Source organism: Gambusia affinis, linkage group LG21 (genome assembly GCF_019740435.1).
Source record: "Gambusia affinis linkage group LG21, SWU_Gaff_1.0, whole genome shotgun sequence".
NCBI classification, from domain to species: Eukaryota; Metazoa; Chordata; class Actinopteri; order Cyprinodontiformes; family Poeciliidae; genus Gambusia; species Gambusia affinis.
Genome location: NC_057888.1, coordinates 18,159,441 through 18,231,529, shown reverse-complemented (window position 1 = coordinate 18,231,529; position 72,089 = coordinate 18,159,441). Strand labels below are relative to the sequence as shown.

Here is a 72,089-nt window from a genome sequence, read left to right as displayed (position 1 = left end):
CACATTTTACATTTCTACCAATCACCGCTCATTGCATTAACTGTCCGCCCGCCGGTGACAAAACGAAACGGACCCCCGTGGAAGATCAGAACCCGGCGCGTTGCGTCCGGAGGGGGCCGTCCTGCACATAATGATGTGTTCGACATGTGACGAGGTGCCGGTGATGATCAGTTTCATGCTGGACTTGATAGTGTGGTGCGATGTGACCTTTTGCGATGCTGAAATGTATGTGGGTTATACCGCAACATCAATATTTATGGTAATAACATATAAGTGTGTTATTACCCTCTCCGTCACCTGTATTTACATGGCGCCGTCTACCAGCTCCATGGGAAATCCTCAGCAGGGTTTTTTTTTATCTTTTTCTTTTCCCACTTTCAACGTTAAGCTGAAATTTTAATTGCAAAGTAAGAAACTACTTTGGTAAATTGTAAATTGTCAGGGCTGTCTTCATTAAACTGCATTATTAGTCACATTAGCATTAATTGCATAATTGAATGCGATTATTGGTAATTATTCACATAAATTAATTTTACGCCACAGATCACTGGAAAAACAAAAAAAAGAGGAGACTGTGGTGAATTTAATCTGCTTTCAATTTGTGTTTCCACTTAATTTGTGTGTTTGTGCCGTTTATTTTTCACAGTCCTGCTGTGACAAAATATTTGCATGAACTCTCTCAAACATTTTCTTGCCTTCAGTATTTACAGACAGCTCGATGTCGTGGCTTTGTGGTGGAAAATGCTCGTTATTTGAACAAACATGAACACGTTGCTGTTGCAGCCTTAAAGATTGTGTTTGTCCCTTTAACAAAAAATAAATAAAATGGTGTCAGAGGCATCGTCTGGTCATAAAACAATAGAGAATGTACATTAATGAGAACTAGACACACTGATATTTTTTTGATAATTTCCTCTTACCATGACAATAGGGGTATTTAGATCAGGTGCGGTAATGTTGGAGAAAGATAAATAAAAGAGCAGACATTTTACTGAGATGGGTGAGATAGAGAAGCACACAATGCCAGAATAACGCACAACTTTGTATTATTCTATTTATGGCCGGGTCTGGAACATGTTAATTTTGATTAAGTAATAACATAGATTTTAAAGCACCAAGAAAATGTAATTCAATGAATTCATTTTTTTTTGTTTGTTTGTTTTGTTTTGTTTTGTTTTTTTTTACATACAAACGTTCCAAGCCAGAACCTTCGTATGCACATGTTTCTGGTACGCATGTAAAACTGGCACACAAAAAACATCCACAAACATTGAGGGACAACAAAGCCGCCTCTCTTGGCTCACTGGGGATTCATTTTTGGTTCAGAAAATGATCTGAAGGGACGCTGGACCAGACTGTTGCTGTGTGTAAGTTGTGCTAAAGGACGTTAGCCTGTCACTGAAGCTACCCAGGCCTAAAATTGTCTCTCAATGCTAAACATGTTGCATCAGCACAGACGTCCATAACGCTAAAGTCAGTCCACATTTCTGAAGAAGAGTCTTTTTCAAAGAAGTTCCACAACTGGTTGGGTTTGGTTCCTGAAACACTCAATATAATAGCATTTTGCATAACCAAAATAGGAGATTCAAAACAATAAATATCCGTTTTTGAGTACTTATGCCTATTTATTCAATAATTTAGCAGCAAAAAGGATTTCCGAGATGAACATTTTTCACTTTGGTACATGGTTTACAATTGAAATGCGATTAATTTTGATTGATCAATTACAGGCCCTGCAATTAACTTGATGAAACATTTTAATTGAGTGCCACCGCTAATTCTGTTGCATAAATGAAAAATATAAAGTAGTGCAAGATGTGATGAGATAAATAAAATCGATCTGAAAAGTGCGGTGTACATTTCTATCCAGTCACCCTTTAAAGCAAATGCAACATCAATTTCCAATTCTTTCCACAGGTTTAGAGTAGAATTGAAGTCTGGACTTTGACTAGGCCAACCCCACTTATGAACAGTCTTTGATCTGAGCAGTCAGTGTCCCTCTGGCTGTCTGTCTAACGTTCATGACTTGCTGGAAGTTGAACATCTATTTCTTCTTGTAAATCTGCGTAATGATAAGTTGTATTGGCAACAAATTCTCCCGCCGGAGATGTGGATCTTTGATCTTCCACCAGAGTGACAATTTCTTTGCAAATATCAAACCTCTGAGGCCTTGGCGGAAAAAAAAAAGCTGCATTTAGACAGATTAAATTACACACCGGTCGACTCCATTTAACTAATCAGGTAAACTTCTGAAGGCATCTGGTAGCATTGGATTTTAATCAGGAGTATCAGAGTAAAGGGGTCCGCTCACTGCGGTGAAACACACACAATTCCATGTGTGAGCTGCCTTAATCAAAACGAAGCGTCCGCATGTCAGTGCGAGTGTGCGCTAGAAAATGCTGACTGGAGGAACTGTGGGTTTCTACAGGAGCTTAAAAAGCCATGAAAGCATGAGATGACAGACTGTGGCGAGCACGCTCCATTGCCTGTGCAGGAATATAAGCCAACACACACATGCACACACACACACGCCCTGAGTCGCCTCCACATTCACATGTTCACACTGACTTAAGGCCTGTCACAGCAAATAGAGCCACTTACAATTTGGCTACAAGTACCTGCCTGGAATATGAGAAGTGTTTCAAATCTGTCTCAGCCAATAAAAGGTGCTGCAGGATAACTTGCATCCTTAGCGGATTAAATTGCAGTTACACTCTACCGAAGGACACAGTTACACACAAAAGAAGAATGCTTATCATTCGGCTATTACTTCGGTCAAGACAAAAATCCACATCCTGTGTCTGAGTTACTTCCTTTTTTCGTCATGTTACAACAGAGAGCTGCAGCACAAGAGTTGTCACCTGTGCTGTAGGCTATCATTTAAAGTAGTACCTGGAGTACCAGGAGCGAACCCACAAACTCCATGCAGAAAAACCTCTGGCTAGGCTCCAAGCCCGGCCCAGAAGCGGCCCAGGGGTCTATGGTAACTCTGGAGGAGCTGCAGCTCCTGTCAGCAGGACAATTGCAAGTCTTGTACTCTACCAGCCCCACCTTTGTAGAAGAATGTCGAGAACAGAGTCATTGTTAAAAATAAAAATCGAGCTTGCAGTAAGCTGAAAATGGCTGAACAGCACAAAACGTTTTGACCTTTTCGAGAACTACAGGCCCTCTCATGCTCAGGCATATTTCACTTCACGAAGGTCCACTCCTACTTGAGGTGGACTCAAAGCAGACGTCCATCGGACACGTCTGTGCAAAGGAAAATCTTTATGACTGTGCAGTAACCTGTTCGGCAGGAAACAGTGTTCCCATCGACCTATTTGTATGAGCTGATAATGTTGTGAGTCGGCGCAAACAGTTGCCAGGTCACGGCCAGACTGCCACTCTATACCACACTAACAGGTGTGTGATGGCTGCCCTCGTGGAGAAGAAATGGTGTAAGGTGTCTAACTTGCTCATCAACTTGATAGTACCCATTCAGATTGTGGGAAATGAACCAATTTTTCATGAGAAATGCGACCAATATGCTGGACTATGATATCTCAACTGTCTGCTGACGGTCTGCGCAGAGTTCGAGTGGATGCAAAAAATATGTACAGTATACGAGTATTTTGGAGCTTAAACACTACAGATAACCGTACCATTTCACTCTTCTTCAGCAGGGATGGGGAATCTGGTCAGAGATGAGGAGAAGAGCGAGTTATTTACTGACTAATTCTGGATGAGTATGTGGTAGAGGCTTCAAAAGACTTGAGCATGGGATGAAGCATCGCCTTGCAACACGACAGCAACCCCACTTGCATATCCAGAAGTGTCCCCTAAACACGCTATAATCACAGTAAAACACGAGTAGCAACATCATCCTACTACCATGCACAGAGCTCAACTCTTTTGTAAAGAACATTTGATAAGAAATGCAAACTTGTTCGAGACATACCTCAAGAGATTTGCAGTTGATTGGACACTTTTGCAAGGCACTGTACATTCAGAAGGTGGGTGGAGAGTAGAACTTTACATAAAAACCCCAGAGAATCAACGGATGTCGCTGCACCACCACCGTTTTTAAGAATCTAATTCCTCCAAGAAAGAAATATGCTTGCCTCTGTCTGACAGTGTGCGTGCGTGTGTGTGTGTGTGTGTGTGTATCTGTGTTTGTTCCTGTTCTCATTAGGATCCACACTGCAGGGCGCTGCTTCAATGTTGTTTCCTGTATAGCCCATTACTGCTACCTGCCCCGGGGTTGGAAGTTGAAGCCCGAGACAAACAACGAGCCGTGTGCAGTAAAATGCACCCGAGAGATTAGTGTGGCGAGGAAATCGCGCTGTGTAAAGAGGGGTGAACTTGAGGTTGAGTCAACCTGAGGCCACAATAAGCTGGCGTGGAGATTTCAAGCAAAGCGTTTTGTTGTTTTTTTTAATACATATATATATTGAGCGAGGCAGGTGACAACAGGCAGGCCGTGAGATGTGTAATTCAATTCAGAAAATAGAGAAATACATTATTAAAATATCACAGCAGAAAAAAAAATAAAGCAACCTTGCAAAAGGTTCACATGTGGCACATAGATGTGATTACAAGCTAAAGTAGCAGCATTTCTAGTTTTACCAAACTTGAATGACTTTCAAGATATATAAGGCTTAAAGTAGGTTGTTTTCTATGTGAATCTATTTCAAATGTAGTGATTTGATGTCTATGCAGCCAAACCTGCTTTCATTCTCACTGTTTCGCCTTCCAATACTCTTAAACTACACAACTATCACAGGTTTTGTAAGGACTATGTGGTTACATTAACACAGTGGTGTCACAAAGAAAAGCCTGCAGAGGTTTGACAGATTACAGGGTCCAACTGAAACCAAATGAGCACATACTTGTTGTTGGTTTGCTTGGCAGTTTGAAGGAACATCCACAACACTAGGTGGGGGTAATGGACGATATTCTCTGAATTCAGAGAGGCTCGAGTCTTACACACACTCATAAAGTGAAGAAGAGTGTTTTCACACCTGATGCTGCAGAAGACTCAGTTTGATTGAGGACCAAAAGAGCAACACCAGTTACATTTTCAGCTGGTGCCGTTCGCTTTCCCACTGCAATGTGTCAAACGATCCAAACCCTTTGAAAAACCTGACCCCCACCCGCCCTCGCCTGTGGTGGCGCTGCACAAAGAACTACTGAAGGAAACAACATGAAAACCTCTGAAGAAGACCAGAACGCAACTTCCTTCTTCACAAAATGTAAATGAATATAGAGTGGCGTCGGATTTATCTTTTGTCTTCTTCCAGACACCACCAGCCATTTCTCCTGCTAGCTCATATAGATTCTCTAGGTTGTATTTACCCAGAATGCCCTGTGCTGCAGTCCGCTCCCTGCTTTTGGAGTGGTCTCCGGTCCGTTTGGCCTTCACATATGGATTCGAACAGCAGCAGAGCTCAATTCGACCGAACCAAAACCCGGGTTTGTAGGCAGACAACAGCTCGATTGTGAGCTCACACCTCCCCAAACCAACCAGACTTTCTAGGCAAACGAAAGTGGCCTAAACAGGCCTGGTGTAAATTCACCCTAATAGGCAACTTGAAACATTTCAGGTATATCTCATAACAGAATACTATTTGTATAGTTTTGCTATTCTTTGTTATAATCGAGGTGAGAGTTTGGAACAATGGCTGTAATCTAGACGGCTCTAACTGTGGTTTACCGGAAACCTAAAGCTTTAGAAATGACTGTCACCATTTCCATATTGATGGAGCATGATGTGTTGCTTTTAGAGATCTTCCAGCCTAATTCATGTTGTCAGGCGGGTTATATCCAAGTACTTCATTTCATTGCTTGTTCTTGACATGCATTAAATAACGATTAATTATTTGTTTCTTATTTATCCTGAATGCTTCTTTGCTCCAAACTCATCAGATCATCTCTCAAGCTTCCTCAGTTAGATGGTGTTGGCCCACTGTAGGTATAAAGCTAACTCAGAGGCTAGTGATAGCCACTTTAAGCCACTAAATAATTAATTTTGGGAAATGTAATACTAAGGCCAGAACATGAATCCTAAAAAGATAACTCCATGAAGGACGAGGCATTACAGCAAAACACCCTGGATCTGAACAGTAGATCCTCTACTAAACATTAGTCGTATTTATAGCAGTGGTCAGATCAATAGAGTGATATTTGCTCATGTTTCCTACTTCACTCCCCCAAGTGCTTTGTTGTGCCGTCTTCTTGAATGTGCTGGGTGGTGGAGACTACGTGAAGATGCACAGAGTCTTTATATTATCTGCCAAGGTGTTTCAATAAAACATAAGGTTACAAATGTGCGTCAGTTCAAGGCACAAGCACACTTTGTGATGAAACACTCCAGTTAAAGGGAATGCAGAGGGAAAAGTTAGCGCTTCTCTTTAAACTCAATTTTCTTTCAAGACAGCAGCTTTTTTTTTTCTTGCCCTGTTTCCTCAAAGAATGGACTTGTAGAGAACATGACTAAAAGTTGAGCCCATAAGATGTTCAAAATATAGCGTGGAGTTTTATACTCCTGCCCCGGTTTGACTTTCTTCACAACTTTATCTCTGACTGTTCTCCTTGGTCTTCATTTTTGTTGTCTGTTCAGCAATGTTCCCCAACAAACTTCTGAGGTCTTTAAGGACAGAAAACTAATCCCGCACCCTGAACACACCATTCCTACAGAGAAATAAACGCTGGTGTGCAACAGCTACGAATGCGTCTTTGTGAAGGATCAGAATGCAAACAGCCAGCAGCCCTTTCATATTTGTTTTGTAAATAATTTTGAATGCTATGAATCATTTCCTCAAATCCCAATAAAACCCATTAAAGCTAGAGGTTGTGACATGGCAAAATGTGGATATTATTTGCAATGTTTTTCTAAAATAGTGATTAAATAAATGGAAAAAAAAAAATCCCCTCAGAACTGTTTTAATCATCGCTGTAATAATAAAAGGGAACTGCTTTAAAGCCAATGATTTTATTGTGTGATTTAAAAAAGACAAAGAAAAAAAATAAACAGAGGTTGCCAACAACTGTATTCCTTTAATTCCCCCAGCAATAGTATGATGACTTAGGATGGCTTTTTATGACTTATTACTTTGGGTAATTGAGAAAAATAACAGTCCCCTCTTAATGCGTAAGTTTCCAACTCTGACTCATAAAAAGTCTCCAAACCTTAAAGCCAATACATGTTTTACTGCAGCAGTAAAACCTCACAGCCAAATCTGGAGTGAAATCCATCCTTTAGAATGAGCATATTCACGTAGAGGAGAAAACCTCAAAACATCAACAAGAAAAACCTTTATTAGTTCCCTTCACAATGCCTGTAAAATAAAAGGAAAATTAAGCCATATTTTATTTATATGTGACATTTCGGAGGCTGAAGGAACTTTTAGTTTGGAATCGACGACTCGTTTTCCTTTGCATATCCTAGGTGAATGTTTAAGAGATTGTAAATATGCTAAATTTGCTAAATATGGCTTGAACTTCCCACATTCAGACAATTAATTATGATTCTGGATTTGTGACACTGTGGGCTTTTTCTCCTTTTAAAGGGGATAAGAACCTTGTTAGAGTGCTTGATACCATTAAGTCTTGAAAAAACTGAAAATAAATAAACAAATAAAACACAGCCTCAACTACTAAACTTAAAACGATGCATCTTTCGGTAGAATCATCTGAAGCATATGGCCAAAACAACAGAGTTCACCAGACACAAAATCAATCTTCTTCCATCCCCATCTTAGTGTCCACATCTAAATCATATAGAAAACCAGCAGCCAGAGGTGGCAGTAAGTGTGACTCTGGTGTGCAAGATACATTTTTTCTATCACGTGCAGCAGTAGCCGTGTTTCCATGAACTTATTTTTATGCGTATTTTTGAAGTATTGCATTAGAAAACATTGATGGAAACGCCAAAAATTCAAAAGAACTTCTCAATTTTTTGCAAAACCATTGTCATGCCTTCGCGGGACAGATTTTAGATTTACCGAAAAAGAGATAATGCCGCTAAGGGGAGATGGAAAAACATTTGCCGAATAAGTTCTGACGTAGCAAACGTTCACGTCCACTGGCGGGTCTGAGCCTTAACAGAGTCTCAAAACCCAGAAAAAATGTTGAAGTCTAAACTTCCCAGTTTGGAGGCAACAAGTCTCTCCATTTTTCTGAGATGTGTGGTTCATATAGTTTATGACCTTTACTTCCTGTTTATTACAGCCATACGTAGCCTCAACATCTGACTAAATAACACTCTTGGGTGATTTGCTTCACACCAGTAGACAGAAACATGGCTAATTCGCTTTTTTGTGACATTTTAAAAGTTCTCTCAAAATTTAGGTGACAATTGGATGGAAACTTACCCACTAAATTTAACAAAGTTTGGACTTTTCAAAATTTTTGAGCATAAGAATTTTTTTTTTTTTTTTTTTTTTTTTTTACAATATTCTATTGTAATAAACCAAAATTTTTCTACTGAACTTTCCATGTAGGGGCAAAGAACACACATACTTTCCACATTTACTCTGATTTCTGTTTATTTCCTAATTTTAGCCAATTCAAGATGCATCGAGAACGCAAGTTGCAGCATTTAACTTTTTTTTTTTTTTTTTTGCACCATCAGTCAGATTTTACATTTCTGCGAAATGGCAGCTTTCATATATTAATCTCAGTTTGAGTAATAAACTGTCACAAGTTTAAGGGAACCGACATAAAATGGATGATTATGTTAATTAGGACATTTTGGGCCAAAAGGGAACCGATATAGCCGGTCAGTGCACTCGAGACAGTGGAAGTGGAAGTGGCACTAGAGAAACAGTGGCGTCACTCTAACAAAACGGATGTAAACCATGCAGCACAAAAGCGGAACTAAGACAAAACGAAGTCTGAAAGTGAAATCAGAGCGAGATCTCCTGATTACGAAGACTTGGTTAATTATAGTCCAGTAATCTGTCCTGGCTCTGTGCAACAGAGATATACTAATCAACTGAATGTGAAAGAAAAAACTAAGAATTCCCAACAATTTCTGTCCTTAAACACATCAAAGAACAGCATTTCCTGAGTGTGAGGGTGACATTTATTCTGATTATTTACTTTCACAAGTAGAGCACTACGGCTTTCACCATGACGCTCCACGTGGAACTTTATTAGAGATTGCTTCGGGTTTATTTAAAATGTAATGGAGGCAGAGATGAAAAAGAAAGGAGAAGAGAAAGGGAGAAAAGTGGTGTTTAAAAGCAAAGGAAATAAGAGTAGAGGAGATTTTTTTAAAAGCATAGATTTTTAAAAGAGAGAAACCGCAGCAACAAACATCTACAATTCAAACCTTCTACCTCCTTTGTTCCCTATATTGGTATGGAGCACTAAGGCTGCATTCACAGCAGCCTTAGTGCTGTGAACGCAGCCTGAATTGTGTCAGCCTGAAGTGACACAATTCCGAATTTTTTGACGTAATGTGAATCCGATTTTTTCATGGCAGTCTGAATAGCACAAGTTGAATTCTTTTAGAATGCGACCCATATCCGATACGTATCCGATTCAAATGCGACCTTACGTCCAGGTCGCATTCATCCGAACTGAGCGTCATTGATACTAAACAAATGTCCCTGTTCTGCGTGCTGATACGCGCAAGTGGGAAGAAAAACATCAACTATGATGGCCTATATTTAGGGATTAAGTTGTTAATATGCTGCTCCGGTTGGACAACAACTTCAAATGTGTAAGCTATGCTCCACCATGTTTACTTCCACAAACACTCAGCACTTCTTCTTTCTATGGCTGTTGGCAGAACACTGAGAACGCTGACGTTACTGCGCCCTCTACTGCGCATGCAACGTTGCCCGTTCAAACTGCAGAACACATACAGGTCGCATATGTTTGGAAGTGTGAACGGCCCCAGCAAAAAAAAATCCAATTTGACAAAAAAATTGGAATTGGATCACTTCAGGCTGCAATGTGAACGCAGACTAAGAGTCCAATCAGCGCATCTCTAGCTACAAATTGTCACTTGTTATTTATAGTTCAATTCTTTTTTTCTCTCAGTGTCAAATATTCCAGCGGGTGAAGACTCTGAAGCATGCTTCAAGTGTTTGCCAGAGACAGCACCAGCTTTGACACAAATGATGTCAAGACAGCAATAACGGCCCCATCTGTTAGAAGCAGATGCATCATACTGCTGCGGGGTTAATACACCTGGGATGTCGGTGTCAGATGGCTCAACTGCGGGCATGTTTTCCTGGTTTTAAACCTTCTTTTATGCATCCAAATAGATGGAATAAACACAGGCGCGCGGACGGCTCGCAACTCTCACGTCCTGCGGCAGCGGCAGGAGCTTCAAATCAAAGAGAAGATCCCCACGTCTCTCCGGCAACCCCTGACTCAACACTCTGTTCAAAGGCGGGCCGTTTCCGGAGACCGTCCCGAGGAAGCAGGCTGGCGCTTTTGCTCGGAGTGTTCGCGAAGCGGCTCGTCCATCTGTCTCTCTCTCTCTCTCTCTCTCTCTCTCTCTCTCTCTCTCTCGTGACTCAACGCCACCCTTTGTCTGCGGCGCCGCGCCAGCCGCGGTTTAGCAGGTGTTGGTGGGGACGGCTCGCACTGATACTGTCAGTCACCATGTTTTCCAATTACCATAGCGCCGCGCACCAACATGATTGCCTGATTGGCAGCGTTATTTCCGTGGCAATTATTATGATTCTGATTATGTCAATCATTTCGCTCTCTGCTCCATGTGCCATCAAATAGCTGTAACTTCGGCTTACCAGCGCCTTCCCTACTCCCCCCCCCCCACCCAATCCACGTGTCTGATGGCTGTTTGAGGTATAGTCTCTGTTTTTTACAGTAGAAAACTTTTTAAAAATTCATGTTCTGCTTGCTGCGAGCGCTATTACCTTTGAGCGCGGTAGCTCATTCCAAATTACTAACGGTCTGTATATGGTCCCCATAATGATCATTTTCACTCTGTGTCAGTAATAATTGCGAGGTTAGTTCTATTTTAGTGCAAGCTCAGGGCTTCTGGTTTTATCTCGCTACTTCTTGTATTATTCATGTCATCCTTGTGTCTTTGACTTTTTCCACAGCACCCCTCCACTCAAAACGGCAATTACGACTATTACCTCTTCCGCAACGCGTGGGGAGGAGGAAAAGCCATTTTCTTTATTATCCTCGTCATCTGCAGCCACGACTATCATCATCTATTTACTACCTGATTCAATTAGAGAGCCATCAGATGAAAGGTCAAAGCTGTAATCAGTCCTTTGAGAACATGTTTTTTTGTGCATCGAGCCTTCCACTGGGCCCGGCTTTACATCTAAGGACAACTAATGACCTTTCTTTCGCATTCTGCGACCAAAACTCGAACGCTTGTTCGGCAGCGCTAATGCTGTATCCGCTCCATCACAGGTGTCCGGCAGGCGGGACTTGAAGCGGAGCCTCTCGAAAATATTCAAACCTGTTGAACTTTTTGACATTTTGCTTCATGTTTTTCTTTTTTTTTTGTAGTGCAGAAACATTCTTTGTTATACGTATGACTTCATGTGGTTTGTGCTGCGTTCGTTTTCTGCAACATCTAGCGACGCTAAACAGTTGCATTTCAGCTTCATCTGATCAGATGACCTTCTTTGACATGATTGCAGTGTCCCCTACTAAGCTTCGTGGCTTTATTCTAGCAGTGGCTCTCTCCTTCTTAACATATTTTTCCTGCTTAAGCTGTGAATCTCTCCAGCTCCTCCAGAGTTCCCATGGGGATTAAAAAGCATCTGCTTCTCCTGAACGAACTGCCTTGCTGATGAAATTTCATGATGGTTTAATCTCATCTAAGCATAAATGACGACATATTTATTACTATGTAAGTAGTATGTTATATAAGAACATAAACAAATAAGAGAGCAGTATGAATTTTAAACGTTTTAAGGATATTTGGACACTCTAAACTAATGTGTTCTAACAAACGGACCAGATGGATTTATATTCAAATTAAATTAAACGCTATCTACTAATTAGATGACGGGCAGTTTGTTGCACTGAATATTACCTGGAGGTTCTGGAGTTATGGAATCTGAATACAAATAATTCTGCTTTACGTTTATGTGCCTGCTTGTGTAGATAAAACAATGCAAATAAAAACAGTGAAGACTGTGGATTTTATATATATATATATATAAGTTCATGGGGTGTGAATTCTTTTGCGAGCCATTGCAATTCATATAGAATCAGCAGAAAACGTGGAGATTGACGCGGCTTTATGCATGAAGTCCTCAGATAATGCCTTGTTTATTAAGAACCAGCTTCCTGATTTAATTTTCCCCACCAAATTTTTTTGCAGCGGATGGAAACCGACTCAGGCCTAATGTGCAATTTTCCTGCTCGCGTCAGCTCTCCACGTGCAGAAGTGAATTATGTGTAAATCTACCTGTCCACAGTTATGTATATTTTTGTTTGTTTTTTTCATTCCATGTACTGCGTCTGCAATTTGCGCAGACTTAAATATGGCACGTTGCTGACAGCTTGCCGGCTCACACTCAAGCAAGCTGTCCCTTCGACTTTTGATTTATGTACTGAAACATTCATATCCTTGTTTGACTGCGTTTTATTACTGGGAGGTAACTAGGGAGTTTCCGATCTTTTTCATTTAGCAGCACCCTCGGCTGACCCTTGTTGCGAGGTCACTACGCTCTGTGCAAAAATGCAGCCAAATTTGGTTCAGACCTTTGTGTTCTCTGCAGGATCAATCTGACTGCTTTTCCCCTGACCTTTCATCGACAGCCAGCAATGAACCGAATGTTCTCATTTTCTCCAAACTCACGACGAGGTTACCATAAAGTTTAAAACGGAGGGTTATTCCTAAAATTAATCTGCTGGTCTGCTTACATTTCCTCAAGTAATACCAGCGGACAGAAGTTTCCGCTCATTCTGTTTACGGTGCCTTGCCAAGTAATCATAACCCCTTTTTGAGCCTTTTAGCGTTTAATAAAAATGTATTAGACTGTGATTTTATGTGGAGGATCAACATAAATCAACAGTGGAGAAAAACATGCTTTTGCGTTCTGTTACAACTGGAATTCTGAAAAGTGGGAATCGGCATTGTGCCTCCTTCACTGTGATTCTCCAAAACAAAATTCAATACAAGTAATACCTTCAGACGTCTTTTAATTAGCAAACAGCGGTAGGTCTATTTATCTACCGTCTCCACATTTTTATGGAAACATTTCCAGATTTTTAGGTACTTTCTGGTTCGATTCTCATCTCCCTTCAGTGCTCCGTCTGGATTCCTCTGGTAGAGTTTTATCCGGACCAAGAGAAGGAAAAGTTGAGAACAATGACATTGATTTTCGGCGCTCCTTTAGAATCGTAGTCTGCCTGTAGTTTTTTTTCAACGCAACAGAGGAAGTGAACAAAGTCATTCAGTCCGTGTTGACCACACTTCTAAATATTGACTTAATATCAGCAGCCGACTGGTTCGACTTGACACATCTCTCTTCACAGCGCAGGCGAGTTTCAGTAAGCTTCATAGTGTCAAACTGTCACGTTACTTATGTCATGAAAGAATGTTAGTGATTGGGTAAAATTTTAAACTTTAGTAGAGTCCAGACTCCAGCAAGCAATCATTTCTCAAAAGTCGAGGGTCCAGACCCCGTTGTATGAAGCGAAGCATAGAACGAAGTGCTGTTTATTACCAGGCTAATTCCAAGGTGCTCCTGTGGTGAAATAGAAATACAATCTACTCAACATGTTCTGGATCTCCAGGGTCTCTTTTCAAATGGGATGTTCTTGATCAGACGCTCCACCGAATTGTGTTTCGATGTAGAGGTCCAGTTGCTCTGCTCCTAACCCTTTGACCTGTTCTCCAACCCTCACTAAAGGTGAGAGACCAGATCTGAACACACACTGTAACTTTTCTGACGTTTTTTTTTTGTTGTTGTTTTTATATATGCTAATAGGCTAGAGTTAATCTGCCAAAATGCCCATATTTGAAGTTGAATAAAACTGACACCTCCGCCACGACTGACCTATATCTTAATGTCAGCTGACAGACGTCTGGCTCTAACACACATCCATAATCACCTCTAAACATCAACAGCTTCTGCCGTCGACTAAACTCTCTGCAGTACGGCTGCCAGATCAAAGAAGGAAAAGGCAACCTTCAGTGCATGTGTGTGTGTGTGTGTGAGTCCATTTCAGCAGCTGCTCTGTCAGCATACTCCCTGTCCATGGGGGTTTCGGGCTGGTTGCGTGTGTGTGTGTGTGTGTGTGTAGGGCTGGGGGGCGTTTGAGGGGGGAGATGTCCACACAGCATGCCTAAAGAACTCATCTACAACCTCGGGCGCTGTGCTTGGTGTGTGGGATGATGTGCTGCAGACTCAGCCTCTCAGCTCACTGAAACCCAAACACACAAACACCTCCTCATCACTGACCCGCCTGTACACACATTAACATGCCCGCCGTCTGCATTCATCCAGCAAATACGCCTGTTACCCACGACGACGGGCATTTTTCATCGGGATGTGGATGCGAGGGGAGAGGTGGGGGGAGAAGAGTGGAAGCCTGTTATGAGAAACTTCAATTTGATTTGTTATGAATGCAAAGCACAAAGCTAAAAGCTCTCGGGGTATTTAGCGTCAGGCTATGAGCTTAATAAGTTTGTGTGTGCTGCATTAATGTGTGTGTGTGCGTGTGTGTGTGTGTGTGTGTGACGCGCCTGTGCGAGATGCAAATGTGTGTTTGTTTTGCACTTGGAAAGATGGGAGAGCTCTTTTCTGGTGTAATACACTCATGTGATGGCTAGTGGCTGGAGGCGCATCCTCTAATTCACTCTCAGAGGCTAATTCTATGCTAACAAGTCAGCGATGCCACATGCTTGTCCTTGCCCACAGCCTGGTAGGCCAGCCTCAAAGCAAACCAATTAGCCAGCCTCACTCTGGGTCTGTCAACCCCCCAAACCCCCAACCCCCAGAAAAGTCACTCTAAACTTTTTTTTCCCCCTCAGAGGCTTTTGAATGGAAGAGGTCTGTGAGGGGTGTGAAGGCGCGTCGCATTAATAAGCCTGTATTGCTGACATGAAAGACGCCTAGCGAGTGACATGAAGCAGACAAGGCTGAGCTGCATCGCCTATTAGCCAAAACAGGCATTTAGTGACGAAACTGTCCAACAAATTGAATCACTACATATTTAAAAAGGAGATTAATGCAATTTTTTTTTTCCTTTTCTTTTATTTATTTATTTTTTAAATTTTTTCAGCTTCCAACAACAAACATCAGTGTATTTTAAAGGGGATTACATGCGACACTGTGCAGTGGAAGGAAAAACTCTACGTTATTTGGTATCAGTGCAAATCCTAATATTGTGATCTACATATCTCTCCAGACCTGTTTAGTCTGATACCCTCAAATAAGATCCAGCGCAACTAACTACCTTCAGGAGTCACTGAATTAGAAAATAGAGATGTTTAATTTAAAGACACAACATGAAAACCAAATACGTTTTTGTAAGCGATAAAGAAAAAACACGCGTCCACATGAGAGAGGCTGCAGAGCCAGTGGAAAGGCTGCAGTAGGTACGCCACTGTAACACTGCCACAGAATGACGCAAAAATCTGTCTGTGGACGGCGCCATGTTTGTTTTTGTGTGAGGGAGGCGCAAGCAGGATAGCAAGAGAGATTGGGGGGCTTAAAAAATAAAACATACGGTTCACAGTAGACATACTTGTGCGTCACGTTCCTTGTTCACAAGTGTGACGCAACGGGTAGTTGAGTTTAACCTCATTTTTCCTGTGATGCTCCAACTGGCGGTAGTTGGAAAAGCACTGGGAGATTAAAATAGACCACTGAACCCTGCCAGCCAGCGGAAACGACCCGTCTGTGTCATGATCCTCTGTTAATGCTGTGGTAATTCTCTCCTAGAGACCTTCTTGGCAAATATTCCTACCTCATAGCTGTTGCTAACCCCTGGTGTCGCTTTGCGCCTGGATCTTTCTGGAACCCCACTTGAATAGTAACGTGTGTCACCACAGAAATGTCTGGCCTCCTGCAAAAAAAAAAAAAATTAAAAAATTAAAAACCCTCCCATGGATGAAAATCTACCTGCAAAACGAATTTCAGAAGAGAAACGCCCAACTTGTCGCCCGGCTCATTCATCGACCCGGAGTAGCTGCGGGAGAAAATGAAGATTAACACACCTGTGATTCATTCCTGTGTACTCTCATCTATCAAAACACTCACCTGGAGCTCTGTTCCCAGTTGACGTCTCCACCCCGGGGGTCTCCCACTAAATTCCCTGCCATTCCTCTAACCTACAATAAAAAGAAGAAACCAAAACATTCAATCAACCTCCAGGTCCCACCTGAGCTACTCTATTCTGTTTCTCCCTTGCCAGTCTGAAGCGTTGGAGCCCTAAGCCTTTATGATTTGAACTTTTATTCTAAAAGTCCCGTGTTTCAGTCACAATTCATCTCAGACGTGATGGTTAGAGGCTCTGAAAGAGGCTTGAGATTCAGGCAGAGGTGCACCTTCTGGCAAGACAACGATGCTGACAACAGCAGGGGCTACAAATAAGTAGCTTAGGTCAAATGATGTTAAAATGGCTTTGTCAAAGTCCAGACTCCAACGGAGAATCCATAACGCGGCTTGAACTGATGTTCTCCAGCCAATATAAGTCAGCTTGAGCTGCTTGGTAAAGACAAACGTACAAAACTTGCAGTCTCTAGTTGAGCAAAGCTGGACAGATATCCCCCAAAATACTTGGTTCTACCAAGTACTGACTCAGTGAGTAAAGGTGATACGAATACTTTTGCAAGGCACTGTAAATGAACATATCACCACTATGACGGATCCTTTGAGAAAATATTCTGCCCTTAACCAGTTTGAGTGTGAAGAGAACAACGAACACAAAGGTGTCAGGATTTGCTAAGTGGACTGACTTGAAGCTGTGCACGACGGCTGCAGTTCCACTGTGGGAGCAGCTAATTGGATGGTAATTAACAGAGCGAAGGCCGATAAATACCTTTGTGAGGAGGCTTGCCAAGGACACGGAGGTGATGGGACGGTGTTTGTGAACCGGAGCGAGAGACAAGGCTACCGGACGGACGCCTTTTCTTTCTTTTTTTTTTTTCCTCCGTTGCCATCCCCTTCCTCCAGCTCCTCTGAAAGACGCTCTTCTCCCTTATCACACCTCCCGCCTATTCTCTCCTGCCCCGGCCTCCTTCGTTTCCATGGAAACACAGGATAAAGAGAGTTACTTCCCGATTAAATCAAAGATTTTCCAAGTGCCAAAAATATTACCGGCTGAGCTGTGTTCCTCGAGTTCAGGATGACGCTCCGTTTTCTTCTTCCAGGTAACGCCTGCGTGTTTCGTGTCTCCGCCGTGTGATAACAGACGCGGCCTATTCATACACCGAGGCAAAACTGTTAGGCAGTTCTGTCTCTGAGGGACCAATGAATGGCTTGAGTGCTGACAGTATTTCTTTCTCGCTGTCTTTTCTTTCTTCCAAGGCCTTCTAAATGTCCCACAGAACTGCCTAACCAATCTGTCAGCTGCCACGGTGAAGGTCCAGAGGAGAATTGTATGCATAATTGAGCATCTAGGATAGAAGAAGAACAAACCCTGGAAATCATTCATGTGATTTTTTTTTTTCCTTTTTGCCACAGGACGCTGCAGTCTGATGTGGTTGCTCCGTCTCTAGATACACTCCAGCTTTACCTGACAGTAAACGGTGCTGTCTCTGTTGTCGTCTCTTTGATCCCGATCACCCTTCAGAGCTTTGCAAAGAGTAGCTGGCTCCCGCAGCCTGAACAAATATTGACGTTGAGGATTTGTGCTGTGCCGATGGTGGTTTGCAAGAGTGCAAAACCGATAGAGGCAATGGACGTAGGTGCGTCGACCTTCTTTTAGGTGCACAAATTGGAGCTGTGATGTTAAATAGTGGCATAATAATTTCAGCTGGCATCAAACTACTATCTGTGAGAATCAACAAGACCCTCTTTATTCATTTTGTTGCTATACCTTTACAAACTGTAATCCACAGTGAAAAAAAGGAAAGTGACTGAGTTTTATAAGTTACAAAAGTTATTCCCTCATCAAAAACATGCCTGGAGTGCTGCTGTGATTCTTTCATGCATGTTTGAGAAATACTTTAATCTCCTGTGGAAACCCTTGGAGGGTGCCTGAACACTTGCTCTAACAAACCTCCTCCTTGGAGCTGCAGAGTCCAGCCGAGCTTCGCCTGCTCCTCTCGGCTCCTCCAGACTAGCGGCAGCAGCAATTAGCTTACACCTGGTGGAACTGTGAATCTGCCGAGCTTATCATGTACACTACGTTTCATCTGAATGCTCCTAACAACAATGCCAAAGGCGTAATGGAGGAACGTTGTGTTGTGGTGCTGAAGAGGAGTCTCGGAAAGAGTTAGGAGCTTCTTAAACCAAGAGCCCAATTTCAATTGTGAAGTCAAATTCCTTTTAAGTCATGTTTGATATATACAGCATTTTTACAAAACCTGAAGGTAACAGTTGATTGTGATATAAAATGGCCCAATGCGCCAGGAAAATGCATCGTACTAACAATTAAAGCTTCACATCTGCCCGACATGGGAGAGATTTGTCTGTCTTCAGTTCTAAGGATAAAGATGCTGACATGGAAGAATAAGCTTAAGTTATTAGATCATAATAAGGTAAGTAACTTATTTTATGAAAAGTTCCTTGAAATTCACTTCAAAGCACATTTTCTCTTGACCTTTACACAAGTCTTGTTGGCAAGCGGTGGCACTGCAGCATAATAATCCATCGCTAACTTTAAATTAAATTATACACACCGACAAATTTGGAGCTACGCTGTGGAAAAATCCCCGAGAATAACTACAAGAAATGAAGGACAGCGACTTTCGTCCGGCCTCGGAGTAAAAAAACCGCTGTCACTTGTCCAGCTGCTCAGGGCCCATGAGTGACGGGAGATCTGCAGTGACTCGGCGGCGGCGGTGTGTAAAGCTTTCATCTGCAGCCTACTGGGCATGTTCCCCCTTCACACATGGCCGAGTCCTGAAGGGTGATGAAAGTGTGAGATACCTGACGGGGCGGACAGACCGACGGACGGACGGGCACATCCGCAAGTGCGACCAACACAAACGCGCACGCGCTCGTACTAAAACAAGTAACTGGGAGTGTGGACGTCAGTCTTTCCGCTGGCCTCCGAGGGACGCGTCTCGTCAGAGTCAGCCCTGCTTCCTTCACGCTGCACTGATGGAACTTCTCACTCCTGGAGCTTCCATTTTATGTGTGCTAGATTGTGACCCACCTCCAAGTGAGGAACTACAGCAGTGTGCAATATTTACAGTAAGGGCGCCTTTAACTGCTGCGGGACATATGCATTTTTTAATGCACACACTCTTTATGCATATTAACAGGGCCGTATATCTTGCATTGTCCTTTTTTTGTGGCTTTATTGTGCAGCAGTCTCTGAGAGCAATAGCCTGCTTCAGGGGAAAAGAAAGAAAGAAAGAAAAAAAAAAAGGGATTTTTTTTTTGCAGATTGTGTCTGTGCCGCCTCGTGCAGATCTACCACCCGGCAGAAGATGATTTATGAGGTACACAGCCACCAAATTACACTTAATGAATTGTATTGCTCCTCACTGAATTTAACAGCCCTTTCATTCTGCTGCCTTTGTTAAACACGGGTTAACTGCCACAGGAATCCCAATCGATGCTGAAATGGTGAATGAGTAAACGGTGAGAAACAGAGAATATGAGGCATTGATCTGCTTTGGGGCTATAAAAGGAATTTAATTTATGGTGTGAGCCACCAAAAGGAGCCTTAAGTTAAGATGAACCCCGCGATCCTGGCAGCTGTTTTCCTGAAGGCCTGGAGTCCGTCTCACCGTATCCAGATGTTCGGTTTGTGGCATGCACATTTAATGGTAAAAATTTACAAAACAAAACAAAACAAAAAAAAACTTAAAATGTATCTTTTGCCCCAATAGTATAATCTCACACTGGAAGAAAAGAAAACGCTAATTGGAGTACATTCATTCAGTGGAAAATCTCTAGTTTAATTTTTTTTTTTTTATAAAATCGTTATTGGCAACTACCTTGTGAATCCTGAAAATGAAATTTAACCGGTCCATCTTAAGTGTTTTATGCTTTACTTTTATGGGTCTATCAGAGTCCCAAAGAACCTTTAATCTTTAATCCATATCTTCTTGGATTAATGTTTCTCGGCGTAAGAATAGCAGGAGACAGAGAGCCGTTTCTCTTAGTCTTTCACATCAAAATGGGAAACGCTGGAGGACAGAGTGATTCAAATAACGCAGACCCGAGTTGGTATTCATGAATCTGAAACGGATACAAGAAAATACCTACGGGCCAAGACCTACTCATATCTACAGTCAGAGTGTGAGAATTAGACAAGAACCCAACTTGATTTTGTTCACCTGTGCTTCAAAACGACCACAAGACAAGACGGTATTATCCATTAACGTCAACGTTAGATTTACCTGTGTAGCACATTTGCTACAACAGAAAAGACCTTATACAAATTCTACAGTAGCTAAAACAAATCATTTCAGACAAAGAAGAAAAAAAAAGAGCATTTAAAGAAAGCGTTCTCAGTCCGTTTGATTCTAATGTTTCAGTTGAAAGAATAAAAAAATGCCATAGTGGTATATTTCACTCTGGTTGTACTTTAAATCATAATGTCTCAATGCCAACTGGTTGTTGGGAAGGTCTGTCAAAAAAAAAAGAACTTTTTCTGGTCATCAGTATGAAAATTAGTATTATTTAAGCTTTCCATCTGTATAATCTGTTTTGTGTGAATTTTCTTTGCTGCCATTGAGCACATTAACCTGAGACATAGCTAAAGAAGCTCAGTAATCATGAGAAGAAGTCTTGAGAAGAAGTTCTTCGGTCAGATGAGACTAAGAAAGAGTTTTTCCTCATACTAGGTAGGTTTGGAATGAAGAGGATGAATATGATATACATAAGGATCTGGAGTTCTGGGAAGTTAAAGTGGACGACAGCATCATGAACAATTTGAAACATCAGATCTTAAAGGTTTTCAAAAAGCACTGTATTTTTTACAGAAACCTGAAAGTGGAAACTTGTTTGACCTTTCAGTTGGTCAAATTAATACAAAAAATGGCTCAACAGACTCAAAGTTCCCCTGTTATTATTATACAAGCCAGTTTGCTGTCCTATTGTAAAGAGGGCTGTACAAAGGCAGCATTGACAGCGGATTATTTCACCTCAATGTAAGATAAACTCACTTTAAAACTTTAGAAACATCTTTTAGCAAGTATGCTAACAAATATGTCTGAGTTTGTACACAGCACACAGCCATCACTAATCAGGGGAAACACATCTACCTGATTCAGCCGCGCCGGAGGTCAGCGTTCCGTAAATATCCTGGCGCTCTGGTTACATGTCACGGCATTTAATTGGGTCGACAAACGGCCCACCTGGGACTCGTGGGAAAGGGAAGGGGGGCGACTGATGAGCTCAAAAACGGGAACGAGGCCCCCTTTTTCCTTCGCGTCGTTATTTTTCCTAAGTCTTTACGACTCAATTTAGCGAGTGGGAAATAAAACAAGCGGGGCGTTGGCGCTCCGGGGGCCTGAGATGAGTTAGTGGGGCTCCCCGAGCTGTCAGGGAGCTTGGCGTAGCGGCATGGAGGTGAGGGGAGGAGGCGGCAGGCAGAGCCACCCTAATCAAGCAAGTTTATTCAGATCAATGTCAGTCTTTAGCTTCGCTTCAAATCCCAGCAACTTGAACTCTCGAGCTGTTGGATCGTTTTTTCATTCTTCTTCTTCTTCCTGGCTCTCACTCTGGCTCCTTTCAGCAGGCTCTGACAGCGCCATGTGCTAATAGCCCCGTCTGCCTCCTCTTCTTTCATTTCTGCTCTCTGTTTTATTCCCCCCACTGTTATTTTAGACCAAGTGGGAGCGTTCACGCCGGCAGAGGGAGGAGTGGGGCCTGTAATTAAAATTCTGTTCAGCATGACAACGCTGTTTCATGCCTCATTTTGCCGTGCTCGCGCGCGGGACGAATGCGGGATGAGCTCGGCTTTTAATAGGCGAACGGCGCTCCTGGAGCCCCGGGCTGGGCGCGCGCAGGTAGGGGCCTGACGGGAAGGGGCGGCGGGGAGCTGATATGCGCGCGCGCACGCACGCACGCACACCCTGCCAGCCTACCAGCAGCAGCTGGTGGCGTGTGTTTGGGCTGCGGTGTTTTTCGTGTATGTTTTAGGGGAGCAGAAAGAAAGAAAGAAAAAAAACCTGCTGTGAACTTGAATCTGAGCGCGCAGGTTTACTAGTGCAACACGGCTCTGCATGCTTGCTTGCACGACTCTGATGTGTTTACTCTTTGAAAGGAAGATGTCGAGGGGAACTAGGGGGTTTGGGGGTGGGGCGAGCGAGAACCTCCTGGGATTCCATCCATGGGGCTTGTCAGCTTCTGTCACTCAGTCATCAACCGGCAATATCCCATGCTTCCCTGCTCCGTTGCCCTCTGTCTCTCTCTCTCTCTCTCTCTCTCTCTCTCTCTCTCCCCGACTGCAAAAACAACAGCGGCAGGGGCCACAGCTGCTGCATCCAAAGGGACCATCACTCTCCCAGTCTTTAACCTCTGCTCCCTCCTCTTCCTCCTCATCCTCTCTCCTGGTTCTCCTTCATCAAAGCATTTCTGGCTATTTTGTTTCGCAGCTCTGCCGAGAGTTATTGCTCATGACAACGATCACGGTCGTTTATTTTCTCTCTGCAGCTCGGGCCCCTGCCTGCACGCCCGGCTAGCATTACCCTATGATATTCAAGCGCTCTCTTATTAAATATGCATGAACCCTGGAGATGAAAATTAATTTTGGGAATGTCGCCTCCCCACGTCACCCCCCTCCCCGGTTTTCTCTCCCTCCGCTCTCCCGTCCTTTGAATGCTCAAAATATGCCTTCGTCTGCCTTTGTGTGGAACCGTGAATTCATTATTTCATTCGCCGGTGATGGTGTAACACAACACCATGTGCTCGGAGGTGGATGGGTGGAGGCGGCGGTGGCGTTGTAGTTGTAAAGATGGATGTTGCGATAGGAGGCGACGACAGGAAAACAAGGCCCAGTCCAAAAAAAAAAACCAAAAAAACAAACACGAGAAAGAAGCGGGGAGTTTTCACGGAATCTCCCAAGTTCGGGGAAAGTTTGCCCTGAGCTCTTATCGCTCATGAATATTTAGGGGCGGTAAAAATGGGAAAATATTACTTTGAATTATGCATGGAAGAAAACGGTGGAAATCTGCAGTAGGACACTGCACAGCTTCTTTTTTTTTTCCCCGCCGTCTGCTTTTTTGTTCACCACGCGATCATCTGGGGGCGACGCCGGTCCTCCTCGCTCAACCCCGGCGACCTCCAGAATGTGGGCGCGCGATGGGCCGACACCAGCTGAGCTATGCGCCATAAATGGCAGTATTTCTCTGCAAGGAGAGTGAGAACTTCAAACGACGCTGCAGACGCTGACAAACACTCGCGTTGAGAGCGGGGTTTGTGTAGGAGGTGACGCCGACTCTAGGATGAAGGATGAAACAAGAACTGCTTTAAGAAACTGCACGGAGTGGAGGAACGGCGCTCGGGAAAGCGTTTGAGTTATAGTCGTACTGCTGGAGTCAGACTGTCTCACCATTGTCATAATCAAAAACAACAGAAAAAAAAAAACTTTGTTGTTGCTGTATTCTTCTGTGTTCATTGACAGAAGATAGTTGACAAGTGAACGTTTTTTAGGCCGCCTCAAACGCCATTGGTTTGTTGGAAAGGTCAGAGATATGTTTTCACAGCGCTGCGAAGTAGCAATCTACTTCACTAGTGTCAACTAGTTAATACATGACATCTCTGAATGAAATGCCTTTTTGAAAACAAGGCATGGTTATAAAACCAGCTGCATTCTGCATAGTCGTTCTGTTTTACAGATGATTTTAGTGGCTACTTAGCTTGGTCATTGCCTTCCAATACAATTCCACTTGATTCTAATCTCCCTTTGGGATTTCTCCCATTGCGCTTAAGAAGAATTTATATATATATATATACACACATACACTTGGTGTGACAATGTTAGCAACGGGCTAAAATTTCAAACTTAGCGACTTTTATTACATTTTAATTGTATGCATTCCTCTTGGCCAGGTCTACCTTGAAAAAGAGATTTTATCTCATGAGACTCATGCAAAAAAAAGGTAGAAAAGGACATGAAAACTGTTTATTTGACAGAATTTTGGGTATACTTACTGTGGAACATTAAGTCAAATTATTCCAAAGCAGGCAATCCAAGAGTAGACTGTAGATATTAGCTTCTGCGGTAATGCTACAATGCTTCAAACTGTACATATTAATGGATATTAAGGTATGTTAGGCACTTGAACTATTAAAATTGGCAGTTGTAAGCATTTTTAGACAGTCTCAAGTATTTGTGGATTTTAGCTATTGGCTTTGGTCTCTAACCCTTGCGAATATTTAGACTGTAGTCCACTGTAGACTACAGTCTGCAGAGGATTATAGTCACTCTTGTCACTCCCTAGTGCCAGGGTGACACATATTTGCAAGTACAGTAAGAATGCTAGTAGAGGCTAACGGCTAGCTGCTGAGAAACATCACTTCAGCACCGACATAGCTTCCTGTCGGTGCTGAAGGCCTTTTACAGTTTTGAATGGCTGAAATTGTATTTAATCATCCCATGTTCAAAAATTAAACACACTGATCAAAATGGAACATTCCACACTGAACAAAAACGCTTTAAACCAAAAATGAGATGCGAGATCTTTCCCCAAAAGCACAACTAAATTCTTAATCTCGTCTAACTAGGATAGTTTTGCTGTCAAATCCGAACATTTCCCTCGTCGGCATTTAAAAAAAAGAATATTTGCTCATGATTTACCTTTTAAGCAAGAGACTCATCGAAATCTAAATGCTAAACTGCCTCAAGGTGTCAAAGTACCGCTCTACAGATACGAATGTTGAATAATGTAACTCTAAGGTGGGTGTCAAACACACAGGGTACAGTTACTGGTGTGTGATTGGCACACTCTCTGACTAATGCAATGAACTGCTGCTGATTTAAGATGGATGAGAAAACAGTTTTTATTTATATTAGTAGAATTAGAATCAAGACTTAGTTCAAATTTCCATGAAAAACTATCGACCTGTCCAAAGTGTACCAAATCTCTTGAAAAGATGGATAGCACACAACAAAGTACCAATGGAGTGGTGCATAGTTAAAGTGATAGAAGTGTTCCCAGATACAGACATATCTCTAGAAGTGATTATCAGGATTCCAGCTGGATTAACTCAGATTTTCTTCTGTAGCAATCCTGAACTGCAGTAATTTAGGTTTTAGCTCAAAGCTAGCTAAAGTGATGAATAACTGAGCTTTCTTGAAGCTGATCAGAAATTATTAGTTTTAAAATCCATAATAAAATCAGAATGCATCTTTTTTTTTTTTTAGAAAAAAAAGTCTAGCAGAAATTTGACAGGTTTTTTTTCTAGAAAAAAAATTCTCAGAATTTTAGTTTGTAGGCATAAATTTTCTATTTACAAAGAATTTTTCTATCCACAATGGCCCTAATACACTGTTCTCCCTCCTCCCCCAACATGAGTATGAATATACTCCACTGAACTGATATTCCTGGGTACCATTTGTGTAAAACCTACCAGTCCATCAGCATGTCACCTCTACCTATTACTTTCTTTGTAGCAATTATGCAAAAGAGGTTTCCCCCCCCCCCCCCCCCCCATCAAATACCCACCTGCAAGCGACTGAACAGGCAGATAATCATCTCCTTCCCTCAAAGTTCTTTTCTTTCTGGCAAATCTTTGCAGTTTTCATCCCCAAAGGAACCCTGAATAGGCTTTTCCAAGATGAACAGCACCCATGCTAGTTCTTACACATTTCTCTGAAATTCAGTCTTTTATTTGGGTTTCCAACTCAGGTGCCACAGAAGGAGGGCAGAGATAGAAAAGCAACCAAGGGTTTCATTAACCTGAAACCATGTGGGTTGTTGACCCTGGACAGACCTATGGGTGCTCACAGAGGCCAAAAGTAGAACACCCACACAGGTGTGAGTCAGAGCTGTAAAGTTAGACAACGGGTGTTAATCATTGGCAGGCCTTCCACATACAAGGAGTTTGTGATCCACAGGTTTTGAGCACATATTAATATTCTTAGAGGTTCTGCTGAACCGGCCAGAGTTTCTCTCAGTTTCCCAGGAGTCCGACTTCCTTTGTGTTTCAAATTGAGCTTTGTCGACAGCAACATCCAGAAACTTTGGCCGTTTCTCCGCGTTTAATGGTAATATGAAGGCATTCTGTGAAGCATGAGTGTTAAAAATAAATAAAATAAAATAAAATAAGACTCATCAATTTATCAACACTAGCTTAAGAGATTACAAGATACACTCACTCTTTAGAAGCAAAGTGTTTCAAAGACGACGGATGATGCAGGATCTTGGCACAAAGGCAGAAAAATATGATTATGCACCAGAAAGGAGCCGCCCACTGAACTGAATAGCTTTAACTTTAAAATGGAAATAGGGCGTCAGCATTGAACCATGGTGAGGCCTTTCTCCTTGATTCCAAATGTATGGGGATTTTTTATTTTTTTTTTTTTTGTGGAATATTTTCAAATAAAACTAGCACTGTGCATTATTGTATTTCTGTGACTTTGTGTGACACCAGAAGGTTTGTGTCGCCTGGAAGAGCTGCCTGTTCAGCAGAGGGGGAAGCTTTCAGCTGCCCCACTCCAGCCCCCTGTGGCCTTTATTCAGTCACCCCAAATCCATCTGCATAACTGCATCTTTCATGAGCGCTGGTCAATGCCCGATCCATACTGCATGGCACCGCGTATGTGTGTGTGTTCCAAAAGAGTGTGTGAAAGTCCGCACTTTATTTTTCCTCTTTTTTTTTTAGCTCTTCCGCACCTGACAGTGTTTTGTTTTTAAAAAAATTTCTTTTACATCTGTAAGATGCTGCACAATTGAGCACCAATCCGGTGTTTTTGTCCTTTGTTTTGGATTACGGTGTTTTGAGTCCGTCGTCGACTAATTGCTCAGGTCAGCGGATGAATGGGCCCCGTTTCGATTTGCTACAAATTAGCACTCTCACCTGTATCTCTTCATCACGTTCATGGTTTCTACTAGTGGCACCTTGTTTAAGCCCAGTCAATATTAGCAAAGAGGAATGCGGGTGCCAGTGGCTGGAAGACGACCCCTGTAGTTCTTATCAGGTAAAGTGGTTTTTGATTAGTGTTAATGGCTCGGACTAAATAGCCTTCAGCTTTTCCACTGGCTACACTTGTTATTATGTGTGCGTGTTGCTGCTCTGCTCAAGGGCACGCCAGCGATTCATCAAGCCGAAAAAGCTGTATCTGCTTTGCGAGGATGAGCAAGAGGTGTGTGTGTGTGGGGGGGGGGGAGGGCCATAGTGGGGGGTGATCTCACCAGTGTCGCCTTGTGGCCCAACTTCCCAAGGAAATATATGGAGAGGAATTGACATTGTCAAGCCCTCAACACTGCTCCTTCGACTTCAACCAAACCCCCACACTCAGCATCTTCTTGCCTTTCCCTCGTTCATGAAAGCTGTATGGTCTCCCCACAGCCACGACGACAGGGGACTCTTAGTGTCAGCAAGCACACAGACATTAGCAAAGAGGCTTTTCTTGCTCTGCATACATCCAACCATCATCTAGTTGTAGCCCAGAAAGACAGATTGCAGCACCCGCTCTCCAAAACGCTCGGCATCTGGTGCAACAGACAGCCTTGCATGTTAATGCTGAGTTAATATTATTCTTATGAACTGCGAGTGACTTCGCATGTTAGTGAGCGCTCTGTCAAATTAATGTCACTTCCATTAATGCCGCCGTCTATTTCGTGTCATGGGCAAGCTCGCGCCAGGCACCACAGTGGGTACACCCGCACCCGCTGCGCGCACACACACTCACACAGTTGCACAAGCTCAGGCAGAGATTTACACCCCTGCATCTCAGCAGTGGACAGACACAGTATTTACACGCGCACTTGCGCGCACGCCGTTCCTCTACAGATGCAACAGAGGAGAGGAAAATGAATGTCCCGACTCATTTATCACATAGCCTCAAAAGTACAAATGAATCCTGTGATGAAAATCTGTCCTGAGAAATGTCAGGAAGATATTAACTCCAATACATCAAAGTGGAGCTGCAGTCTCTAAGCTGACTGCCAGCCCCTACCGCCCGCCTTTGGTTAAAGAGGGGGAAGCGCACCGGCGCCAATGTAATTTTTGCCAACTCTGACCATTTGTCACACAGAAACAAGTAAATAAAGACACAAGTCACTTCCATCCCAAGATTAACATCCAAAATGGTGCAGAGCGAATTTCATTAGTGCGCAAATGCCATTCTTTAGATCTGTCCGATCTCAGCGAAGTATGAGGGAGCGAAGAGAAAGAAAGGATGACCGGGGATGGAAGGGGGAGAGGGGGAATTGCCTTTTCATGTAGACTCCACTAATCGCTTCCCTAACAAAATATGGCAGACTTGTACTAATAAGTAAGTTAAGGCTCAGTGGACAGAGAGAGTGAAACAGCACAGAGGCTAATGGAACTGAGAGCTTTCCATGCCTCCATGGGTGTCTTAATTGTCGAAAGGAGATTCTCAGATGAGCGTTTCTGCGAGCTGCTCGGGCCGCTGGATTTCGGGAGGGCCTTAAATTGGGAGAGCGGACTCACTGGAGTTGTTTTAAGACTAAGCCTCTCTCATGTGCGCGGACGGCTGGATCAAATCCCTCTATCCCAAGTCTGCAAACAGGTCCTGTAATTAACGCTTGTTTGTGCGCGTCTTCCAATGCGGCCGACGGGGGACTGCAGACGGCTCGTATCAAAAATCCATAACTTCTGCTGTTCCGTGCTTTTTCATCCTGCGGTATCTGCATCATGCGCTTGTTTATTCTCGCATAGCTTCGCACTAGCGTTAATTTTCATCACATATGCAAGTAATCTGAGCTTGTATTTATTTATTTTTTTTCCCCCAATCACAGGTAGTCTGGATTTATTGGCTCTCATTGCTATTGTTAACAGGCTACCTTTATGGTGATCTATGTTAGCACTGCTGGCTCCTAACTAGTTATTACAGCTCTAAGAATCCCAACCAGCACGGTTCATTAGGAGGGAAATTAGAGTGCAGCGGAGTCCATGAGAGATACACAATGCGCTTTTAATCTAAAAAGGTCAATGTGCACAAGCCATTTTAGAGATTCACTGCGAGCTTGTAATTGGGGGGCCTTGTCTGAAGACGGCGAAGAATTAAATGAAGACAAAGTTACAGAGCGTGGGGTTGGCCTTTGATGAGAATCAGGAGGTGAGGATGCTTCATTTGCAACCTTTAATCAGTCCAGCGAGATCAGATTCATGTGTGATTGTAGAAGAAGAGAAAGTGTGTGGGGCGGGTGGAGGAGGGGGGGGTGAAATGGTAATTAGTATTGATTACCTATGTGCTTATGACCCCGTGCTCTCCCCTTGCATTCCTAAATCAACCCAAATTATTGAATTTTCTAATTTCATGCTCAGGGAGAGGGAGCCAGCAACACAAAACTGCCTACACGATGAACCAAGTAGTCATGGAGGAGGAGCGGCGGCGGCGGTCTCAAGAAATTCAAGTGAAGAGAGACCAGCATTAACCATACAGGGTCTAAGTCGGGGATAATAATTATTCTTGGACAGTCTGTAGGGAGCAAAGGTGATTCGGGTAGCTTTTTCTTCAAATTACATTTCACGTCACTCCACTGTCGCTAAGCGATGGCCTCAGCACAGCCATATATGTATGTAATTACTCCCAGTTAGCACAAGGAAAAGAAAAAAAAGTCAATTTAAGCAGTTTTATTTTTTTTTTAAAGGGAGCCCAATTACATGTATACACAATTAATACACCCATGGGAAATTGAAATTTTCTTTCAAATGATCAGATTAATTCCTAATTATGGCAATACACACACACACACACACACACACACAGTTAATCTACTTTAGTAATAAGCCACCATACAGTGGAATGGTGAGAAAAGGTGGACTGCCAGTGATGGAGGGAATCCGTGTCACAGTGGACCCGGTGAACCGGGGGGACTGCTGCGCCTGACGGCGCTCTGCCGCCATCTACTGGATCATCTGGTTCACAACTAACTCGATTAATCACTGCCCGTCTCAGTCCTCCCATCACGACGGTCAGGACGGAGGGAGAGGGTGACCTTCTGTTTCGGGCGAAGATTTCCAAGGTTAGCACTAAAATGGCTGATTGATTATGCAAGATGAAATTAAGCCGATGTTGTTTGTGTAATGATCCAAAAGGGCCTGGAGCATCTATCCTCACTGAAGGATTGTGAGACAGCAGAAATCTGAGAGAGAGCCTAAGCAAACCCCTCCCTCCCACCACCACCTCTTCTCAGTGGGAAAACAACTAAAAGACTCCCAGAACGCTAACCACACACAGAGCAGCATTCTCCTGTTGGTTGCAGCTGTTCTGGTGTCTTTTCATATCGTTTTTGTTGAAACCGTTTCCAAATCTGTGTTCGCTACTTTACTGATCATTTAAAACGTTGTTTTGGATATTGTTGGACAACTCTACCAATTTGTAGAGCCGCTCAATTATTTTCTTGCTGTCTCAGCTCTTTTTGTTGTCATTTGAAATCTTTTTTTAGTCATCAATGACCATAATTATACTTGTTTGATTCTTATTCATCTTATATTGTGTTTCAGTTGATTTTGGATTGAAATTCCTTTTGGTTTTCCCTTCCCTGGGTCCATCCTTTATCTTGTTCTCTTCTTTTGTTTTCTACTTTTAAGACTGTATTTTTTGTGTGTGTGTGTGTGTGTGTTCATAATTTTCTGGTTACGGAAGCCATTTTGAATCTGTCTTTTTTTTTGTAACAACCTGCTCTGCCTGAAATCCTTGTTCGCTCTGCATCTTTCTAACAGCTTTACGAATATTTCCAACCCCTTTCATATGAAGCAGGGTTCTGTTTTGTTTTTGTAAATGTAACGATTAATTAAAATTAAAATAGTAGATGAACAAAATAATAAAAAGAAACAATCAGTAGGCTACACTTGTCAAGTTTGATTTTATTTTGTGGTAAACCTTACTCTCATACACATCTACCTCGTTGGATCAATGACAGACAACTATTCATTAGAGCATCACCTACAGTACAATGATTAATATATCTATGCTTACAAGCAAAATAAACAATGTTATATATATAAATATTCGTTCTCTGTGTAAAGCACAGCACACAGTTGACGTGCAGCAGTGGAACGTCGTTGCATCTGTCGTCATCAATATGCTGGACCCCCAACGTTTGTGCTGATCAGAAACACGCTCTGGTTTTTCCTTTTTCTTTTTTTCTACTGCAGATAAAGTGTCTATTCTGTCCTCTTGGAGCTCTGCAGTCAGAGCCTGTCTACGTAACCGGAGACAGAGAAAAGTGCAATAAAAAAAAAAAAAAAAAAAAAAAAAAAAAAAAAGAGTAAAAACAAACACAACAACGCTAAACGACCAGGGCAACGGGAACACGCATATGCATGGCAAGACTGTTGTGTTATACGCAGCATCAGGAGTACTGAAAGGCTCGGTTAAAATTTATCAGTTGTGATCTGGGGGGGGGGATGATGGTAACGAGTGAAAACTGGAGGAAACAAACACGACGCGCGGCCAAACAGAAGTCAGCTGTTTCGCTGAGCCTCTGTTACAACATCTGGACTATCAGCTCCAGAACTTACTGGTCTCTGTCTCACACACACACACAAACACACACACAGAAAGGCTGGACTTCACAGGACAGCGGACAACAAAGTGCCTTCACATGGCGACCGAAGCGTCCGAGTCTTTGGGTCGGCTGTGTATGACGTGCTCCACCTGTCCCGAGTCGGACACGTCGTAGCTCGTCTTGTACTTGGCCAAGATCTTCATCAGAGGACGCAGCTTCAGCCACCACTGCTCTTTGGGGATCCTGTGGCTGAACAGAAGACCACAAAAATATTCACCCACCTCACTACTGGTGCGCTTTTAGATTTGTTTCTTATCTTCACTTCTAATTGACTCAAGTGTTGATTAATGGTTAGATTAAAAGCATTTTCAACCGATTGACTAATAACGGCCGCTTAGACCTTCATTTAGTGTTGTAGTTCGCCTACCATCCAGCAGAGGGCACCGCTGGTCATTCTTAAGCAGAGACAGTTGATACAGAAATAAAGATGATGGGACCATTCCAGAGCGGAAAAGAGAAGCGGTCCAAGCAGAGTACGGCGTGGGATGCAAATTGAACTTTATGTAGTTCTGATTTGAAATATAAACAAATTCTTTAAGTTTCACCTTAAAGTTGCAGTATGTAACTTTTATAAAGGATATGTTTTTATATACTTGTTAAAACTGTCATCGTGTTGTGACAGTGTAATATGAGATAGATTATCTATGGGGGAGGGGGGCTTCTCCTAGTGGTTACTAAAACCAACCAATCAGAGACAGGAGGCGGGGTTTAGCACTGCCAATCATACCTATTTGGATGCCATAAACATCTCTCTGTTCATGGGGAATTTCCTTTTTCTCTTATAATTCATCTTTCAAACTGGTTAGATTTTTTTTTTTAATTCAACATATGAAAAAATGTGCCCTTTATGTCGCGGAAAGACGGTCGACGCTCTTCATACATGAGAAAAATCTCCGGTTTTTAAGAGAATGGTCGCTTGTCAATCACCAAGGTCAATCACCTTTAGACTGACACATTAATCGATATCTTGCTTCCCTGATACTCACACAAAATCGGTGTGATCCTTGAGCTGCACGACGGGCTGGAAGACCAGAGCCCTGGCGTGCATCCCCAGCAGACAGCAGGTGTCCTCGGTGTTGGCAAACACTCGGCCTGCGGGGGGGAAACGTCACGGCAATTAAAGGGCGCACTAAGGAGCTTTAGCTTCATCCTCGGCGTAGGAGGTGTCTTAACGAGAAATGATGGGGCTTCCTCTACCAGCAACTAGGACAAAACACTAGCGAAATCTAAACACAGAGAGGTGATCACGTGGAAATTTGAATGATCTTAAAAGGCTACAGACAGACATGGTGCAGAAGAAGATTAGGGCCACTGGAAAATAGACAGAATTCTCACTTTACTCTCTGAATTCGGACTTTTTTCTTACGATTCTGACTTTCATAGTCAGACATTAAAAGTCAAAATTCTGAGATTAAAACCAGAATTCAGATTAAAGTCATAACTGATGTTAAACTCTTAATTCTGAGAAAAAGTCAGAATTTTACAAAAAAAAATAAAAAAGTTTGAATTTTGATTGTGATTTAAAAAAAAATCTGAATTCAAAGTTTAAAGTCAGAATTCAGAGAATAAAAGTCTTTCTTTTTTTTTTTTTTTTGCCAATGGCCCTAAAGCTCTTCTGTGACCAGGAGAGCTAGGGGGTAGAGGAGAGAAATCCAGCCCATGGTTTCACACATTTCCAGCTCGCTTTCAGATGAGTCATAATCTGGAAATAGGACAGCATGGCAGCTGCTGATAAACATGAAAGACATGAACACAGATGTGTGTCTGCACAGGAAGTGTGAATTTCTAAGCTACATGGCCACTAAATGGCAACACAGGGACACGGAGACGGTCACGGAGCCAGCATGAAAAGCAAGATTTACCTTCGTCTTAAGTCATCCGTGTGTAAGAGGGAAACAAAACATAAAAAAAAAACAGCTTTAATTTTAACGGTACTTTATAATGATTCACTTCAAACATGTCTTGCCTCGATAAACGGCAGCAGTTAGAAGAATAAAGCACTGAGAGATTCCATGACAGATCTGTGTCACAACGGCCACGTCTCCGTAGGGAGGAAGGGTCCTCTAGGGGTCCACAGCTCGGGTTTTTATCTACCAGCAAACACAGCGACTGGTACGCCTTACCTTTTCTGTATGACTCCACCAGCTTCTGGGAAAGCCACTGCATGGCCTTGGCGGAGATCTTGGTCCCGAAGTTGCGGTCGAACGGCGACGGCGCTCCTCCCTTTCAAAGGAATTCTCAAGTTTAAACACTTTTCTTTCTCCTTTTCCATAAAGGTTTATTATTCATATTTGCTGAGGCAGTTGATGTTTTGCGTTTTTGTCGTTTTACAAGCACAACGTTCATCGTATTTTATAGGGGTTTCTATGTGATAGGTCGACACAAAGTCACTTAGAATTCTGAAAAAGAAAGAGAATTAAACATTTTTTGAATTTTTGGGGTGTATTTCTGTCATCTTTATACACTGGAATAATTTTATTACATCTTTTCATTGAGTTTTTTTTATTTTTTATACTGATATATAATTGTAGGGCCAAGAAGTCTTGGTTAAATTTAGGTCAGGGATTTGACTAGGGCATTCTAATAAATAACTGAGCTTTAAACCAGAGGTGCATCGATTGCGTCTTCTTGGCCAATCGCGATCTCTCAGAAAACCTGACCTGCACATTTCGGCCAATGCTGATTTTTATTTTTCTGAAAAGTTGCTAAACATTGTAACAGAGTTGCTAAAGCAGAGGAAATGTGGTCAGTGGATCATTTTCAGACATTTGTGGAGGAGGATAAGATCAGTTTCATGTTTAAGTATCGGTCGATCACAGACCACAGAGATTTGCATTTAGGTGAGACATTAAAAATATACTTTTTCATAAGCTTTCCCTTTTTTAATCTTAATCTTAGCTTATAGGGTCTAAATAAAAATGCACTCCACACTTTACAGGTAGTAATACTGCCAAGCATGGCTTCCTCTTCATTCCACTTAACAATTATGGGCTATTTTATTTTGGACTGTCTCATCAAAATACATTAAAGGTTGTAGCTTTAACGTAATAAGATGCAAAAAAGTTCAAGAACCTCAATTTTCTGGTTTTGTTTGTTTCTGCATATTATTAATTCTCTTATTAAAAGTTCTCTTTGATCCTGCTTTATCTGTGCTAATCTCCAGACGCACACAAAACAAAAGGCCTCATTTGCAAACAGGGGATATGCATTGTTCCAACACAAAAACAAATCTTCCCTGGTCTGCTCTCCCCCCTCCCCCTGACTTCAGGAGTAATCCACTTTGCGGCAGCAGAGCATGCAGGACGGGGCCCGGCGGTACCTGCTGCATGTGTCCCAGCACGTTCTTCCTGCAGTCAAACACTCCTCTGCCTTCTTCCGTGTACAGCTGGTAGATGAAGTCCGTCGTGTAGTTCACGTTGGAGTTCTCGTTCCTAAACGGACCGAAGGAGGTGTTGTTATGGGTGTTACATAATGCGAGTTAATGCGCTGTGGACAGTAACACACACTCTGTTTAGTGTATAAGCAGCTTAGAGTCAAAAACCGAGGGACAGAAACACAGATTTATTCTCTAGTACCAGCGGACAACAAACAAAAGTCACAATGAAATAAAACTAAACTATCAGAACCTTGGCTCTCACCTGAGCACCAGTCCTCTTTGGATGCTGGTCTTCATCTTCTCTGTCAGATGTTCAACATTAGCCTAAAGGAAGAAACATTGACCAGCGTTGACTCCCTTATCAAGTGGATAAAACGACAAAGCGGCCAGTCAGGCGATTCGGCCTCGTCTTTACCTGGAGATCTCTGATGTCGAATGGCTCCTCGTAGATGTAAGCGGCGTCGGCGCCCGCCGCCAGCCCCCCCACGGTGGCCAGGTAGCCGCAGTAGCCCCCCATGGTCTCGATGATGAACACGCGCCTCTTGGTCCCGCTGGCTGACTGCTTGATGCGGTCGCAAGTCTGACACATGCACACCAAGCTCGCAGAGTGAGTACGTTAAAACATGGAGGCAGGCTAACACAATCCCTTCAGTTCACAAGTCTGATCCTCTGACTGAGAGATGCATTAAAGTGGATTTTTAGAACTCAAACCAGCAAGTATACGAGAGGCAATAATTGGGCACCAAAACTGTTAGCATACTGGAAGACATTCCACATGAGAAACACAACACCAAACTGCATGCTGCTCATTCGAAATGTTTCACAATTTCATCAGGCTAGATGCTGTTTTTACCAGACTGACTGTAGTCCTGCAAAAGAATGAGAGAGCACATTACATGTAAAAACATCAGAGGGGTGTTTTTTGTTCGTTTACCCTTAGCTGGTGTGAACTTCCTGTTTAATGGCCCAGTGCTGATAATCAAGTATCTAGTCGCTCTGCAGTCAGGTAATGGGGCTGTTCGTACCAACACGCATAGTTTGAAGGGCTTTTGAAAAACTCTGATTGTGGGGACGTTATTTCATCCTCGTCTTTCTCACTTGCTCTAAATGTTTCTGACCGAAAGAGTAAAACGGGTAAAAGAAAAAAAAAGGATTCAAGTGTTTTGGAGGAACCTTTAGCCTAGCAATGATTTAGTCGTGCTTACAATCTCGTTTGAAATTTTGTCATGCTGCACACCCCCCAACTTTATAACTGTGCAGCCAGCATTTTTAATTCAATTGTATCACAAGCAGGAGAAAGGAATTTAAAAATTAGTTTGAGAAAAAAAATTGGCGTTATGCAAACAGGGCCTTAAAAGTTGCCACAGTGGTCAAACAAAGACTGATATTTATAATTTCAGTTAGGGTGGAGATCCAAAATATTCACACATTTTACTTTCACTTATCTTGCAACCTGATATTTTGCTAATTATTAGGACTGGGCCAGTAGTTCTACTGATGTCTCAAGTCACCCCCATCCCTCCCCAATAAATCAGTTAAAGAAATCAAAGCTTCATCGGCGGTGCTGGCGGCTCAAACTGCCTTACCTCCACGATAGCGTTCAGGGCCGTGTCTGCCCCGATAGATAGCTCTGTGCCCGGTACATTGTTACTTATGGTGGCAGGCAGCATACACATTGGGATGCAAAACTCCTCAAAGGTAGAACGGGCATCACGCAGCTGCAGCAGACACTCAAGCGCCTGAAGCGGCAGCATATAGAAAACTGGTTAGAGCCACTAAGGGAGGGCCGGCCGCTGAGAGAGCGATAAAAACCCTCTCAGCCAGTGAGAGCGTATCCTGCCATTCCGGCTTTTCCCGTGTGATAGCTGCGATGGCTTCCCTTTGGCAAACCGAAGCGGGAGTGTAAACAGAGGAGTGTGGAAGGATAGCAGAGAAGGTAAAATGAAGAGGTGTGGATGGAAGGGAGGAGAAGAAGAGAGGGGGGGCAGGGGGGATTCTGGGAGGTAAAGGGTGAGAGGACAGAAAGAAGAGAAAGAATGACAGACCCGGAGTGTGTGTTTGGCGCGCCTCAGCGGCGATACGGCGTACAGCGACCATAAAACTGCCAAATCGGCTACGGAGGTTTTACACACTGCAAGCCAAACAAGCAGCACTGGTCAAACCAACGAACACAGGATGGTGGGGGCGAGGGGGGGGGGATGGTAACCCGAGGGGATGACGACCAGCATCATTGGGTTTAAAATGCATGGCGCTTCTTTCACATCTAGCTCATTAGTTTGTACATTTAGAAGCCTAAATACGTGTTAAGATTATCTGAGAAATGCAAATAAAAAAAAATTAACTTGTTTCCATATTTTACTCTGATTTTCACTAATTTCCCTACAATATGAATACAGTAGAATGAATATGTGATTCATTGTCAACTACTGGAGTCCATTCCTGCCTCCCAAAGGCTTGTTGCAACTTAATGTCAATTCATAAGAGCTTACATTAAATATTTCTAATACATAATTGGAAATGTATGTCGAAAAGTTTGCTTCAGAGTCTACATTTAGGCACAAAACAACAATTGGCTTAGTAACAAAATATTGCTGAAAACCATTAATTACGGTTAAGTGGCTTAAAAATCCTGATTACGAGTCATTGCAATAATTCACATCATTATTGTGAAAATTTCAAATAGAAATTTAATAAATTCCCATTATCAATGTTTGAAAATTCTCAAAGCTCACTGTATTGTTGAACCGTATTACTTTTTTTTAAACACATTTTTCCATTGAAATTTGTAAATTTCAGTAACCTTGAGATTCAATAAAAAAAAAAAGATTCAAAAGATTCTGAGATTCAATAAGTTCACTAATATGATTTAATGCAGTTACTGTGGGAAGTCTTTTTTTTTTTTTTTTTTTTTTCAAACAAGCAACTGGTGCCCTGACGTGCAGACTTGTAACTTTAATTGTTACCACAATAAATAAGACTTTTTAAGCCCCTACCATATAGAAGCATGAATTTAAGACTTTTTAAGGATGTGGTGGGTTTCTTTTTAGAACTCTGCAAGATGCAAAATGTCCGACAAAAGCCGCTAGTACTGTATTTGCATAATGTCTGTAAGAAAATAAAAGCCATAAAAGCAAGCTTAAGAGACAAGCTGTCTTTTTTTATTTGCATTTCTAACAAGCCAGCAACGCTGCACTCTGTTCGCATTTCATCTTCATGCTAAGAATAATAGGGGGGACAAACACAGAGTGTGTGTGGGGGGGGCAGGCAGAGCAAACATGGCGATTACGACGCTTGTGCACCTCAAAGCATGCCTCCATGTTCTCGCTCACTTACTTACCTGTTAATGAAGGGAGGGATGCTGCTGAACACTGTAACTTTCACCAGAGTGCGTGCACGCACGCACACACAAACACACACGCACTGAGCGGCTGAATTTCCAGCGCTCTGAGTGGAGCGCCACTGTAGGTCAGATGTGGCTTACAGACGCTGACCACGACAAGAATTTCTGCCAAATGATTCCCAGACGGGGAGGCAGGAATACAAAGTCTCTGGTGAAAAGACAGAGTGAGCGATCTCTCCCTTCTTGTAACAACTGGCTTTCGCTGCGTCAGCACGTTTGTGGATTTCACGCTCGAGCGCGTGTGGTGTTTTGTTTGTGTTTTTCCCCCCACCCCATCTGTTGGTGTGTTGCTTGGGTCATCTAAAAATCTTGTCACCAGGCCCCCCTACCCATCACTTACAGTAGTGATGGCGTTCAGAGCCGTGTCAGCGCCAATGCTGAGGTCTGAGCCAGGCACATTGTTGGAGACCGTGGCCGGGACCATGACCATGGGCACACAGAACTCGTCATATTTCCCACGAGCCGCTGACAATTCCAGCAGTGACAGGAAGGCCTGCAGGGCAGAGCCAAGGGCTTTAGTAGTGTGAGGGTGCAACTGTGGCAGGTGGGTTTTGGTTTGGAGAGAGGCGCTACTCGCCACAAGAAAAAAAAAAAAAGAAAAAAAAGAGGAAGGAAAAGGACACAAGTGGACGGTGCCAAGGGGAGGAGCCAGATCTATCACAACGGACAGCAGCGAAACAGACAGGTACCACTCCACATTCAGCCCCACGAAACACTCATATTCACAAAGGAAGACTATTCTACTTCCATACGTCACAGGAAAAGTCGAAGCTGGTGAGCATCTAAACAGGATTTGCGTGAAATGACTGGAGAGAAGCAGATGTTCACCGTTTCCTAATCAAATCTGTCTCAGTAGGAGAATTATCTATAAAAAATATCCAAATGCTTCCAAGTTATTCTCACAGAGCATCTGCATTTACAGCAGAAATCGGGAGAAAAAAAAAAAAAAAAAAAAGCAAGCTAATTTGTGTGTCTACTAAACTCATCAGTGCTCTATTTGCGGTTTTAGGCAGAGAAATGACTTTGAAGCATTGATATGAACACATGGAGCATATGGTGACGTGCTGGCATGAAAGGAATAGGGCTAATGGAATACATCAACACTAAACAAGATTCAAAACATGAGCACATCTGATATTAGGAGTAAAGAACAACAGCTGTCTGCTTTAATTTGATGAGGAATAACGCTGTACTTGAAGTCATAAATATACATCTCTAAGGAGCTTATGAGCTTGTAGCCAAAATGAAAGATAGACCTCAGGAGCAAAACATAAGCTTATAAACAGGCAGCGACAGAAAAGGATTTCAACGTACCTCAAATCCGCCAATTACCAGCAGAGCATTTATATTGTACTTTCGCATCTGCTCGGCAATTTTGTCGACATGCTTCGCAGGAAGCGTCCTGAGGAGGAGAAGGCAAATAAAAAAAGAAGCTGGTTTCGTATTTATAGTCATTCGATGAGATTTCAAATAGTAATAATAATGCTAAAAAAAATCCTTGCAAAAATGATAAAGTCATCAGAATACTAGGAGGATATTCAGGCTCTTGTTTTACTTTGGAGTGAAGAGGATGGAGTACAGATGTGACACGAAACCACTTCAGGTCACAGCTGAACCCGGTTGCTTTGTAAAACGCACCTCCAATTAGTTCATTTTCAATGATGTAATGTAACTGATAAAATACTAAATATCCAACAAAAAAAAAAAAACAAAAAAAACGAAAAAAAAAAAAAAAACACCAACCAGCCAATTAAAAAATATTTACCAAACTGTCAAATTATAGAGGATTAAAAAAGAAAAAACAATCATGTTATAGTAAATTAAACAACATATTTGATTGATAAATAAAACACAAAAACTAGTGAAAATTAATAGGAGAAAAACAAATTTAATAAATTTTGCAAAAAAAAATAGCCAATTAATAAAAAATAAAAAAAACAACTTACCAATATAACAAAAGCTAATAAACAACAAATAGCCAACTAATCTAACAACTGTCAAGCTAGCTAATTAATAATAATAAAAAAAGTTAGGTCAAATAAAATATGAGATGAAAAACGCAACAATTAAATACAAATGAGACAAATACTACATGTAGCTAACAGAAAAATGACATATGCAGCTAGCGAACAAGCTAATTGTTTCATTAAACTATAGAAAATAAGACAAATTTACTAAATAAAAACTGAAAGTAAAAATAAGCAACTAATAAAAACATTAACCAACTGTCTAACTGAAAAGCTATAGATAATTACTGCTTCTCTTTAGCTCAATAAGTGGAACCTTATTTCTTTCTGGAAAGGTGTTCATAACTTTTTTTTTTCCCTTACATAAATCACAATTTCTTCTTACAGTTCAGTCATTAACCTCCACTCCTCTTTCTGTCTGTTATTAATCTTTGATTAGCCCAACGCCTCATTTGAACAGTTCGATTACGTCTGAACTTCCTCCAGGCTTTAATCGCGGCTGCCTAGCAACAACAAACATCTTTCGCCTCACTCGGTGTTGATTTACTAACTTCAAGGAGTTTTATAATCCTTCCCATTATTTCAACTGATCGCTCTCTCGTTGGAGCCATGTTTTCTTTCCTTGAAGGAGCTCCAACAGCACATTAAGCTCTGAATTCTCTTAACTGTGCCATTGTTTGCATAATTAGACTTGTGCAGGCATTTGTTACAGAAATGTGAATTATGCTGGGATTCTAGCATAATTCACATTTTCTACTTGATCTGGAAAAAATAACGCCCCGTTCGTTACACGTAGCATGATTATTTTTGTTTTAATAGGTGTGTTCTACAAAGGAAGAATAGCCCGCTTTTAGATTAAATAGTTTTGTTTCATTAGAAGATCCGATGTTTTTTTCATATTTTATGTTTTGTTTTCCGCCTTCATAACCTCTAATCTGAAAAACGATCATTACAAAAATAAAAGAAAAACTCAGATTTATAGATTTGAGCTTTTTTTGGGTGGGAGATTTTCACCTTTTAGTTCCCAACAGCGAGCCACCCTGTCCAGTCCAGCCTCCAACATCCCCCCATTTAATCTCCTTGATCTGAAAAAAGGACAACAGACACACACGTCTTATAAAGTAAGTCTTTGTAAAGTTTCATATTATAAAATGACTGAAAAAAAGAGAAATACAGAGCAATCACGTGATGTTATCCAAGTCTGGCAAATGTCAAAGCAACTCAAGATGGTTTAAATTTCCCTACTTTCACATTTAAAATATGAATGGGTCAGAATGATAGTAATTTACTGGCAAAAATCAAACGCATTCTGTAACACAGAGAGGATGAGTAATGAGTTCTGTGGATTCCAGGCCAAAAAAAAAAAAAAAAAAGCCCTGCAGTGTTCTGAGCCAACTCACTCTCATGACCTGAAGCCGTCTGAGGTTTTCTCAGGAGGGGGAAAGGACAAAACTACATCAGTGGGAGGAGTGTGAAACCAGTTCTATCAGTAACAGAACAAAGAACAAAGTCTGGTTTTGGATCAGATCCCCCCCTGCAGGTTTCACAGGCATCTACGCCTCATTCACAACTAAATCCCTGTTCAGCACTAAACCCTAAATCATCTGCAATTCTACAGAGACGACATTCTGAGTCAGATCACAACTCTCCTGTTGCCATCTGGTGGTGTCCTGTGGTACTGCGTCGGCTCAGGCTAATGGGGGTTGGGGGAGTCGGTGCTGGAAATTGGTTTACATTGATCTGTGCGGATTATCCCCCGATTATTCTTCAGTGAGAAGAACAAGCAGAGAGAGTGTAATATCCGAGTCATCAAGCCAAAGCAGCACTCCAGATTTCATTCCAATAGAAAATCTTTTTGAATTATGCTGGGCTCACCTGCCCTTTGTAGAATCCTTCAAAGCCGTCGCTGACGGCAAACATCTTGTGTCCCTCTGAAATCCCCACCCTGACGGCCGACCGGACGGCGGCGTTCATGCCCGCCGCGGGCGCTCCCACGTTCAGCACCGCCACGTTGAAGTTGCTCTGCAGGAGGAACACGCAAAGCAACGGGTCAACTCAACTCATGTTTAATCTTGTAACAGATTTAAGCAACAAGACACTTCATAGTGCCTCAAACAAGCAATAATCATAACATTTTGTGTTCATACGTTGATCGATATTCCACTAACTACTAATCGAAGGCAGCGCTAAACGCTAAGTTTTTTTTCTTGCTTTACAAGGAACTTAGTGTTACCCGCTGGGCGATATTGTCAAAAATTATGTCACGACATATATTTCTTTAAAATGCCTCGATAACAATATCACAGACAAACACCCACAAGAATAAATTTTTAAAAAACTACATACATGAATATAAACAAAAATCACATAATGCATTTAGTGCATCAAAGAGAATATAAAATAGATAAATAAATATAAATGCCAACTAAACTTGGCCAAGAAAAAAAACTGTCTGAAATCTGCAACCAGGTGCAAATGAAAATACTTCATGAAACGCACTGTTGTGGTTCAACACAACATTAGCTTTACAAGACGTTAAAAAGGATTTTAAGAACTCAAACATGATACGCAAGTAAAACTAGGAATCTTGTTTTAATATAGAAGGAAATCTTCCTTTTAAAAATGCTGAACACTAAAATATAAAGTAGATGCCTGAGCTTACTTCCTAATGACCAGGAACTTGGTAAATTTTCATGTTTTTCCACCTCTCATGTTCCACTGAAGTAATGACTGTCAGTGTTCTGGTTTTTAGCATTCTGGACACCACTGCATTAATGCACCCATGCTTCTCCAGATCTTTCTGCGACATTAGTCCTTTAATCCTGGAAATGTTCCTCAGGTGATAGAAGACTGGCTTTGTAACTGCCTTTATGCGTCTCAGAATGTTCAGGTCTGGTTTCTAGCTGTAAGGACCGAAGCTGCGTGCCGACTCCGGGTCGCTTCTGCGCTGGAAACAAAGCAGCCGTCAACGCTCAATCATTCACTCTGCAGCTTTGCTAAATGACACGCCGCGCGACGGGAGGATAGAGGAAGTCGATGCATAGCTTCTGGCGTGCTTCCCGGGAGCACGCCACAGCTGTCGTTACGGATGCAGAGCGAGTCGGGCCCTGAGGCGGGCTGCTGCCTCCACGCCTCGCTCGGTGTGAGCCGCCGCCCCTCTTGACCGGGTCGGCTCTCGGAGGGAGACCGAGGCGTCATCTCGTGTCACATCAACCCAGCTCTGAGCCTCCTGAAGGCCTATTATGCTCACTGCAGTTAGAGCCGTTTAGCAAGCAGGTGGATAGTAGCTGTTGGGATTACGTTTCCTGGGTCTAGGCCTGTCGCAATAAGCAGTAGATCAATTAATTGTATGATTAATTAAAGCAAGCTCAATCATTTCTATTTGCATAATTTATCATCTGTCCTCATTTTTCTCTCTTTCTACCAAAATCTAGATGATAAAAGTCTTCAGTCTGGTGTTTTGGTCTCAACCAGACCCCGTTTTTTGAAGGACCTCATAATTCATTTTATTTGCTGTTTTTGTTGTGTGGTTTATTTATTTAGGGTATTTAAAATGGCACCCAGCTCCTGTGCTAAATGTTCAATAGAATTTAAAGTTTATCTTTATCAAAATTCAGATCAGATGGAGAGAAATGATAAACAGCAGGGATGTGAGCGCCTGTCGCCTTTCTTTTCCTTCCTTTTGAAATTTTCATCAATATTTTCTTTTCTTTTTTACAGTGAATTGTGTGTAGCCCAAAGTGGTATTTCTGGATTTAAAAGTCTGTATTACCATATTTTTGTTATTCAGCTGAACATGATAACCATTAAGCATAAAGCTATAGCATGTAACTTCTAAAAAAATTTTATTTTATTTTTTTTCACTATTTGTAAACTCATTTTGTGGTGACATTATAGCATAACACAAATAATCTGTGAAAATAATCAACCTCCTCTGCCATCTTCCATCCCTTCCAGTACTAACAGAAGTACACAGCTCAGTCAAAAACAACCAATCAGAGCCAGCAGAAGGATCTTAATGCTGTGCACATTCCCCCCCAGCTCTCTGCAGTATCTTCCAGATATTGTGAATGCTAAAGCTAGTTAACATGGCCACCAATAATGGCAGATAAATGTTTTTTTCTGGAAAGGTAAGTTGTTTCTCCACCATTAATACATTTAGCAGTGTGTACAAGAGCCTGATTGACAGCATTAATAAACTCTTCCTGGCTCTGATTGGTTGTTTTTGACCGGGGGCGGGGGAATCATTTCTGTAGATCTGTAGTAGCTCAGGGAGAAAATGGAGGAAGTTCAGTTGTCTTGCATCTGATCACATGTTGGTTGTGACCCCTAAATGGCTAAAGCTACACATTTAGAAAATTGCTTTGCTTTTTTTATTGCTTCTTCTTTTGCCAAGAATCCAACAGTGGCAGCAGCAGCACGGTGTGCGAGTAATGCACTATCTGAGTCATTCTTTGTAGCTGGAACCTTAGGACAGTAATAAATAATTCAGCTCATCAGAGGGTTGGGCGAGGCTGTTTTGGCTCTCGGGAAGCAACCTGCTCCTTCGGTTGTGTGTGAAAGTCGTGCGCGCTGCGTTTTCAACTCACAACTGGGAGCTCAGACTCGGGTTTGCGGTGAGCCAGCAGTTTGTACGTCCTCAGGTTGTTTTCGAAACTCCTGTAAAACACGGCGAAAAACAGTCAGCTCTCCTGTTCAATTTGAGGCACACATCAAGACATTTTTGCTTCATTTTAACTCTTCTTCTCCAGCTTATGAGCTATAGCAACACACACCAGCTGTCCAGGCTGATATTAACCAAACAAATCGTCACATCGTTTTCTACTAATGCTTTATTTGTTAATGAGATTTCTACGTCAGCCATACCTGCCCCGAAGTTTGACGGCCTCCTCAAACCGTTTCTGGTCCATGGCTTTCTGGACCTCTTGAGTCTGAGGAAAAGAGAAGAAAAAATATATTTTTTTTGCATTCAGTTGCATACATTTAAAGCATAGGAAACAAAAAGTAACCATAATCCATTTCTTTCTTGTGGCTGAGAGCCATCATGTCAGATCAAAAGGCATTTTACTTACATATAAACCTACTTTGGAGACACACATTCTAATCTGAGACACTATTACCATGAACCGATGATAATGGAGTACATATAAAGACCAAAACTTGAATGCCTGTTGTCCTATACATAAAACAAGGTTGTTCTGACATATACAATACCTTCCTTTCAAGAAGAGGTCAAATGAATGTGTGGCCAATTGCTGCATATAGAGCACATGGGCTTCTCCTCACAGACCACAAATATTGTGTCTGTTTTGGTATCAAAACAAATAAGGAAGTGGACAAGGACACAGCACAGCTGATGTCAAGACAATAATAGATAGTATCACAATCAGCAGCAGCTGCAGGTGTTGTTTGTGAGCATAAAGTGCTTTTCCTACTGCTACAAAACATCCTTAATACTGATTTTAAAAAGTACTTGCTCCATTTGCAGATTATTTTACTTATAAGTGAAGTAATCTGCCAATGGAACTTTTTCCATTAATACTAAGGAATTATTATTGACTTGGAACAAGCTTCTATTTCCTTCTGAAAAGTTACTTTCAAGTTAGTCTTTGTCTTATTTCAAGTGTACTAATATATTTGCACAAGAAATTAGTAAGACAGAAATGAAAAATACATTTAAGCCTAAATACAAAGAAAAGAAATGAAAGAACAATGATATTTGTCATATTATCTGACTGTGATTGAAAGAAATCCCTTATGAAAGACATAAACGGAAAAGTAAGATTTTCCTGTTTTTATTGAAATGAAAATATTCAGATAAGAGCAGAAATCTTCCCAGGGACATCTGCCAAATTCCAAACATGACTGGCCAACAGAACAACAAGGCTCTTTTCTGTTCCTGTGGAGATGGAATATGATCGATCATGTTAGCCATAGCATAGTGCGCATTTTACGCACGTTGAGTGCAATCGCGAGTTGTTTTACGACGAAAAAGTGAACGAATGCAACACGAAAGCCATTTTTTCGAGTCCATGCGTAAAATGCGCACTACGCTATGGCTAAAATGATCGATCATATTCCTGGTTTTATTTGGAAGTAAATATAAAACAAAATCAATATAAAACCACTACTTTTACAAAGTTTGAAGTCTCTACTGTCCAACAGAAATGAAATGCACACTTCGCACGGCGTCTTTTTTTTTTTTTTCAGACGTATTTTAAATGCATGGCGTTATGCCCGCCACAGGGCGGGCGTCGACTTCAAAGGGTTAAGTGTGTGCACGAAAACTTAAAGGGTGTGTGGAAGTCTTGGACCGTTTCCAGCTCAGCGCTACACTCACCGTCTGAACACACTCCATCAGAGGCACGCGCACAGACTGGTTCCCGCAGAGAGAGACCACACAGGCCGGCGTGTTGGCGGTGGTCTCCAGGAGAGCCAGGACGGCCTCCACTCCCATACGGCTGGCCTTTACGGGTGGACAGGAGCAGACAACAGTGTGTTATTATCGCCTTATTTTTGCATGCATGCGTTTATTAAAACATTTAAATCCTGTTCTGTTTGCCCTTTTCTGGCTCATTTTCACTTCTTGACCTATTTTCGGTAGGTTTGTAGTACGGGCGTAGAAACGCGTCTTGCACGAGTCGTGTCCTCAGCCTCAAATCCCATCATGTGCTTAACTCAAAGCCCGACACCATTTCCTTTAAGACAAACACACTGAGGCTTTACCATACAATACTCTACCGCTACCATTACAACTCCAAATGTTTCCATAATCCTGTCTAGAGCTTCCACTTAAAGTGTTACAGTTTCCTAAAATGTCACTGTTTAGTATTTAGTCAATATGGGAACGACATTAAGGATGGAAATTTTTTAAATTAGGGCTGGACGAGAAGGCTGAAAAATGTATCGTGATATAAGCGTTTCATATCAGTTGATATCGATAATTGTTGATTATTTTTTTTTGTTTTAAATATCTGAAGTACAGCCAAACTATTGATTTTTTCTGTTTTATCCACAGTTTTCACTCCATGACGTTATTTTTTATTTTTAAGCAGTTATTCAAAAGGTTGTTGCTTCAGCAACCACAAAGTAAGTGAGTTAGTTGATGTTGCCAAATTTGCTTAGCTGGCTGTGAGAGCTTGAGCGACTGAAACCTTTCCTCTGCCTACATCTCCCAGCATGCCATGCACTGCTGAATAGGGGTTCAGTTAAGTTATTGAAATGTCTATTGAAGGTATTATCTATTATCTATTGATACTGATCACATGTATATCATGATATATATTGTTATCGATTTATTGTCCAAACCTATTTAAAATCCATTAAAAATCCTAAAGTGAGGGCTTTTTAAATTTCACCTTTTTTTTCCAGAATTATTGTTTCTAAAATGTGTCAGTTTTATCAAATTTGTAAAGAAAATTGTAAAGCTCTTTCATTGGTATACTCCAAACTGGAAGTAAAAAACTGAATGGTTCAGTAAGACCTTTTGTTTTTTAATCACAGCAACCCTGGTGAAGATGTGTTAAGTTTCTGAAAATAAATTAAGTTGTGTATTACAAATAGTATAATTTCACAGAAAATCTTTGACAAATCAAGCCTTATAATTGAGTACAAGTATTCAGTATGAGGGAAATGCCCCATTAATAGGTACATAAGTCCTATTAAATAAAATTCTTGGATCATGTTTGTATGGAGGGCCATCCATCCATTCATCTTCTATTCACCCTTGTCCCTAATGGGGTCAGGAGGGTTGCTGGTGTCTATCCCCAGCTAACGTTCCGGGCGAGAGGCGGGGTTCACCCTGGACAGGTCGCCAGTCTGTCGCAGGGCAACACAGAGACATACAAGACAAACAACCATTCACACACACACTCACACCTAGGGAGAATTTAGAGAGACCAATTAACCTGACAGTCATGTTTTTGGACTGTGGGAGGAGAATCCGGAGAACCCAGAGAGAACCCACGCATGCACAGGGAGAACATGCAAACTCCATGCAGAAAGACCCCGGGCCGGGAATCGAACCCAGGACCTTCTTGCTGGAAGGCAACAGCTCTACCAACTGCGCCACTGTGCAGCCCTATGAAGGGCCAAATGAGGCTAAATTAAATCATAATAAAATACATATCCCAGCCCACAGTTGATTAAGACATTTTAAATGCTTTGGGTTGATAATAATTTACAAATCCAAAAAAAGACTTGTACAAAAGTCTTTCTTGTTCAATGAAATCTTGCACATTTTGTTTAATATTGAGCAGATAAAAAATATGTACAAGAAATGTATTTGTGACGTTTTAAAAAAGAATTTTTTGTGCTTCCATTTTAAAGATTTTGGTCACCACGGCCAAAAGACACACTGAAATACGTAATTTATTATCAAAATCAGCTATAATAGGTTTGCATTTTAATGATTTAATGACATATTTAATCAATTAATAGCCTGTTAAATAAATCAAACATTTATTTCATGGTACATTTAATTAATTATGTATTTAATTTTGTCACTTTTCACCCTGGATATTTTTGCAGTTTGTATTTTATCAGTGACTTCTGATTAGTAATTCATGACTTCCTGTTTAATCTGGGATATTTTTGCCCCATTCTTCCTAGTTTAAATTCAAATAATAAAGATTATTACTTGCCTTACCCACAAATTAGGCAAATGTGTGTAACTTCATTGTCATGACCATAAGAAAATAGCTGAATAACATCAATGTGCTCACGTTTAGCCAGTGCAACAAATAAAGTTGAATGAGGATGCATTTAAAAAAAGATTACTACAGGATAACTGGAGTAAACAGTTTATTTTGCAATGATCCAACCGCAATTAAAGATAAAACAGTTCTACTTTATAAACACTTTTTTTTTTCTTTTTTTTTACCAGGGGTTCTAATAATCATGCAGTTGGTGCTGGTGTAACTTTAGAAAGAACTTTAAGGAAGAATGTGAAATAATTTTTCCATAGCCCTGCTTTCAGAGCTAGCTTTTAATAATGTTGGCATATCAGAAATGTGGACTGGTTTGTTCTGGACCCTTAAGGTAAATTCAAGGCCATGATTGTTTATGTTTTCTTTTATATATATATATATATAAATTGGTTTTGTGTGGAACTATAAAGTGTAGCATTTACGGATCATAAAGAAAAATAATAATAATAATTTTCATGGTAATGCACTGACTATTTCAAACTGGAATAACTCAGCCTGTACTTCAAATATTATGATTAACCTCAAACTTTCTATCTGTTCAGCCAGATGTTGAAGACACAAAACATGAGAAACCATGGTGACGATGGATATCTTTCACATCATGTTCCGAATCATTTTATTTGATTAACAATAAGAAAAGAAAGCAATGTGCTAGGTTTTTGTTTTTGTTTCATTCCTCCTTGTGAACCTACCAAGATGCGGTCAAAAGCAGACGGCGTCCCTCCTCTCTGCACATGGCCCAAGATGGTGACCCGTGTGTCGAAGCCCAAGTTTTTGACAACAAGCTTTGATGACAACACACAAAAGGATTTAGCAGCAGGTATTGTTGCGGAAAAACATATCAAAAACCAGTTTGTATATGCAGAAACATTCAAAAATAACTGGGCACATCACACACTAAAAACACAGGCACAATATAAAAGCTAAAGAGAAGGGGAAACTGCAAAGCACAAGCAAGCCATTCTAATTTTTCAGTCATGTTAGCAAAATAGCTTGTAGCCCGTAGAGGAACCCAGGCAGGATGTGAACCATTGAAAAGAAAAGAAATACCCAAGTACTGCTAAACCCATAAAACTTTAGACTTTATCACCAGTTAGTTGAATGAATGAAAGTGTGAAAACTACTGTGTGAAAGCAGGCATAAATCATAGAGATGCACCGAGAACGAGGACTTGATGGAAACAAATATCAACAAGTTAACAGCAACATGTTTGCGCTAACAACAACACTCAGAGTGGAAGTTGTTACGGCGGGAAAAAAACTCAAAGACGCCTGTTTTATATCAGTTGGGATGTTTAAAAATAAAACCAGGGGATCCAGAACACAAACGCCGGCCTCGCTAACGGCACAACATTTTACATGTTGAAGGCAATTTGCTAAATGCTAAAGCCAGTTTAAAATGTCACCGCGAAGGTAATTTTGTCTCTGTTTTCAAATAATGTTAAATTGCTGTTTTACAGATACTGCTGTTTAAAACTTGTTAACCCCCACGCCTCTGTACCGGGGGCAGATTTTAACTTTTTTTTTTTCGTACACTCATTACTTCACCTCCCTTCAGCTAAAAATAGACGTATTTGATACACATGGAGACAAGAAGACTCTTGGCTAGAAGCTGATAAAAAGGATTTGGGTATTTGAGTTGAGCAGGAAGCATTTGAGTTGGACAGATGTCACTGATCAGGAACCTTCTGCAAAAAGACATTGTACGGAGCTCTGGTAGTGCCAAAAAAAGTATAGATTTTTGTGGTTTTAGTCATTTATTTTTTCAATAAAACATTTGTTGTATTTTTTATTTTTACATAAGATTTCCAAAGAATACACTTGAATTAAAGTCAAATATAACAGTTTGTTATTGTTTTATGATAACGTAACAAAAAAATTAAACGTATGCTTTTTAAAAAAATATATCAAAAACAAAAATATTTACACATGCAATATTAAGTTTAGTAAATTTAGTAAGTAAAAACACAGAAAGTCCCATGTTTTGTACTTGTTTATGTATTTTTCACTAAAACTTCTGTAAATATGCTTTAGTTTACTTCAAGTGTATCCGTCTTTGCACAGGTATGGTTTCCAAAAGTTCAGTCTCATCTATGATACTTCTAGAAGTATTTTTTGCCCAAAAAAAAAAAATCTGACAAGGGACAGAAAACGTCCAAATTATTATACTCTCCATCCTAATTCTCTCTGAAACTATAGCAGCTACTGTGATACTTAGACGTCTGATGGAGTCCTGTAAGAGTTTAATTTGATACCAAGATTAGTGAAATAGAGCTGGTAATTTCTGAGACAAACTAAGTTGGATTTGGGTATGTTATTTTAAACAAAAAAACTTCAGAAAACCCTGCGGGGCTCAACAAGTTTTAAAATGCATGACATAATGTTGTTTCAATTTAAGTCAAATAACGAGTTACACAACAGGCAGGCGGGCTGGCATTTTTAAAATCCTATTCTTTAACTTGAAATTTAGTTTTGAAAAGAAGCAGAATAGAAGCAAATAAAAAAAAAAGTTTAAATATGAATATATTACATTGACAAAAAAAGAATTTATAAATTCTGATCGGTGCATCTCTACTAAACAAGTGGCAGCTGGTTTGGGAAAATGTGTGTTTGGTTTAATGAGTGTCCTACTGTCGTTAGAGTACAGAACCGTGAAAGCCTTCTTACCAAACTAGCAAGTGTGCCTGATAGAGCATTCCAGAAACACAGCAACAGAGTCAAAAGCCACATCGGGGCAGGGTCAGAGTCATACAGGAGGCTGGAGGCTCGCTGCACACAGCTCTGTACTTACATTCTTAATATAGTCAGTTGTAATGGGTTTGTTGTTACGGTCAATCGCCCCTTCGGCGACAATTATGATATTCAGCCTTTTCATCCCTGCGCGGTTCTACAAAAGGAGGGCGTGGTGGAGAGACAACATGACAGAAAAACTGAGTGTGTGGCTGTGACGTGGGCTTTCAGAAGCACGGGAGCCAAAAACAGAGAGATAGACAGAGAGAGAGAGAGAGAGAGAGAGAGAGAGAGAGAGAAAACAGCTTCCTTCATGATATAATCATAGTGTCCTGCTTCTATCGCTGCTTGTCAACACTTTCGCTGCGTGAGATTTAAACGCTGTTGCTAAACAGCAGCAGTGAACGTTTGGGTCAGATCTGGTGGCATCGGCCGGGTCGCCGTGCTTCTGGCTTCCCCTTCTTCTTTCCACACTCGTGTACTTACATCCTTGACCAAACTAGAAGTTATAGGCTTCCCGTGCCTGTCAATGGCTCCCTCTGCTACTATGATTATGTTCAGCCTTGTGCCCCTGGAACGGGTCTGGATTATAAAATATCGTGAGGTTTTCAAACTGGAAAAACACTGACACATCAGATAACTTATGTACTAATGTTTTAGGGGGGGGGGTTTTGTAGAGAAATAAAACTAGTTATTCAAATGGCTGGTATATTGATTCATTTTTGCTGCTGTGGAATGCGACGGAGTTACCGCAGATAGTTTCTGGCACATCTTCTCCTCCCAGCCGTCCTCCGGAGGCATTTCAGGGATCAGAACCCAGTCGGCGCCACAAGCCAGAGCGCTCACCAAGGCCAGGTAGCTGCCATGTTCCACACAGATCCGTCAGCTTCATGTGAGCACCGCTGACCACACCCACTGAGTCTGCTGTTTATTTTTCTTACCCACAGTGTCTGCCCATGACCTCCAACACAAACGTCCTCTGGTGGCTGAAAAGGCCGGATGATGAAAATGGAATCAGTACAGGATTGGTGTTGGAAACTAAAGAGATGTAGCATTTTTTTTTTTTTGACACTCACCTCTGTGCGGTGGTCATGATGGCGTCTACCACCTCGATGATTCTGTGCAGGGCCGAGTCGGTGCCGATCGTCATGTCGGTTCCACAGAAGTCGTTGTCGATGGAGCCCACCATCCCCACGATGTGCAGGGCCGAGTACTTCTGCACGGCGTCGGCTTCGATCAGACCTGAAAGGACAGGGAGGGTCTTAGAAACTCGTTCAACTCTTTGCTTTCATCACATGGTTCTTTCTGGCCCCTTGAAGCCAGAAACACACTGTTTCAGCATTCCTTTGGGTGGCAGTATCATGTACTTTCAGGTTACAAAGTGCCATTTTATACCACAGTCATGTGACTGTGTTACCTGCACTTGTTATAAAAATACTACATAGAACAAATATGACTCAAAAGAAATTTGAGTTAGAAATTTAACGCTTTGAAATTGGGCCTCTGTCTCTTTAAGTAGCTCCGGCTCTTCCTGTAATTCCAGCTTCAGGAAGTCGCCACAACATGGTTCTACTATTAACCCTTTAGCGTTTTTACCAGAGTTTTACTGAGAAGTAGCTCCTATAACGAGCTCAGCTAATGCTCAGTTCCACCAGGTGTTTGCTAATTGCTGCTGACTAGTCTGCAGGAGCTGCAGACTAATAAAGCTTCTTGTGGCTTTTTTTTAAAGCCACTGTTCCATAAAGCCAATAAACTACAGATTGTTGCCATGGAGAGGGATGTATCGGTTTCCCTCCTGGTTCTGTTATTTCACAGCTCATTGTCAGATAAGAGAAAGACAAAGATCAAATAGATGGATGACATGTGGGTAAATTAACAGAACTGGTTGCAATTTATTTAACGGATATCAGCGTAAAAGAGGTTACATACAAATGTTTGCCTCACCTTTGAGAATAGTTTGCGCAAAAACATTTTTAAAACGACGTGGACTTCTCAAATATCCACCGTTTCCTGTTGGTTAAAGTAAAAACGGCTGATATTTTGGTTGTGTTCCACTACCTTGCTGCACCAGCTCAGAGAGCAGACCGCTCCATTCCTCCCTGAACAGGTTGGCTCCCGTCAGACTGCCGTCGCCGCCGATCACGCACAGGTTGGTGATGCCGCGCTCCACCAGGTTGTGAGCCGCCTTCAGGCGCCCCTCGTGGCTGCGGAAGTCTTTGCAGCGGGCGCTGCCAATCACAGTCCCACCCTGAAGGCAGCGGAGAAGAAGGCAGGGGAAGCATTTCTGGTCTAAATCAAAAGGTGTTGACAGAGAACTCTGGTTTCCCTCAGTCCAACTAACAAACAATAAAAACAACATTTTTTGTGTTTTCTCTTTTAAAACAGTTCATTCTAAGCAGATACATGTTTATTACCACTTGTAGCATGCTGGAGACACTCTCCCAGGTGGCTTCTCTTATGTTGTCCCCTCCGTCCACCATCCCCTGATACCCCTGAGCAGAAAACATGACAGGAAATATGTCAGAACCTGTTTGCACAGCCTGCATTGTGCAACAGAGGCTGGACAAAAACTGTACGTTTCTCCATAATTAAGGAAAAGACAAGATGCAAACCAGTTTTTGCAGGTGATAGGAAACAAACAGCAATACTGAAAGAGTTGCGGGAATCTTTGGTAAATACGGGTTGTCTTCTACAGTGATGATATAGAAGAATGGTTTTCACATAAAAATCATTTCAGAATGACTAAAATCTCCCAAAACCTTTTTAGTTACAGTCCAACTGAAAATGTTAAGTCAAGAGCTTAAAATACATGTTCAGCATAGACACAATTGAACATTGCCGTGCCAATGGTGAAACATGGTAGTGGCAGTAGGTCTGCCACCATAGCCATTTTTGCTGGATGATAAATGGTCCCTGAAGTTATTGTGATAACAACAAAAGCATAATGATGCAAGTAAACCCTCTCAGAGATCAACAAACTTTCATTTCCTAAGAACTTTTCACAATTTTAATGAGGAAAATGGTTGGATAATTAATTATTTGTTATTTTTGTGTTGGAGTTTATATTGCCTCTTCATTTTTCCTAATATTACGACTTGATTCAGAGTCAAATACAAAATCAGAGTCAAATTGTTAGACACTGATATATTTGCATCTCTACTGACCCTTACAGAGTTGGCCTGAATTCAAAGTCTAAATAAATAGGAAAAATAGAAAAGAAAAAAAAAAAAAGAAGCGCCTGTCAAACAAGATAGCGGCATTGGGCGTGCTGACATCACTGGGAACTCTGGAAACCCCAGGAGTGCATTGGTGGGGGGGGGGGGACAAAAAACAAAACAAAACAGATTTTCCAATAATATGATTAATCGATTAAATCAATTCATCACCCAGCTCTACCATGATGTAATTATTTTTAACATCACAGTGTACTAGAATTTTAACAGGGGTATGCACACTTGCTAGATTCACCATTTTAGAGCTATTTTCCTTCATATTTAAGGTTTGTCCCTCGTCATTTTGTGAGCTGTAGGAACAGTACGGCGTTCCCATCAGCCACCCGCTGAAGCCTTAAGTCTGTTATGTAACGGCATGCAGAGTGAGCTGGGACAGATGAACAGGGATCACGGTTCGAGCAGCAGAGCACGGCTGTTGCTTCCCAAAGCTCCGCTTAAATCCTCTCCCTGTAGTACCGATCCGTACCTGCGCAAACGCTGGTCACATTCATCTGAGGTCAATACACGTCACGCTTAAAAATCAACACCTTCTCGTGAGCGAGAGCAGTCAGAACGAATTTCACACGACAGCATTTTGTGCGGAGTCATGCTTCTGTTGGACCTGTGAAGCGGACGGGCTCACCTCATGAATGAAATAAACTTTAGCTCCCACGTACAACCCCATTCGGACCACAGCGCGGACTGCCGCATTCATTCCTGCGGAGGAGAGGAGGGAAAAGTCACAATGCTCTTAACAATTAACAACAGAGGAGCTTTGCTGTAATGCACTGCAGCCACAGTGTAGGAGAGGGAACGCATGCTTAAGTGTAAGCTCAGACAATTTATGTTTTGTAGACTTCTGTGGTTTTTGTCAGTCTGGTTCTTGTTGCAGAGCTGAAAGCCTTTTATGGGCACAATGTCTTCCAGCTCGTCCTTACCCTCTCTCTGTTACAGTGCGGTTTGTACAAAGTGCGCTCATTAACAAAGAAACTCTGCTATGCGATCTGAGAGTAAATGTAGGGTTAGGAGACCGGAACGGTCAACGCTTCGCTCGCTTGGGGGGGGGGTCCGGCTGACTGGATCAGCTTTAAATCAACAAATTTCTCAAAAACCAGTGGGCTGCCGGAGGGTTGTTGCTTAGCAACGCAAAAGTTCAGGCTGTTGGACAGCAGGGGAGAACATTTACAAAAACAGTCTGTGCATCTGCTGGGATTTTTATTTATTTTTTTTTGTACTCAAAAGCTCTTTGATATTTATTTGATAAATACTGCGTTCAACTTCAGAGGAGGTCACGGTTTTGCAATGTCCTGGGAAAAACAAAAATGTTAGAAAAAGGATTGTCCTGAAGGGTATCTTGAATAACTCATTCACAGTCGAGTCAAACAACCTGTTGAGCGGTTGCATAACGGTGCACACAAACGCCTATTGAGGAGTCTCTCCCACTCGTCTCCTCTGAGGTTTTTCGAGGCCAGAATCGAAGCACCCCATCTCTCATTCTGCATGACTGGTGCTTTCTCCGGCGAGGCGCGCACAAAGCCTGGAGCAAAAAGCTTGAACAATGCCCCGACGACTCCTCTCATGCATATGCAACTTTACTTTGCTCTGGGATCCGCTCAGGGTGGGCTTAAGATCAAAACCAACACACAAAAATCTATTCTCAGAGAGTTTTTTTTTTTTTCTTTCTTTCTAATTAACTACTTTGAAGTTTTCAAACACTATATAAAGAATTTAATTAATTGCATCTGGAAAAGAAAAGTAAACTTTGATCTTCCCTATAAAAGATACTAAAAGTTTGTTTTGGTGCATATGTTTCATCATATGCACCAAAACAAAGAAAATATGCCATTTATGTTCTAAAAATGTAGCCATTTTAATTTGATGCACCCCTTTTTGACGTCTAAATGACTGATATTCCTTCATTGTCTGTGGAATTCAAAACTAAAGATATTTTTAATAGAACACGCATCACATTCTTCGTTTTTTTTACTGTTGTTTATCACTAATAACGCCAATATTGTCTAGACGTCATATTTGTATAGAAGGTCTTTATTTCGAGACAAAAAGTAGTTCAGACCATTTAAAAAAATAAAATTAAACAAACCATCGACTAAAAAAGACAAACACATTTATGACAAAGCCGGCAGTTATTAAAATACTTTAAAAAGCTCGAGGTATATGTTGCAGTTGACTGAGCTCCTACTATCCGAGTCTGACACAAGTTTAATGATTAGAAATGGAAACGGTGCGTCTGCATAAACATATGCTGATGAATCGTGAGGGTTGACTAGAGTACAATTAATAAATTTGTCAAATTAATAAGTTCAAAATGCACTCCTTGGAGGTTGAGCGCGTTTGCGTTTTGATAAATAAGAGATGAGCCGGTGGAGCACGTGACTAAGAGTTTCCTCTGTGACGTAGAACCGGCCGGGTGCAGCTCATCACGTACACAGGATGGAGGCTTCCCACCGCTGGCCCACTCTCTGCTGCTTAAACCTCAGCTTTCACCTCCCTCAAGCCTTTCTCAGCCTTTCAGGGCTGCTGGCAGTAGGTGAGCAAGCCGCTGCCGTGACGAGCAGCACGCCCGCGACTTTCACTTCCTCATTCCAATTAAATGCACCATAAAATAATTGGCGACCTGGTGGAAAACGCAGCACACAGCTCGACCTTGACATCTCTCTGAGCTGCTCAGTTTTAGAGAGTATGAGGATGCGGACATCCGAGTTATCACATTGCGTCATGTTAGCATCTCAGCTAAGCGCTGCCTCTTCCTGGATGATTCAACATCATGCTTTTAGTTTACTAGAGACTGAAGGGCCCACTGCGCAAAGCTTTACAGACATATTGTTGCATAAACATGGTCTTTTTTATCACTGACAACACAGCATCACTGCCGAGGGGGTGTATGTTCGCCCTCTACGGGCATGTCTGCATTAATGCATAGAAACCTCGAAAAAACCTGTGTCCGTGAATGCGACAAGTTACCTTGAGCATCTCCTCCGCTCGTGAGCACTGCGATGGCTTTCCCTGCTCCCGACAGGTTCTCAAAGAATATCTTCTTGCTGTCCGGCTGCGCCATTTTCTCGACTGGTTAATATTTATTTCGGGTCAGAGTAGTTAAAAGTCTCCTAACAATTCTGCACAGGTTGTACCAAAAAGTGATGAAGGGCAGCAGTCTTCACAGCCCCATCTGCAGATAGTATGGCCGTTATGCTTCTCGTGTCTCTGTTCCGCGTCTGGCCGGCGAAGACGAGTTGTCGGGTTGATTGGCTGACCGACGCACTAATCAGGTTCTCACTCTATGGCCTCAGCTTGATGATGAACCAATAAGACGAAACGTAGCTGGGATGTGGGCGGGCTGAGCAGTGGAAGGTGCGTGATTCGATGTGACTGTGGTGGCTGTGGCGCAAACCCAACTTTAAAACGAGGTTTATGCTGCTTTGAGTCACCAGTTCTGAAACTCTTAATTCGTAAAAACTTCCCACACGTTTTTAGACGTGTTTTAGTACATTTTCTTTGGATACTATCCACTTTCTGCCCATTTTCTGTCAATTATCTAACCCTTTTTTTACATTAATGTTTCTTTTTTTGTTATATTTGTTTTATCTGCCTCTGCTCTGACCCAGTGCCGTCCCAAGGTTTCACAGGGCCCTAAACATGAAGATTTTACGACCTTCCCATAGCAATTGTTTACTATGGTTCAACAGGTCCTCTTATGTAATCTATATGACTGTTCCTGCATTATACATTTAACTTGCATAGTTTACAACACAAAAATAAATAAGATTTACTTTTATTTTTGTGTTTGTGATGCAGAAAACACTAATTTGCTCCACCACTAAATTTGCTCAGTTTAAATCCCACGACCCGTGTAATGTATGTTTAACCTGATAGCATACAGAATGTGACATGTTCAAAAATGTAAGTTGTCTTAATAAAACACTTTTTGCAGTAAGACTAATGCCCCCATTCTGGTGCGGGGGGAGGTCATAGCAGCTGCTTAGTTTGCTTAGCCTTTGGTCAGCTCTCCTCTGAAATATTAATTATTCAAAGTCTAGGCTAAAAAGTTTTCTAAATTTAAGGGATGAACCAGTATCTACATATAACAGATGGCAAAGCAGATAAATAACTTTTAAATTAGATCTTGAAGCATTTGTTATTTGCTGACTTTAATTTTAAAAAAAGTTCCAATTTCTTTAGTCAAATTAATTTCATAACCAATATAAAAGGCAAAAGTTTAAAAGATAGAAAGTAGAATTTTGGCCAAAACAACAGAACTCACAATAAGCCAACTATAAAAACTTTATTAGGTACACCTGTTGAATTTCTTGTTAGCAAAAAAGGTGAATCGGCCCATCACATACTTTCCATCCATCCATTTTCTGTTCACCCTTCTTCCCTAATGGGGTCAGGAGGGTTGCTGGTGTCTATCTCCAGCTACGTTCCGGGCAAGAGGCGGGGTCACCCTGGACAGGTCGCCGGTCTGTCCAGGGCAACACAGAGACATACAGGACACACAACCATTCACACACACTCACACCTAGGGAGAACTTAGAGAGACCAATTAACCTGACAGTCATGTTTTTGGACTGTGGGAGGAAGCCGGAGAACCCGGAGAGAACCCACGCATGCACAGGGAGAACATGCAAACTCCATGCAGAAAGACCCCGGGCCGGGAATCAAACCCAGGACCTTCTTGCTGCAAGGCAACAGCTCTACCAACTGCACCACTGTGCAGAGGTTCAAAAACACGAAGCCTAAAAAACCACAAATGTAGACTTAAAAATAGACTAAAATAGACTAAAATAAATAGACTCTAGACTAGACTCTGCTATAAATAGACTCTACTTAAAAATAGACTAAAGCATTTGAAGGTATTGGCAGTGAAACAAATGAGAAAATTTTGTTGCACAACAAAATATATCAATTGAAAACAGATAGAAAGAAAATATTTGAGCGGTTACAATGGGATTTTATGATTATTATTATTATTGGTGGTGTTGTTGCTATAGCATTCTAGTAATGTCCCATTAGGCCATATGCGTTTGACTTATCCCACTAAGTACTAAAACTCCTAGACCAGGAGAATTAGAGCTATTTTTGGTAACTTTCCACATATTGAACTGGTTTGTATTATTACACAACATTGATCACTTTTCAGATTTTTCTCTCTTCGGTTGTCTTCTCTTTCTTTTTTCACAGGACTCAGGTAACTCCTCCATAAACATGACTTATTCCTTATGAAATTCAAAGCAATTTTTCCACACCTGCACCAAGGTTGGAATGTTTAGTTATTAGTGGTACTTTTATGCTTCCTTTAGTAATCCAATTTGATTTGTGCCTGCTGCAGAGATTTATTTCATAGCAGACTCCCAGTGTAAGTCATGCTCTCTCATACTTACTATAAAGCACTCCATACTGAATTTTCCAGGAAGTCCCCTCGGTTTAACATAAAAATGTGCAATTAGCGGCCTCGGATTGTGGCTCAGTGTCTCCATCGTGAGGCTGTTAGCGCAAACTACACGTATCGTGTTCCTCTGCCACATGGTGGAAAACTAATTATTGTACCGACTCAGAAAAACTCACATAAAATTTGCTTCGCTTTCAAATTCATAGAAAATGACATTGGATGGCGAACGAAAGACAATACAGCTGAAAAGAAAAAATAATGCACAATAAAAAAAAACAACCTTTTGTTTACCTTTAGTAGAAGAGTGAAAACACACCCAGACAAAGATATCACACAGTCTTGAGCAAGTGTTCAATTTACAGAATCTTAACGCTGCAGAAAACATTAACTTACAAAAAAAACCCCAATAAACAACACTTATTTGACATGTAATTACTTAAGGCACTAAACCAGGGGTGTCAAAGTCAAATGGACGGAGGGCCAAATAAAAAATTTAGCTACAAGCCGAGGGCCGGACTGATCGAATGTTCTTTGAGATTTTTTTAAATGACGCATTTGGTCTAGTGCAGCGTAAATTTCCTGCGGACCGGGGGGGGGGTGCGCGCGTTGTGAGGATCGAACGGGGGGGGGTGCATCTCGCATTTTTTCAGACGGGGTGCCGGCTTGCTGCGGGCCGGTTCTAATAATAAATCAAGATCATCCCAGGGGCCGTAGAAAATCTTCTCGCGGGCCTTGACTCTGACATATGTGCACTAAACATTGCCTTTTTGGGGCAGTTGTAGGAACAAGAGTGTGTGAGAATAAAGAATCTTTTTAAACTAAATCTAATTTCACCCAAAGGCCTTTTGTAAAGTCTCAAATCAGAATAATGACAGTTTTACGTTTGTGAAGAAAGAAATATGCTCAAGGATTTTTGTTTTTTTTAAATAAGCAGCTTTTGCAGTAGAGAGTTGACACCAGAAAAAAAAAAAAAAAAAAAAAAACTACATCCACAAAGTTTGTTTCAATCAAAAACAGTGGTTAGAACAGCCTGATTTCACATTAAAGCGATGAGAGTTCTGGTACAATGGTCTACATTAGTAAAAGTGTGTCTGACAGTAAAATGCAGCTGACATATCTACAAGTTAAGTAATACGCTCTTCCAGCACAAATGACAACATGCCACGGTCATTTCCCCTGAAAGGCTGTGTGCCATTTCAGATATGGGCCACGACTGTTTGGGGAGGGAGTTGAGGGAGGGGGCTGTCGCACGCACGTCACTACAGATTCTGTGTTCCTGCTTGAATGCATCAGTTTTCATCTGCGTCTATGAATCCCGCGAAGACAGCAATCTCTGCCCTCGCGATCGATTCAGACGTTTTGGTGTCCGAGGGAAAATTCAGTTTGAAAATGTCTCTTACAGCATGTATCACCCCCACCGCTTACCCCCCGCTCCTTCAAACATATTTGTAGTATATGAAGTTTGTTTAGTTTTTCGTCAAATGCATTCTGTTGGGGCTTTGAATGTTAGATCTTGGCAAAAAGAAAAAAAAGTGTATAATTGTGAGGTGGAAGGAAATGGTTCAATTTTTTTTCTACCCCAAACACTTTTTGCAAGAAAGAATTAGCTTGCATTTTGCCGTGTACCTTTAAATTGCAGCAGACAGACTTGCGTTTCCATTGACCAGATGAATTGTGCAAATTGGAATTCAGCAATTGTGAAAAAAACCATGTTTTTCGATAAAACTTTTTGGCACTTGGACGAGGAGGTTTTTTTCAACAACAGGATGTTACCACTGGCAGAAACGACAAAGAAGACGACCAGAATGGTATAAGGATGATGGCACAGCAGTCTTTGGTTGTTGTTTTTTTTTTTTCAACTTATTGCGTGAACTAACTTATTCACCCGTGATCCTGATTGCATTTCTCACTTAATGGAACAAAACAATTACAGAATTGTAAATACTCCGCTAATTTAATTGACTGAATTCGTAATGGAAACGCAGATTTGCACACATGGGTGGATGAGAGAGGCTTGCAGAAGGTACAAAAGGTGATCCTGTCACAGCGGCACTGAGATTTACCATTATGTGCATGAAAAGTTTCTCATAACAGAATAATGCAAAGCGTTTAAATATTTGCATTTAGAGACAAACCTGGCTGCATGTAGACACATATTTAATACCAGACTGACATCTGAGAGAATATTCTGATGCTGACATTATTATAAAAAGATTTTTTTTGTATGTTTTTTTCCCCCCAGTTATTGAGGTGTGTGTGTGTGTATGGGGGCGTGCTTCCTTTACATTAGCTTATCTCCGCTCCCTTCAGGCGTTTCCGGGGATCAGATACTCACACTCAGCACGGCTGCTGAGAAGATGGCTTTGGTGGAATCTGCAGAGATGATGACGCTGGCAGCTGGAGAGTTGACGCACAGGCTCTTCATCTGTCTGTTATCAGCACTCATCTGTCGTGTTTTTTTTTCTTCTTTTTTTGCTTTGTACAACACTAAGCCATCAAAAGATATCATCTGCCAAGGTACATCATTTAGATCCAGTGGCAACACATCCGGCTGACAGGAAAGATTCCATCCATGCTACAAATCAGTGAGTATTAAATAGACGGCAAGTTTTAGTTTGTACTTTCACAGCGTTGACGTTCAGCGTTTTAGGACTGCAACATTATAGCCTACTGTAGCTAAGCATCCATTAAGACTTTTAAGTGGCAGGATGGGTTTCTGAGCATCCAATTAAACTAATGACGTTCTGGAGCCTAAAACATACAGTAGTCTGTCAACTGTGGTCTTAAAGAGCCAGGAACTCTTTATTTTATCCTAGAGCCCGGTGACAGAAATAATAACGAAGGGAAAGGGATGCTAAAATATAATAATAAAATCAAGGGGAAAATATATGTTGATATATTTGTAATGTTTGAGGTGATTTGCTGAATTTAAAGGAGCAGTATTAGGTTTTTTTTCCAAGCACATATAGTGCCATTTTATAACATAATCAGGTAACTATGTTAACTTCAGTTGTTATGAGAATGCTTTCTATATCAAATATGACCTAAAAGAAATGTTAACTCCTAATTTAGTGCCATGAAATTGGGCCTCTGTTTCTTTAAAAGCTCCTGCACTAAAAACTCAAAGGCGTCTCAAAGGCGGGGCTTGGTCCACCCAGGCGTTTCTCACACCTGAATGGTTGCCATGGGAGATTCAAGGGTCTCTCAAGCATGCGTGAAAGAATAAAGGCAGCAGTCCACGTGGGTTTTTGATGAGAACATGATCGAAAGCTCAGAAAAGTCAATTTTACACAATGCTACCCCCTTTAAGGGGGAGAGGCTGCTTTCTCACAGCACTAGTGAAAACTAGTGAAAAGCAACAGCAGCAATCACCCTTCTCTATCGGGCTCTACTCGCGGCTAGGTTATTTTAAAAATAAATGTGTGAAATCTTTGTTCGATCACAGGGTTCACACTTGTCAAGCAGTTTCCTCTATAGTGTCCTTCCTTTAAGCTGTTCGGCTCAGAACTCTGTAGCGTATGCCACTTCACATAAAACAAGTGTTCATAACCATATAGCACATTCATATAAAAGTGGAAGAAACAATTTTAGTTCCCTAAAAAACAATCAGTGGATTAGATGACTCTTCTACTGGCACATAAATATTCAAGATTTATGTGGTAACAATTTCCCATTTTGCTACACAGCACAGGTCTGGGATGGTTAAATTCACAGAGTTTAGGTGGTTTAAAAATATTTAGACGTGTAAGCTTTTTAACTTTCTGTAAGGTAGAGATACAGTCAATTTAATTAGGTTCAACTGAGCAGCAGCTGGCTGCAATATTGTGCTGCTAATGCTGTCAAACAAAATGCTAAAAACCTGATTGCCAGTCATGTTTTCCACAGTAAATAGCATACTGCTAACTTTCTTGTTAGCAGTAAAATATCAATTAAAGGATTCTAAAACCATCAAAACATGTGTGCCTGTATGGCAGGTTTAATTATGTTAAGATTAGCAAAATCTGGTTGCAACATTGTGCTAACATGCTAACACTATAAATGCTAACAGTCTGATTATTGGCCACATTTACAAGTGTACTTAGTAGGCTTACCAGTCCTGGACGGGTCAAAATGAAGTTAAAGCTAATTGAAACAATGCGCCAACTGGAAGCTAAGAAGCTAACATTAGCCAAGATTGTTTTGACTAAATTTCACTTAGTATGGGAAAAAGTTACATCGATGCCTCATGCCTGTAGCTTCATTTCATGTTGTTGATGTTGACAAAAAGTAAAAATAAATTTCAGGATGTTGAATGTCAGTTTCAGTGTAAAAAACAAAAAAGAAAAAAAAAGAAGTGACATTCAAATTGCTTACCATAATCTTAGGAATTTAAACAAACATCTGACTAAGTAGAAATCACTACGGTGGCGGCTAAATTTCTGCACACCGGACCAACAGAAAAAAACGAGTTAGGAAACAATAATTTTATGAGCATTAGTGGCCCGGGCTGAGGCTGATTGTTGCTATTAACTCCCCGTGGAGGTCACTCACGACGCAGCCTCACATCCCAGCAGCCATCTGTCCATTAAGGAAAGGCTCTGCCTGTCAGATTACATTTCCTGTTCTTGGTCATTTTACACCTCACACCTCGCCCCTTATCGCATTGCTCATTGCTACTTTGTGTCCTGGGGGAAATCAGCTGCCAGTTTGAGCGAGTTCTAGGCTTGTATTGATTGGATGTTTATTGGCTGCATGTTGTCATTCAGATTGGTTGTTTTTGTCCAGATTAGGCTTTAGCAGATATTGTGACCCAAAGGGACAGAGCTCAATCTTATACGCTGCCTCTCTCATGGGAGGAACCGGGGCAAGATATTGGAAAGCATTGCTTTCCTTTATACCCCCACAGGGAAACGAGTCCAAAATATACAGGACACACATTTCTCTTGTTTCACTGGCTTGTTTTTTGTTGTTGTTGTTGTTGTTTCTAGCTGTGCTGGGTTCATACTATTTGGGGTTGAGTTGAGTTGTAAAATTAAGATGTTTCTCCAGAAAATAACTAATGCACTTACAGGACTTATAGCCCTTGGGATTTCAAACCTACACCTACGCCAATCAGAACACGAGGTGACATAAACATGGAAGAGAATCCAGCCCACACAGAAGACAAAACAAACTACCATGGTGCACCAGAAAGTTCTGGTGAAAACATATTTTTATTGTTGTAGTTTTTTTTTTTTTCTCTGTTAATTATAGTCCAGAAACTATCACCATTGCTTCTTCCCAGTAACACTTTTTTTTTTTTTTTTTTTTTTTTTTTTTTTTTTTTTACGAAATATGTTGTCTTGACCAAAGTTTTAAAATATAACTTGTGTCTATATGTTTGGAAGCCCATTTCCAAACCATGAAAGGAGAAACTATGATGAGCCCAGCAGGAAGACATAATTTAGACTTTTAAAGGACATAATTATGAGTTTGAAAGTTTTAATTTTGAGATACCAGGTCATAATTTTGACTTTCATTTCATTTCAATTTTTAGGTATGAAGTCAAAAATATCAGCTCCAGTCGTATAATTCAACATTATAAATTGTTATTATAATATTCAATTTCATAATTATGAGATTTAAAGTCAGTTACCGGCACAAACTTTTCCAAGAAGTTTGTGGACTTCTTAGAAAGACATTGTGACTTATCATGACTTTGATTGTCTCTACACAATATGTGTATCTCAATATTGTGACTTTTGTTCTCGTAATTGTGACTTCCTGTCGGGCTTTAATTTTTTTCTGTCATGGCTACCATAGACGTGCAGATTTACGTTTTGATGTAATATATTTACAGACTATTTTGTTCAGTTACTCCAGTCGACGGTAGCTTTTTTTCTGTCATTCGGTATCCCCGGTTATTCATGTGATTTACCACCTAAACGTCATTTTAAATTGAAACTCTGGCCTTTTGAACAACAGCAACACAGTGGAAAATGAAATGCATTAAAGAACACGTGAATAACTCAATGTTCCTTTTACTCTGGCGCCTAAGGGACTCAGTTCAGCTTTACGGACACGTGCAAAGCGCTGCATGTGTTTGTGCTTCTTATCCTCCTCGTCGCAGGAGCTCATTTCCAGTTTATTTCTATTTTCCACATTAAGGAGGGATCAAGCGCCAGACGGACATTGTGAGCAAATGGTGTGTGAAAGGTGCAGAGTGGCGCGCAATATCCTCCAAGAGCAGAGGATTATTGCGCTTTCCGTCCCACGTCTGCTGACAGGACGCATCGTTCAGGCAGACACGGGAGTCTGCTTAAAGTAAGCAGAGAGAAATCTGTGTATTTTTCGCAGGCTGCATAGAAAAAAAAGCAGGACTTTATTAATAATAGGAGTAATTCTTTTTTCCCCCCTGTTCTTCTTTTATAAAGAAAGAATTTAATTGAGGGTATTGTTAGTATCTGAGGTACAAAACCGGGACTAATGGAGGTCAGACCTGGCGTCGGGATTTAGCGGAGTAACAAAAGAACACAAAGAGACGGTTTATAGTGCCAGGTAATAGCGTAAAGGTTGTGAACTGATTTCTTTTCCCGCGTGCTGATTGCCACGTGGGAACAAACGAGCGAGCTGCCAATCTGCTGAACTGATTTCTGGGGGGGTTGGGGGGGAGGCTCAGGTTGCTGATTAATGAAATGTGGGAGGACAAAAAGACCACGGCAATCCCTCGCTTTTTTTTTTTCTGATTGGGCTAATCGCCCAATTCACAACCCCCCTCCCACCATCACCACCTCCACCACATCCAGTCTGGGATTCTTTAACACCAAGAAGAAAACTGCATTTCTCTCACTCGCTCTCTTATTTATTTATTATCTTTAATTCATCCTCCCATCAGCTCCTGTTTTAAATCTTGCACCATTACCTCCAGTTTTTCCACAGCCCCCCATGTGTCATCTATCTGGCTCAATTTAATGGCAGCCTCATAATTATTTAGATGATTATGTGTTGCAAGCCATTTAGCATGCTCAATGACACATGTGGAGTTTATTTGCTGCCGCAGCTATACTTCCATAAGAACGGAGGCGAGAGGCTAAAGATGGCGGATGTTGGCCCCAACGTCGCCTCCCCCTCCGCCGCCATGGTACCGTCAGCGAAGCACGTCCGAGCCAAAATTGTTTGATAAATTGCAGCTGTTTACCTAATATGCTATGCCACATCAAAGAGCTAATGCCATACAAATAAGGTACGCTTCCTGCCGCAGCACTGCGAGGCGACGTTCGGCCGGACTAATGGCGTGTGTCTCGGTTGACCACTGAACCCACATAACAAAATCGCGCCATTGAACAAGCTATTAGGACGGGATAATGGGCAGAGCAGCCTGGTGCTGAATACAACCGCGCGACTCCTTCCAGTCTTCCTAAAACAAAACGGGAAGAATGTAAATGAAATCCGGTTTGTGCTGTGATTTCAAGAAAAATAGTAAAAGAAATTTCATTTTAGACCTCGTGTATATTTGAAAATGTGCTTTCTATGTTCCGGGTAAATATATTTCAGGGATGTTAACGGTCGCGCGCATGAAGATAAAGCAACGGCCCTGCCTGGCCTTTAGTGGGTGCAATGATGTCAGACGGCCACTAGAGGGAAGCACAGGCTCAGTAAAATGTGAACGGAGGCTCTCAGTCCCGCTAAACCCAGCAGTATTTGTGGGTTTTAAAAGCTACAAAGCTGCATGTCAGACAGCTGTCATGTTGCTTGTCAGTGTATTTTTTATTTTTTTTGCTACGAAGCTATTTACTCCTGAGAGGTTTTCGTTTTTCCTTTTATTTTCCATGAACATCAACAGGAATCTGAGGCGACTGCCACTACAAAGCACATATTTAGGTCTTACTCTGTTTGTAAAAGGAAGAAAACACTTTTGTTCAGCATAACATCAACTGAATGTCGGTTATTTCCAGAATATTTATTATTATTATTATTTTTAATTTATATTTGCATATTGTTTGGGTATAGGGAATTCTTTAAAGTATGCTTTGCAGGATTACTCATGCTCCTTGAACTTTTACGCATGTTGTCAGTTTACAACAAGGTACTTTATTAGGACTTCATATGACAAATCATAATTGTGGAGGAAGCATCCCACCTCCCTATCACTCCCCGCCCCCCCAAAAAATCTGATAAGTGTGGTGTGAATGTAAAATAGATAAGAGACTATGCAAATTTATTTTGTAATTATTGAGAATGGGACAGGTTTTTTTCATCTTCCTACTCCCTTTTCACAAGTACGTGTTGTAAGAGAAAATTTGTTAAACTGAGTGAATAAACTGATTGATTGATTGATTGATTGATTGATTGATTGATTGATTGAAAAGGCCAGAGAGCACAACTAACAGCTCTGTGAAGACATCCTCCAACCTGATCAGCGGATATCTGCAGCTCCTCCAGAGTTATCCCAGTCTTCTTTGCTACTTCTCTAACGAACTTAAGGGGATAAAAGTAGTGAAAAAAAGAAGCAACTTTGTTGTTCAACATTACAACTCAATGGCCTCAGTTCTGAAGGTTATCCTTTTAATGTGACAGATTATGGAAAAGCTTCAGCATAAATACTTTGTAAGGCATTGTAATAATAATAATAATAATTTTTAAAAAATTCCAAGTGATAATTTACTGTTGCTAAAACTTCTTTTGTCCGCTGAGCCCAGACTGTTCCCCCGCCGCACAGCTTGCAGAGGAGACGTCGGGCGCAGCGTGCTGCAGCTGGGTCTCGACGTGCGCCGGGAGTCTGTCACCGCCGCTCGAGGACCCCTCTGTCATCTCGAGCATCTGCCGCAACTCCTCGGCTGGAGAAGCTTCTGGAACAATCACAGTTCTCTGCTCGTCGGCACCTGGCGCTCCTGCCCGCTTTCCGTCCACGGCGTGTCAGCCTCTCGCTCAGCAAACGCACGTTTAACCGCTTGCGTCCCGGCGAAGCGACGTTGACCTCTTTCAGAGCCTCCCCCAGTTTCACGTTTCAAAGCTCTTATAGTGCCTGTATCAAAAATTAGTCACGGAAGACGTTGGAAGAAACAGCCTTGTTTGTTAACGTTTTAGAGGTGAGATTTCTCCCGTGACCCAAGTAAGAAAAAAAATTAAAAAGCTTTCTTCAATTATAATGATTTAACAAGCAAATCTGAAATGTGTTGCATTCTCAACTCACTTCTTTATTATTATTATTATTATTATTATTATTATTATTATTATTATTATTATTATTATTATTATTATTATTATTATTATTATTATTCATTTGACCTTTAGCTATAGGTTGTCTTACTGAGATCCAGGATTTCATTTATAAGACAGACCTGTTTTGTTGAAACAAGACCAACAAAACAAGTAATAAAGAAGTTTGATTCAATTAAATAATCTAATAAAATATGAGCTAAAGCAAGACAAAGACAAGACATTTAAAACTCAATATCTTCGGTTTCTACAGCAACACTTATGACATGATATAAAATTTAACTTGACTCATTTTTTCCAAGCCACTTTTCAAAGTAGGAATACAGTAAAATATGGTATCTGTGTTTATCTTTCTAAGTCTACAAACTGCTTCCAGAAATTAACGTTTTATCCAACCCTAACACCAAATCAGCTATTTTAAAATGTAAAACTGTTGTAAATGCTGCAAAAACAACAACAACAATAAAATAAAAAAATAAAAGTCCGGATGAGGTTCTGAGTTTATCTCGCTTGGTGATTAAAGGTGATGTTTGTGAGACAGCTGGAGATCACACATGCTTAACAACGGCAGCAAGCTGGTGAGAGATCACAGCCTACAAGACTTGTCAAACCGACCGAATGCAAGAAACGCCTGTGCACAAGGGTGTCAATTTAACTCAAACAAAATATAGCTGTTTCCTAACCGACAATAAAAGTTTAAGAAGAAGAACGAAGACGCGAGTGTCAGCTTCCACAAATTTGCTACTAGCAAGGATTTTTATGGAAGAAACGTCCCCAGAAATGACCATCGTACATTTAAGAAAATGCTAAAACCTTACGATTTACAAATAATTGATGAGTATTATGCAGATTTTACGTCATGTTTTCCTTTTTAAAGGCAGTATGATGCGTATTCCAGGCACATGGTGCCATTTCATGGCACAATCAAGCAACTATGTTACCTTCACTTGCTATAAAAATTCTAAATATATCAAATATGACTTAAAAGAAATGGTACTTCATAATTTTAAAAATTGAAAATTGGGCTTTTGTTTAAAAACTCCTGCTCTTTCTGAAGCTCCTTCAGGAAGTCATCACAACAGCTCTTTTACTGACACTTTAACAACGTTTTTACCGCCGTTGCATCGAGAAGCAGCTCGTGTGATGAGCTCAGCAGGTGTGCAGGTCTACCAGGTGTTTGCTAATTGCTGCTGTCTAGTCTGAAGGAGCTGAGTGGGATAAATGTGGGGCAAGGGTGCTCTGTAGCTTGGAAACTACAGTTCTGAGGAGATGTGTCTCAAAGGCGGAGCTAGGTCCACCCACGCCTTTTGCACAGGAAGACTTAAAGGATTTCTCAAACATGCATGAAAGAATCAAGGCAACACTCCAGGTATGTTTTTGATGACCGAATAACATTAAAACAAGATGCAAAGCTCAGAAAAGTCAGTTTTACACAATGCTACCCCTTTAAATTTATTTAACTTCCTAATTATCTTCTGTACACTCCTAACTTGTGCCTTTGTTTTTATCTGTATCATTGTGTTTACTATAAATTTCTGTTTACATATTTTCTGCTGCATATTCAAATTCCCAGCTTTTTTATAAATACAAAAAAGTTTTGTTTTTTTGGTTTTTTTTTTTTTTTTATAAAAAAACCCAATGAGCTCCCTTTTATATTTCATTGGCTGTTGGTAACTCACACTTTCCAACTGTCTCTATATAGTACAGACCAGGGGTGTCAAACTGCAGTCCTCAAGGGCAGCTGTCCTGCAACTTTTAGGTATGCCTCTGCTGCACCACACCTGAATAGAATAACTAGGTCATTAGCAAGGCTCTGGAGAACTGATCTACACTAGGAGGAGGTAATAAAGCCTTTTCATTCCAGCGTTTTTTGTACCTGTGGCACATCTAAAAACTGCAGGACACTGGAGGACTGGAGTTTGACACGTGTGGTGCAGACTGACGCAAACTTTGTCTAAATGGAAACCGTGGGTAAAATCAAGAATAAAGGAAAAAATCTCTTGCAGTGTGTCATCAGCAAAGGGAGGCGTCTTGGCGTCACTCGGTCTCCATAACGACCGTTTATTTTGAGGCACACATCTTCAGAAGCGCTCTACAATTCAGGTAAATTGAGTTATTGAATATTTTTGTTAGAATGATTTATACATACAGCATACAGGTGGAGGCTGAAGGTATGTAATGTTGGGAACAAGACAAAGAGTAAGAACATGACGTGAGATTACAAACTAAGATTGAATAAAATGGAATCTAACAGTGAAAAAGCCACTTTCACAAAAATATAGTATTACTCTAACGGCAGCGTCTTATTGTTGGAACAGTGTAAAGTGAAAAAAAAAATAAAA

General features: G+C 41.3%; 1 protein-coding gene and 1 long non-coding RNA gene across 8 annotated transcripts; both read right to left on the bottom strand.

Annotated features, from left to right (window-relative positions):
* Positions 1 to 15,600: 15,600 nt before the first annotated feature.
* LOC122824226 lies at positions 15,601 to 21,626 on the bottom strand. The gene is made up of 5 exons (XR_006369465.1): positions 21,326 to 21,626; positions 17,259 to 17,359; positions 16,981 to 17,178; positions 16,200 to 16,270; positions 15,601 to 16,005 (listed from the first exon to the last, which is right to left on the bottom strand). It is a non-coding gene; the product is annotated as an uncharacterized LOC122824226 (long non-coding RNA).
* Positions 21,627 to 31,047: 9,421 nt separating this feature from the next.
* On the bottom strand, positions 31,048 to 58,424 carry pfkpa (phosphofructokinase, platelet a). 7 transcript variants are annotated; one of them, XM_044104770.1, is made up of 23 exons: positions 58,146 to 58,424; positions 55,807 to 55,880; positions 54,366 to 54,443; positions 54,010 to 54,199; positions 53,028 to 53,193; positions 52,893 to 52,937; positions 52,702 to 52,810; positions 52,438 to 52,533; positions 49,915 to 50,007; positions 46,855 to 46,980; positions 45,381 to 45,445; positions 45,104 to 45,173; positions 42,390 to 42,536; positions 41,529 to 41,599; positions 39,862 to 39,949; positions 38,888 to 39,040; positions 35,563 to 35,727; positions 35,410 to 35,471; positions 35,091 to 35,202; positions 33,895 to 33,994; positions 33,634 to 33,639; positions 32,758 to 32,863; positions 31,048 to 31,960 (listed from the first exon to the last, which is right to left on the bottom strand). In XM_044104770.1, the coding sequence occupies exons 1-23, from the start codon at positions 58,237 to 58,239 to the stop codon at positions 31,804 to 31,806; spliced, it is 2,373 nt and encodes a 790-aa protein (XP_043960705.1). In that variant the 5' UTR covers positions 58,240 to 58,424; the 3' UTR covers positions 31,048 to 31,803. The 7 variants fall into 7 exon arrangements, with proteins under 7 accessions (XP_043960705.1, XP_043960706.1, XP_043960707.1 ...); XM_044104771.1 differs by lacking the exon at positions 52,438 to 52,533 and adding an exon at positions 52,013 to 52,108; XM_044104772.1 differs by lacking the exons at positions 38,888 to 39,040; positions 52,438 to 52,533 and adding exons at positions 36,734 to 36,886; positions 52,013 to 52,108 and having other exon boundaries at positions 58,146 to 58,422.
* Positions 58,425 to 72,089: the final 13,665 nt, after the last annotated feature.

Bases quoted from the DNA above. Each gene is read 5' to 3' on its own strand.
- pfkpa (XM_044104770.1), bottom strand. From the start codon at position 58,239: ATGGCGCAGCCGGACAGCAAGAAGATATTCTTTGAGAACCTGTCGGGA. The intron at 50,008-52,437 runs GTAAGTACACGA...TTGTCATCAAAG, and splicing joins CTTCTAGTTTGGTCAAGGAT to CTTGTTGTCAAAAACTTGGG. The intron at 39,950-41,528 runs GTGAAAATCTCC...TCTCCTCCTCAG, and splicing joins TCGCTGTTGGGAACTAAAAG to GACGCTTCCTGCGAAGCATG.